Source organism: Triticum urartu, chromosome 2A, assembly GCF_056163025.1.
Source record: "Triticum urartu cultivar PI428250 chromosome 2A, HENAU_Tu73, whole genome shotgun sequence".
Taxonomy (NCBI): Eukaryota; Viridiplantae; Streptophyta; class Magnoliopsida; order Poales; family Poaceae; genus Triticum; species Triticum urartu.
This window is the reverse complement of record NC_141874.1, coordinates 519,192,979-519,265,067: the sequence shown is the minus strand read 5'-3', so window position 1 is coordinate 519,265,067 and position 72,089 is coordinate 519,192,979.

Sequence of the window (72,089 nt, the reverse complement as noted above, 5' to 3'; positions counted from 1 at the left end):
GCACACAGTTGTTTATTGAGGTGTGTGTGAATGATCTCTATAGTCACTTATGTAATTGGATGTTTATTTTAGTTATATATACATGTTATTCTACTATAGGCAGAGCAAATCACATGGCTTATTAGCAGCAATCGTCTGTGTTATTATTGGTTTTCGCACACATTTCTGATTATGGACCTGTGTGCCGCATATCACACACACCTTGATCTTGCTGACCGTTTCTTTTGTGTTGCCTAATAAAAAACAGTTCATCCGAGTGAACCGTATGCTCTATATCGCACACGCCTTCATCAGGCTGCCCGTTTGTTTTGTTCCTCCTCATCGCAAACAGTTCATTGAGCTGAACCGTATGCCCTGCATCGCACACGCAACTAAAATCTGAACCATGTTTGATAGCTCTGCCATTGCAAATGTTTTGCACCTTTTTTGACGATTCTTTTGCACCACCGTTTGTGATTATGGCATCGCACACAGTTTCGGTGAAGGGTCTCTGATCGTAGTGTCGCGTTTGGACCATCATGTAGTAGTGAAGGTTAGCTATAAGGTTGGCTATAAGAGTATTTTTTACTTTTCTCTATCTCTTTCTTCGTAGTATTTATTGCATTTGCCAAGGAGTGACCTCTTCCAATGAAATGGTGCTTAGATGAGGTGCTAAGGGCATTAATTGGCTTAGCAACTCAAGTCCCCAATGCATAGGTGCTTAGGTTTTTGTTGCTAAGTTTGCTTCATTTAATTAGCTATAGACTCAAAATTGTCTTTTCACCTAGGTACATGTGCTTAGCACTATTTCTTCCTGGGGTCACCAAACTAGTCTCTCTCTTCTTAATTAACTTGCCACAACAGACTTTATGCCTATGTGGCAGGCTTAGCACCTGTACGAGCAAGTACAATAGTGGGCTATAAGCCTGCTTACATGGCATTTTTGCATATGTGGAGTGAAGAGGCAAGGAAAAAGTGGAGGAGTGGGATCTCATGCAAGAGCCAGCCTCTACATGGTGCAGCATTGGGAGAGGCACCTGTATACCATGGAGGTGGTCAGGAATCAGGAGACTCACGTCGGTCGTTGTGCCGTAGTTAAAATGATAATGGTAAGTCAAATTACGGGGCCCCACCTATCCAGTAGTAACTCGATGTCAAATCACACAGCCCTACGTTTGCAGCAGCCTACTCCCTCATCTTCTCGCGTCTCTGTCAAACCGACTAGGCGGAACTGCCCCGCCTACCGCACGGGAAAAGCCCCACCCTCAACATTTAAATAGTACAGTATACTAATTTTGTATCCATGGATTGTGCCATGGAGCAAAGCCTCAAGAAAACAGCGGTACACATGTACGAAGTATACAGCACGCCCGTCGCGTTCGCGTCGCACCCCAGACGGTCGGTCGGTCTAGCATGACACTCTTCGAATGGAACGCATGTCATATTGCATTTGCACACACATGTGGGACCGCAATTGAGAGAGACGAGCGATAGTACTAGAGAAGTGTTGTACAGACGTTGGTGCCTGGACGATCCCTACATGATAGAGAAGATCAGTTCGTCCATGCATGTGACCAGACTCCAGCAGACACGCCTGGATTGGCTATCGTCTACCTATCGTGCAGGTTGTGTTGTACAGGGCTGTAGTTCTGATGAGAAATATAAAAAAAGGTTTCTTGTCATCTTGCAATATTAGGTGTCATGTGCTTCGGATCACTGCGAGGGTTAAACAGCGACAACTGTGTTCCTCCAAGGCGCTGGTCATTGGGGGCACATGCACGAAGACTACTCGGCTGCCATCTAGGTCAAGCCGGCTATGTTAATTAGGACATCTATCGATGGACCCCTTTTCTATGAGTTTATATTTAATTTGAGCTTTGATCCTCGTCTAGTTTGTCCGTCGGGATTCATGTTGTCTCCTTTGGGCAGTGAGGTTATGGTTTCTTGTCATGTGGCATTTTTTCGTGTTATACTATCTTATAATCCGGTGCTTCAGATCAAAATGACGACAACTGCTCCTCCGAGGCACGTGCATGAAGACTTCTCGATAGTCATTGACGAGGTCAAGCCGGCTCTGGTAGACAAAAGAAAACTAGTACTCCACTATATAGGCAGGAGCCTCTGCGCTTGCTTGCTAGTGTTGCTCTCTTCACACTGTCCCGTCCTCTCCGGATCTAAACATGACAGCGGTGCCCACTCTCTCTCTCTCTCTCTCTCTCTCTCTCTCTCTCTCTCTCTCTGCTCACCAGTGGTAATAGATCCAGCCGGATCCTCTCCCCGGGGAAGGTGAGAAGGTGCAATGTTCACGCGGTCGTCCTCGGTGACAGCTCTTACCCACTGCCGGTGCGTCCCGATCAGCGTGCATTGTCGTTCTCTCCCAAGCAGCACTGGCTAGGGAGGGCCTCTGACCCCTTCTTCCTCGTTGCCGTAGTGTGGGCAGATCCGGTCTCCTGTCGCCCACCTAGCGACATCCCGACGACCCTCAGGTATAACTTCCTTTGAAACCAGCCTTGCTCTACTTCTCGAGCTCCTGACGTCGCTGCATTTGTATCTTTTACTATTTCTCAGGCCCCCTTGTAGATAATAGTGATCGGTTGTTCGAAAGCCACCTAAATTTTTATTGTTAAGAGGTAAAACTAGTTCATGCACTCGAATCTAGTACTACTTGGTTCAAACAAGGAAGAATGGGGGTGGGAGTGGGGGAAGATTTGTTACCTGAATCTAGGACTTGGTCGAAAGAGGAAATAATGGGGGCGAAAAGTAGCAGAGACTGGCTATCCAACTGGTCTCTTGGTCTAAATAGGGAAATAAAGGGAAAAGCAGTATAAACTCAATATAAACCCGATCTACTGGTTGAAAAAGGAAAGAAAGTGGGGAGTGGGGGACAAGTTAATAGAGTAAGTCCAGCACTAGATTTGCTAGCCTCACACAGTATAAGGTGGCTATACCGAACAAAAATGGGACCAACCCAGATATCCTATTCTGATGTTTGTTGCCCCGAGCCACTCTTATGTAATGACACTGGTAAAATGTAGCAGGCACACTATTTAAAGTAAGGACGCGTTAAACCAATGTTGTTTTCAATGTAATGCCTCCAGTAATATGAATCAATGGCACTTTTTTTCATGTCCTACTAAATTTTACATTAAGACGAGTTGCTTCTTTTCGTTAGAAATGCAACTGTCCTGGTCCGCCTACTCTCCCGTGCCCAAATACCAACTCTGTAGCATTTGTTAATGTAATGTTGCTCGTAAAATAAAGCAATGGCACCATTAAAGTAATGTTGTATTTAACGGTTGTCATAGTTAATCCTAATGCCCACACTAATATCTAGCAATGCTACTGCTTTAGAAATTGCTACTGTCCTTGTAGGATTGCCATTCAGATAAGGAACATGCTTTTTTCATTTGATGTATGTTTCATCACTTGTTAGTCACCCTCCTTTCCACCTTTTTTGGGCAAACAGAGATATACATTTCACGCTTGATCTTAGTTGAATTGCACAAATTATATCCAAATTATAGTTGAACGTTCCAGGAGCTTCACAACCAACCTTGATGTTGCTCAATTTTATTGCAACTAATGAAGAAGAAGCTCTGTGGGTTTCGTTTTCTGATGGAAATGGAACCGGGGCTGGAGCCCTTTCCTTAAAAAAATGAAGAAGAAGCTGCTAGCTCATGGGACATTGCTTCATTTTAGGTGAACTGCACCAAAAGGTCCCATGAATTGAATCATCCATGTTGGTGACTGGTGTCATCCCTTCTATGATGGCGTTGACTACAGATATGGTTCCCATCACGAGGTATGTTCCTTTTTGGTCTCACCGTTTGCCAAAGATCCTGCATGTTGAGTCTGCTCTTGTGCTACTGTTTTGGCACTGCCATGATAAAGTAGTAATGTTATTATTTTGCACCTTAATCTAGTGGCACTATTAATTTGAGTCAATGTTTTGGCACCGCTAGTGCCACTGATTTTTTTATATATCAAAAGAGGGGGTTTCCTCTGATTTCATTGAAGAAACCCAACCATAGAGAACCATTATACGACAACATCTCAGTGTAAACGGGCAGTTATGCAACTACTACTAGAACAGACTGAGTACTAGCAGGAGACAAGTTCACCACATAAGCTAGGCAGGTAGGGGGACGCAACACCAGCTCGACCAAGTTTGGATTACAACCCAAATGCTACAACGGAAACATCGGGGGGGGGGGGAGATAGGGACTGAAAAAGCCAGCTTCAGCATCCTAGTCTAAGCACCCCCCGCCTCCATCCTTACGACGCACGGTACACCTTGTTTGCCACCTGCTCGACCCTAGTGCCACTAATAAAATGAAGTAATAATATGGTTAAAATAGAGCGAGTGTCCTCTCTATCATTTCATTTCCAATGTAGATAAAGAAAGTGCTCCTCTTTGTTAGTATATGCTTCATCAACTAGTCCCGTTGTTGATGTTTAAGCATTTCTGCAAACTGGGGTGCTTAATTTTAGTTGATCTGCACAAAAATAGAGATTGGAATGTCTCAAGGCCCCTCCTTGTAGTACCGATGTACACTATTGTTCATCACTGGCAGAAGGTGTATCGGGCAGACTTGGATCGATTTCGAGTATGAGGTGTACCTTATGAGGCGTCACAGGGCCCATCTCGCCCTCTCAACATGGCATACTATTATACTATCACAATATTTTCTTCTATTTATTAGTGTATGTTTCATCAACTAGTGCCACTATAATGTAATCACGCTTTTTCATTATCTGTGCAAACAGGGTTACTCAACTGCATTTTGGTGGAACTGCACAAATGTATGGATGGAACTGGCATATATGCAGAGCGCGAGGTGTGCCAAGTAAAAATTACCGACACCAACCATGCTCCATGCACAGATTGGCATCCACCACCACAAGTGGGATGTGTGGCACTCTCTGTGGATGGATCTTTCTCGGCAGCAAATCCTCTAACCAAATACTAGTAGCTTATATTGGTAGTTTTCTAGGGAGTACTCTTTTCTGAAAGAAGCACCAATCTATTTTTATTTATTTGTACATAGTGTCACAACTTTGACCCAAAGGTTTAGAGCTATTTTAGGGTGATTGGCCTAGTACTCGGAGACTGACTGTAAGCATGATTTTGATTAGGTGTCACACTGATTGTAAGCATGAGCAGATGGAAGATTAGGTTAGTGTGAAGCTTACCTTAAACCCTACCGTCGCCGTTGAAACAAGGTAAGCGTCAAGGGAACCGTGGAGAATGAACGGGAAGTGACATCGCGCCATCCGGCCTCCTCTTGCGGTGGGAGAACGAATACTCATGTGGCTCCGGCTGGCTCTGCACCCTCATGAACGGAACACCATACTCGATTGATTCCTTATCCTCTAGGTGCTCGACCTTCGACCTGTACGCCCACCACCTCCACTTGACTTCCACCTCGGGTGAATCTGTCTGCTCCATCGCCCAGAGGAGATACTCGATGAACTCGTAGGACTATGGCGTGACTGCTGCCGAGGAGTACATCACCGCCCTCATCGCCGCTGTCTCGCTCTTTCGCATAGATTGCCACATGGCCCTCACCATCCTCGAAATCTCCCACTCATTGTCAAACCAAGTAAGGATCTCCTTCAACCTGGCTAACTTTGCTTGGTCACCACCGGCGATCTGCCTGATTCACTACTGGATCCTCTCCATAGATGTCCTTCTGAGTGGTCCGGTGCTATCTTTGGAAGATGGGAGGAGAGACGGTGGTCTTGCAATAGAGAAGAGGGAGAGGCGAGATGGTGGTTTTGGAATGGAGATGATGGAGAGGAGAGGGGGTGGTTTTGCAATGGAGAAGAGGGAGAGGCGAGACGGTGGTTTTGGAATGGAGATGATGGAGAGGAGAGGAGGTGGTTTTGCAATGGAGAAGAGGGAGAGGAGTGTGCGGCAGCATTTTAGGATTGGACGAGAGGGCCGGCGCGCTGTGACTGGATCAAAATCTAAATCCATTCACCCTTCAATTAAGAAAGCGACCCCACATTAACTAGTCTCCATTTTATTCTGGGTCATAATTAACCATGATTTTCACAAATAAAATATATGTTATACGTTGCAAAAATAATATAATTTGAAAGTACATTCAGATACGAACCAAACGATACAATTTTTGGTGACATGCATTCACATTTTGCTTGTCAAATACAGTACATGGTCAAACTTTGACCCAAAATGCGCAAAAAAAATACTTCCAAGACCAGCGCCGCTCCTCTCCTCTTAAACCACCACCGCTCCTCTCATGTTCCAATCTAAATCCAGTGTGCTCCTCTCCTCTTCCATTTCAAAACCACCGCCCCTCCTCTCCTATTCCAATCCAAAACCAGTGTCGCTCCTCTCCCTTCTAATCCAAAACCAGTGCTGCTCCTCTCCTCTTCCATTCAAAAACCACCACCGGCGAGTGAAGGTGCTGTGGAGAAATAGGTCAATGGAGGAGTACAACCGATACATGAGGATCGCAGACGACGACCCTGTGATGCTAACTAGGATGCTAGAGATAGAGTCTTGGTTTGACAACAAGGACCAACTAGCGGCGAGGGCGACATCCATGGCAAAATATCTGCAACAGAGCGAAAAGGCGGCGATACTCTCGAAGGGAGTCGCGCGGGAGTACATAGAGCCGCTCCTCTGGGCCATGGAGCAAACACATTCACCGAATCCGATCGTGAGGGAGCGGTGGTGGGAGTATCGATCCCAGATGGAGCATCCGCCAGAGATTGAAGGATCGAGCATCTACAGGGTGCTAATTGTGAGGGTGTCGTGCTAGAGCGAGCCGGTGGAGTCTTCGTCGACCGAACCCAACTACAAGAGGAGAAAAGCAGTTGGCCTAACGACACATCCCCGCCATCCTCTCCCTCGCCATTCACATTGTCTCATAGGGAGGCTGTTTGCCGCCGAGGAATAGGAGGGGACTGCCCCCCCATCCCAATAGTCGGACAGGTTGTAAATTGTCAGGAGGAGCTTAGGGTTGTCAATATTTGCAGGTTGTTAGTTGTGTTTTGTGTTGTGTATTTTGAGAGTACTTTCAGGTATGAATGTCTTCTGAATTTCATATTTGCAGTATTGAGCATATGAATTATTTTATGAATTCTAGAGATCTATTTTTAGCACTTAAAAAATGTAGTTTCATAGGAGTATAAAAGTGCAGACAATGTGATTCTTAGAGAAGAAACTGCAAGTTTCAGTTTCAGATAAGAAACTGCAACTTTTAGAGGCAGAGCATTTATATTAACACGGCCTTTTCAAACAGGGATAACATCATGTTGGAAGTTTTATTCATGGCCAAAAATGGAACTACCAGCTAGTTAACATCATGCTGATCAACATTCATGCATAGCACATCTTCATATGATGCACAGTCAAAAAGATATGCTATTTTCAAAATGCCCACACAATGTCGAGTGTGTGAAAAACAGAGAAAACGAGGGACGAAGTTTTGGCAAGTGTTGGACTTGGTGTGCGTAGATGACAATGGGGACCCACATGTCAATAATGGTAGAGGCCAAAAAATTGGAGATATTTTACCTACATCAGGTGGAATCGAAGCCGTGCGGAACAGCTATCGGGTAGTGTCACTTGGCCACTAGGCTAGTTCAGTACTTTCGTTACAAATAAGGCACTGCCTCAGGTGGTCCGATCTCCTCCTGCGCCTTTGTGCGCTCGCCGCAGCACCGCTGTCTGCCGTTATGAGCATGATGAACAAACAAGAGGAATCTGGAGAGGACTGCACGTGGAGAGGCGGACAGTCGGGGCCCACCAGGTCTATGGTCGTACGCAAGCAAGTGCCTCATTGAAAAAATACTTCCTCCTAATGTTATACTGACGTTGGGGAACACGAGTTTATCAACATAGTTACATTTTTTTAGGTGCTTCAACATAGTTACCAAAGGAGATAAATTCACAACGAAGCCGGGGAGCTGGCAGGTATCATTTATTATCACTGGGGCAGCAAGTATCTGCTGGTTTGTGGGCTACCCTGTCTAGGCTTTGTTTTTTAACATGCGCAGCCCACGACATGCCTGTTTGTATTTTCTTAAGTGACGTCATGTATCGACCGCCCTATGGACCTCCCAACCGAGGTTTTATTTTTTCTGAAACATCGGCAGCCCAATTTATGTATTTTTTTGAAGAAAATGCAGAGGTCCGTTCTATTTTTCTATATAAGAATAGGAATGCCTGGTCCAACTTGTGTTTCCCTTCTAACTATAATATATATATTTAAATTGTTTTATATGTTATTATATGTTATTGTTATTGTCATCATATATTTAACAGATACTTACATATGTAAGAAAACAATATCCCACATCTTATTAACTTATAAAAGTAATTTCTTAACAATAAAATCCTGGATTTTTTGGCAACGAAAATCCTGGTGATTGTGTATAAAAGCTTGGTAAGATTTAAGGACGAATGTAATAATAAATCACTTATTATTTAAATATATGTATAACAAAACGCTCAGCCCCTCTTTATTTTTTGATAACATTGCTGCGCCCAACCCAACATTATAATTAGAATCAGCCCAAAAAAATCATGTATTTCGAGAAAGTGCAAATGGCCTGTAATTTTTTAGGAAAAAAATAAATGGGTCGCATGGACGCTACATTATTTATTCACCCAGCCCAGCAAATGGACTGTAATTCTAAAAAAAGAGATCAAATTGACTGTAAATTCTGAAAAAATAGGTTGAATACATGCCAAATTTTTGGAGGCTGGAATGTGGGCCAATAGGTCGAAGCCAACACAAGTCGTTGTCAACTTAGTCAACAAATGATTCTTACATCGTTGGCCATTGGATTTACATCCAACGACCGGCATCCATCTTCAATCTCTCGTCTTCTTCCTCCAGCGCCGCCGGGACCAGCTGCTCCCGCATTCTACTGCTAGCAGCTCTGCTTAGCACGCTTCGTTGTGAAGCACTACCCCACCGCCAGCCAGGCCATCCCTCCACCCTTCACACCTCATGTTCTTCTCCACCGACTGCCGAACCACATCACATCAGAATCAGTTAACCCTCGTACACCTCTCCGTCTGCGACTCCACTCCTGTGTCTTCTCATCTCCGGCTCGTTGCTGTCCGGGGCCTCGCCGTCGTCCACCACCTTGGATGTGCTCGACATGGAGTGGTCAACAAACGACATCCATCGGAAGTGGACTGTACGTGGAGAGGCTGACAGCTGGGTCCATGGCCGCACGCAAGGAAATGCCTCCTTATTATGCGTAAAATAATGATTCCTCCACCTGACAGCTGGGACCCACCAGAAGGGTCTCTGTATTTCGCGAAAAAATCCCCCCGCTGACACGTCGGACCCACCAGCTATATCTTTGCACACAAGGAAATGCCTCCTTATTACGCACAAAAAATGAATACCCCCTGCTAGTTGGGACCCACCATAGTGGGAGGCTGACTTGTGGGCCTACTAAGTTGACGGGGATGGAGGGCTTTGTCAACTTAGTCAATATGAATGATTCTAGCTCTAGTGGACGTACGATGTCCATCTAATGACCGTAGTGCTTCTTCAACCCCTGGTCTTCTTGCTCTAGCCGCCCAAACCAGCGTCGGTCGTGCCACGTGCTCCTACCTCCCGTGGCCGGCTGTGCTGCCGCGGAGGCCTCACCGCCCCCTACTACTCCCACCGCTGGCCAGGCCATCCCTCTACTCACACACACCCCCTGTTACTCTGCGGCGACGGTAGCCTCACACCACATTCGAACCAGTGAACCCTCATACTCCTCTTCGCGTGGGCATCCATTGTCGCGTCTTCCCCGGCTCCATGTCGTCCCCTTCCTAGGCCTCGCAGTTGTCCACCGCCTTGGTGCCCTCGACACAGCATGGTCAATGTGGTTATTGAACGACTTCCATCGGAAGAGTGCTGTACGTGGAGAGGCTGACAGCTGGGCCCACGGCCGCAGCAAGGAAGTGCCTCCTTATTACGCGCAAAATAATGATTCCTCCACCTGACAGCAGGGACCCACCGGACGGGCCACTGTATTTCGCAAAAAAAATGTTTCTCCCCTGACTGCTAGGACCCACCAGCTACATCTTTGCATGCAAGGAAGTGCGCCCATATTACGGGGAAAAAATGATTCGCCCCCTGACTGCCGGGACCCACCAGCTACATCTTCGCACGCAAGGAAGTGCCTGACAGTCGGGACCCACCTGGTCGAAGTGTACATAGCGTTGTCATTCTGGTCGTGAACGTGTACGTACATACTAGTCGATCGGTCTGTCTACAAGCTGCAGCGCTGAACCGTGGCCGTGCAAGGAAGGGCACATGTCATAGTATAGGCGCGCCCGTGTCGTAGTAAAGGCGCGCACATAGCATGTACACGTACGTACAGCCAGGGTGCAAGAAATAAAATACAGCCACGTACGTACATACAGGCGGGGTCTCGAACGCCTACTCGCGCATACATACGGCCAGGGCTCGTGTACATTGCTACGTCGGAATAGAGAAACTGCGTCATCGTCGTGTTCATCGGGAGGCAACGGAATGCATTGTGTTCATCGGGAGGCAACAGAATATGTCGTGTTCATCGGGAGCCAATTAGCTTGGACGGAACAGCCAATCGAAACGAGGCCTGGCATACCGCAGAACGGAGAAACGGCCTTGTGTTCAACCGGCCACGGTCGAAACGAGATCATGTTCATTGGGAGGCGTCTGGCATACCGCAAAACAGAGGAAATGGACTTGTGTTGGAGTGCTACGGTCGAAACGAGGGTCCTGTTCATCGGGAGGGGTGTGGCAACCAAAAAACAGGACTCCGCAGGATACTGTTCATCTCCACCATTGACCTCCTCCAGCCTCCACAGGCTACTATTCATCCACCGTCGACGTCCTCCAGCCTCCACCTATGAATGTTCATCCACGGGCTCCTGTTCATCCAGCCTCCACCGCTCCTCCACCGACTACTGTTCAACCAGCCCTCTCCATGGGGTCCTATTCAACCACCCCTCCACGGGCTACTATTCATCCAGCCCTCTAGCGGCTACTGTTCAACCAGCCCTCCACGGGGTCCTTTTCATCCAGCCCTCCACACATGGGGTCCTGTTCATCCACCCCCAACCGGCTCGATTGGGGTCCTGTTCATCCAGCGGCAACGGCCTCTACTACCACGGGGTACTGTTCATCCAACCCCCACCGGGAACTGTTCATCCAACAACCCCCCCCCCCCAACAACGCTCACTGATCATCCAAAGGCAGCATTGATCGGCTTCAGTTAGCAGCAGTAGTGAAGGAATCACTCGGGTTCAGTTAACAGCAAGGGATCGATCGGGATTCAATAACGTAGCTAGTGCAATCGCTCGGGTTCAGTTAGAGCCCAACGCCTCGCTCGTGTTCAGTTAGAGCGCAATGCCTCGCACACACGTGCGTACGTGTATGAGAGAAACGCACATCACTCGGCCCCGACCACCCATCATAACCAGGAACTCCCCAATATTTTCCTCGCCCTCGCTTCTACCATGGTTTTTTCCATCATGGACGACCCAAACAATGTCATGCAGCTGCGTCTCCGGCCCGCCAGGATGAAAAGCCCATTTTCTGTCATGATTTTTCGTCATAGAAGTAGGAGCCCACCACATCTATGATGATACCGGGTTTTGTCACAATTATCGTCTTATAAGTGTCGTAAGCATGACAGGAAAAAAATTCGTTCGGCCCAAAATGTCACGGATGTGTCTTTTTTTTGTAGTGACACGTGTTAACATAAGGAAACGTTTGTGTAACTTACTAATCATCACAAACAGTACTCGCAGACGCATCATGTGTGATACTCCTAGCCACTTCAAGCAACTGGTTTACATTTTTCAAAGTTTTTTGTACACACAGAATTGCACACGAACTAACTGTATTAATCGTCTGTGTTGTAATTTCTCATCGCAAACAGTTCATCCGAGTCGGATATTTGCCACGTATCACACACATCTTGTTAAGTTGAATCATTTATGTTGCGTTCCCTAATCGAAAATAGTTCGGCCGAGTGAACCGTATGTCGTATATCACACACACCTTGATCTGGCTAACTGATCATGTTGCACTCCCTAATAGCAAACAGTTCATCGGAGTGAACTGTATGTCGTATATCGCACACACATTGATATGGTTGCTCGTTTCTGTTGTTCTGCCTCATCGCATATAGTTCGAATGGATTAACCGTGTGCCCTGCATCGCACACGCAACTAAAATCTGAATTGTGTTTGATGGCTCCACCATCGCAAACGTTTTGCACCTTTTTTGATGGGTTTTTTACATCCCTGTTTGCGATTAATGCATCGCACATAATTTCGTCAAAGGGTCTCTGATCATAGTGTCGCGTTAGCAGCATCCTGCAGTAGTGTTGGATCCATATGTTTAATGTTATGGTTAGATTTTATCTTAATACTTTTCTCGTAGTTGCGGATGCTTGCGAGGGGGCTTGTTCAAATAAGTGAGAGGCTTGTTCAAATAAGAATAGCACCCAAGCACCGGTCTGCCGACATATCAAATTATCAAAGTAGCGAACACGAATAAAACACTTTTCTTATTATAAGAGACCGTTTTGGCCTGTCCTTTGCTACAAAAAGGATTGGGATACCTTGCTGCACTTTATTTACCATTACCGTTACTTTTCCATTACAAACTATCTTGCTATCAAACTACCTGTTACCGACAATTTCAGTGCTTGCAGAAATTACCTTGCTGAAAACCACTTGTCATTTCCTTTTGCTCCTTGTTGGGTTCGACAATCTTACTTATAGAAAGTACTACGATCGATCCCCTATACTTGTGGGTCGTCACAAGTGCACCAAGGCGGTGGACGACGGCAAGGCCCCAGAAAGAAATGACCCAGCGATGGGGAAGACGCAACAGTGGAGTCGCGGACGAAGGAGTGTGAGACTTGACTGGTTCGGGTGCGGGGTGGGGCTACACTCGGTGGAGAATAACATGATGTTCGGACGAGTAGAGGGATGGCCTGGCCGTCGACGGGGTAGTGTTTCGCAGCAAGGCGCGCGAAGCAGCATCGCGAACGCCGGAGGATGGAACAAGTGGTCCCACCAGCGCTGGAGGAAGACGACGAGAGATTGAATAAGAATATCGCCCGTTGGATGTAAATCCGACGCCTCGCTTAGGCTTCGACCTATTGGCCCACATGTCTTCCTGTCCATTTGGTGAGATGGGTGAAACAATAATATAGCGTCTATGCAGCCCATTTATATATTAGGTTAGAATTTACAGCCCATTTGCATTTTTTCGAAATACACGAATTTGCTGGGCTGGGTGAGAATATCATGTTGGGTTGGACGGAGAAATGTTATAAAACATAAACACGTGATTGCATGTCTATTACTGCATTGGCCAGTAAAATCTTAGCACGCTTATGTACGCAATCACCAGGAATTAGCTTGCCAACTTATTGTTAAACAATTGTTATTATTATTTTCTAATAACATATCAATTTACCAAATAATATATTTTAATTTGATGAGTTAATACGACGCGGGGTATTATTATTTTTTAGGCTAGACGTGGGACAATTGATAGTTGGTTCTAGGAAAAACTAGTGGGACAAAATCAAAGATAGGAATAATAAAAAAGAAAAATAAATGACGTGAGAAGGTATATACAAAGGTTGACAATGGACACGTCAACCGACAACCTTAGATTTTTTCTAATATATATGTAATAAAATAAAATTTAAATATAAATATATATATACTATTATAGAAGGGAAAACATAGGTTCGGTTTGGAATTCTTATAGAAAAATAGAAATGAGTTGTGCATTGTCTTGATAAAACAAACACAATTTGTGTTGTTGATGTTATAAAACAAGATAGGCTAGGAGGCCCAGAGGCCGCTTGATACCTGATGGACCTAAAAATGTTGAAACCTATTGGATAATCTGTGTCTACATGTCGTCGGTTGTGCATGTTAAACAATAAAATCTAGGCCATGGACCTGGTGGGCCCGGACTGTCAGCCTCTCCATGTATAGTCATGTCTTGATTCCTCTCATTTGTTGACCATGTTGAGAATGAGAGATACGGCGCCAAGGCGAGAGCACCAAGGCGGAGGACGACTTCGAGACCTCAGACCAGAACCAATCGGAATCAGGGAAGACGCGTGCAGAGGGGATTATGACGGTTGACTTGTTCGGGTGCAGGGTGGGCCAGTGGAGCTGGCGCCATCGAAGAATAAAATGAGATGTGGAGGAGTGGAGGTATAGCCTAGCCGCCATAGGTTAGAATGGGTCGCTGAGGCGTGCGCGACAGCACCGCCAGTTGCTGTAGGAAGAGGACGAAAGATTGAACAAATATAGAAATACAAATGGATATGTGGTTGGTCCCAGATGCCTGTATATGAGACCTGCTGGGTCCACCTGAGAAGGGGAATATGTTGAGAGGAAGGAGATTCAAAGCACACCAGCCATTGGATTTCAATCTAATGGCCGGCAGAAGGACTGACACAAGAGGTATCAAACTTAACTTGTTCTCATTGTTCATGATCAAAGATGACCACCCTGAGTGAAGTTCTGTGATATTCTTGGCAAAACAATTGACTGTGCAACCTACAGAAAATCGGATTCAGACTTCAAAAATAAAAAACCGCACTGAAGAAATGATACACCTGCTGGATCCCCATAATCATGGTGTGGGTCACGGATGTCCTAAGAAAAGAAACCTGCACTGAGTAGACACGGACCAGTTGATACCTACGGGACCTAAAAAAGGAAACAGGCAGCCCAGTGAACTAGTTACATACATAAGCAAATAGCCACTCAAAAAAGCAAACAAGTTAATGGGTTCTTAGACGAAATATTTCAGATAAAATAGATAATTATGACACATAGGATAATGCATGAATCATTCAGGTGATAAAGGTGCTTAAACAGACAATGTGTACCATCTATATCTTCCTGGCACGCTTGATCATGACGCTGCGGTTGTCCGTGTACTCCTCGGTTATGTGAAGTAGACACGCCATCATGTCCAAGATCTGCCTGTACATGTCGTAGCATGCGTATGCGTCCTTGGCCGCCTAGCTAGGTGATGTAGGCTAGATTTAGACGTACCTTCCACGTGTTCAGGTCCTTTGTATCCATGTCTTCTTTCATGTTGGTGTAACAGGGGTCGATGATGGCCGCGGCGAGGTCAACCACGGAGTCATTCTCCTACCCATTGCTGATGATCTTGTATTGCTTCTGGACATCGATGAACTTGTTGCACAAGATGGCCGAACCATAAAGCACAGTGGCGTTCTTCCTGCTCTCCACCGTAGAGAAGGTGCAGTCGGTGGTGGCGATGAAATGGGCGAATGCTCTAGAACAGGGTGGCATCACAGCTATGTACACAATATGGCGCATCCATGATGCACTAGTGAGCAGTAGACATGAGGGTGCTCAGCCCCAAAAGTGAAGTTTTAGGTTACAGGGATAAGAGTGCTAAGTACTTTGGCTCCGACAGATGCCCAGGAGTGGGAATCATCCTGAATCGCGACGATGAGGGAGGTGGAGGAAGGCATGATCTTGTCTAAGATGATGGCATTGCAGTGGTGCCAGAGAGACCAGTCGGTAAGCGCGACAATAGTGGAGAGTCCACGTCGCTTGGGGAACTGCAATAGTGAACATACTGGGTAGGTGATACGTCCATTTTGCATCATGCTTTTATATCGATATTTATTGCATTATGGGCTGTTATTACACATTATGTCACAATACTTATGCCTATTCTCTCTTATTTTACAAGGTTTACATAAAGAAGGAGAATGCCGGCAGCTGGGATTCTGGGCTGGATAAGGAGCAAGTATTAGAGACCTATTCTGCACAGCTTCAAAAGTCCTGAAATTTCACGGAAGATGTTTTCGGAATATATAAAAAATACTGAGCGTAAGAAGTTCACCAGGGGGGCCACACCCTGCCCACGAGGGTGGGGGCGCGCCCTACCCCCCTGGGCGCACCCCCTACCTCGTGGGCCCCCTGGTGGCCCTCCGATGGCCATCTTCTGCTATATGAAGTCTTTCGATGAGAAAAAAATCATAAGCCATCTTCTCAGACGAAACTCCGCCGCCACGAGGCGGAACCTTGGCGGAACCAATCTAGGGCTCTGGTGGAGCTGTTCTGCTGGGGAAACTTCCCTCCGGGAGGGGGAAATCATCGCCATCGTCATCACCAACGCTCCTCTCATCAGGAGAGGGCAATCTCCATCAACATCTTCACCATCACCATCTCCTCTCAAAACCCTTGTTCATCTCTTGTATCCAATTCTTGTCTCCAAGTCCGGGATTGGTACTAGTAGGTTGCTAGTAGTGTTAATTACTCCTTGTAGTTGATGCTAGTTGGTTTATTTGGTGGAAGATCATATGTTCAGATCCTATATGCATATTAATACCCCTCTGATTATGAACATGAATATGCTTTGTGAGTAATTACGTTTGTTCCTGGGGACATGGGAGAAGTCTTGCTATTAGTAGTCATGTGAATTTGGTATTCGTTTGATATTTTGATGAGATGTATGTTGTCTCTCCTCTAGTGGTGTTATGTGAACGTCGACTACATAACACTTCACCATTATTTGGGCCTAGAGGAAGCCATTGGGAAGCAATAAGTAGATGATGGGTTGCTAGAGTGACAGAAGCTTAAACCCTAGTTTGTGCGTTGCTTCGTAAGGGGCTGATTTGGATCCATATGTTTCATGCTATGGTTAGGTTTACCTTAATACTTTTGTTGTAGTTGCGGATGCTTGCAATAGAGGTTAATCATAAGTGGGATGCTTGTCTAAGTAAGGACAGCACCCAAGCACCGGTCCATCCACATACCAAATTATCAAAGTACCGAACGTAAATCATATGAACGTGATGAAAACTAGCTTGACGATATTCCCATGTGTCCTCGGGAGCGCTTTTCTCTATATAAGAGTTTGTCCAGGCTTGTCCTTTGCTACAAAAAGGATTGGGCCACCTTGCTGCACTTTATTTACTTTTGTTACTTGTTGCTCGTTACAAATTATCCTATCACAAAACAATCTGTTACCATTTATTTCAGTACTTGTAGAGAATACCTTGCTGGAAACCGCTTATCATTTCCTTCTGCTCCTCGTTGGGTTTGACACTCTTGCTTATCGAAAGGACTACAATAGATCCCCTATACTTGTGGGTCATTAAGACTCTTTTCTGGCGCCATTGCCGGGGAGTGAAGCGCCTTTGGTAGGTGGAATTTGGTAAGGAAAATTTATATAGTGTGCTGAAATTTACTGTCACTTGTTACTATGGAAAGTAATCCTCTGAGGGGCTTGTTCGGGGTATGTTCACCCCGACCAGTAGAGCAAAGAGTTTCTCCTCAACCAACTGAACCTACTGAAAATGAAAATGACTGCTTTGAATTTCCTTTGGTTATGATAGAAAAACTGCTAGATAATCCTTTTGTAGGAGATGGAACAAAGCATCCTGATGAGCACCTAATATATGTGGACGAAGTTTGTGGATTATTTAAGCTTGCAGTTGTACCCGGAGATGTTGTTAAGAAGAAGGTCTTCCCTTTATCTTTGAAGGAAGATACATTGACATGGTATAGGTTATGTGATGATACGGGGTCATGGAACTACAAATGATTGAAATTGGAATTTCATCAGAAGTTTTATCCTATGCATCTTGTTCATCATGATCGCATTATATATATAATTTTTGGCCTCGTGAAGGAGAAAGCATCGCTCAAGCTTGGGGGAGGCTTAAATCAATGTTATATTCATGCCCCAATCATGAGCTCTCAAGAGAGATGATTATTCAAAATTTATATGTTGGGCTTTCTGATAACAATCGCGCCATGCTCGATACTTCTTGCACTGGCTCTTTTATGACGAAGACTATTGAATTCAAATGGAATTTATTGGAAAGAATTAAACACAACTCTGAAGATTGGGACCTCGACGAAGGTAAGAAGTCAGGTATGACACCTAAGTTTGATTGTGTTAGATCTTTTATGGATACCGATGTTTTCCGTAAATTTAGCACTAAATATGGACTTGACTCTGAGATAGTAGCTTCTTTCTGTGAATCTTTTGCTACTTATGTTGATCTCCCCAAGGAGAAGTGGTTTAAATATCATCCTCCCATAGAAGTAAAAGTAGCTGCACCTATTAAAGTTGAAGAAAAGACTATCACTTATAATGATCCTATTGTTCTTACTTCTTATGTTGAGAAACCACCTTTCCCTGTTAGGATAAAGGATCATGCTAAAGCTTCAACTGTGGTTCGTAAAAGCAATATTAAAACTTATACACCTTCTGAGCAAATTAAAGTTGAACCTGATATTGCTATTGTTAAAGATCTCTTGTCTGATAATATTGATGGTCATGTTATCGATTTCCTTGATGAGACTGCTAGAATTGCTAAACCTTATGCTAAAGATAAAAACAGACATGTGGTAGGCATGCCTGTTATTTCTGTTAAAATAGGAGAACATTGTTACCATGGCTTATGTGATATGGGTGCTAGTGCTAGTGCAATACCTTACAACTTGTACAAAGAAATTATGCATGATATTGCACCTACTGAGATAGAAGATATTGATGTCACAATTAAACTTGCCAATAGAGATACTATTTCACCAATGGGAATTGTTAGAGATGTTAAAGTCTTGTGTGGGAAAACTAAATATCCTGCTGATTTTCTTGTTCTTGGTTCACCACAAGATAGCTTTTGTCCCATTATATTTGGTAGACCCTTCTTAAACACTGTTAATGCTAAGATAGATTGCAAAAAGGATGTTGTTACTATAGGGTTAGATGATATGTCTCATGAATTTAATTTCTCCAAATTTAGTAGACAACACCGTGAAGAAGAATTACCTAGTAAGGATGAAATTATTGGTCTTGCTTCTATTGCCGTACCTCCTAGTGATCCTTTAGAACAATATTTGCTAGACCATGAAAATGATATGTTTATGAATGAAAGAAGGGAAATAGATGAAGTATTCTTTAAATAGGAACCTATTCTGAAACACAATTTGTCTGTTGAAATCCTAGGGGATCCTCCTCCACCCAAGGGTGATCCTGTGTTTGAGATTAAACAGTTGCCTGATACTCTTAAATATGCTTATCTTGATGAGAAAAAGATATATCCTGTTATTATTAGTGCTAACCTTTTAGAGCATGAGGAAGAGAGATTATTGAAAACTCTGAAGAAGCACCGTGCTGCTATTGGGTATACTCTTGATGATCTTAAGGGCATTAGTCCCACTCTATGTCAACATAAAATAAATTTGGAAGAAGACGCTAAACCAGTTCGTTATCATCAACGACGGCTGAATCCTAAAATGAAAGAAGTGGTGAGAAAGGAAATACTAAAGCTCCTTGAGGCAGGTATAATCTATCCCATTACTGATAGTCAGTGGGTAAGTCCTGTCTATTGTGTCCCTAAGAAGGGAGGTATTAATGTCGTTCCTAATGATAAAGACGAATTGATTCCTCAAAGAATTATTACAGGTTATAGGATGGTAATTGATTTCCGCAAATTAAATAAGGCCACTAAAAAGGATCATTACCCCTTACCTTTTATCGATTAAATGCTAGAAATATTATATAAACATACACAATTTTGCTTTCTAGATGGTTATTCTGGTTTCTCTCAAATACCTGTGTCGGCCAAGGATCAGTCAAAGACTAGTTTTACTTGCCCTTTTGGTACTTTTGCTCATAGACGTATGCCTTTTGGTTTATGTAATGCACATGCTACCTTTCAAAGATGCATGATGGCTATATTCTCTGACTTTTGTGAAAAGATTTGTGAGGTTTTCATGGACGATTTCTCCGTCTATGGATCTTCTTTTGATGATTGCTTGAGCAACCTTGATCGAGTTTTGCAGAGATGTGAAGAAACTAATCTTGTCTTGAATTGGGAAAATTGCCACTTTATGGTTAATGAAGGTATTGTCTTGGGGCATAAAGTTTCTGAAAGAGGTATTGAAGTTGATAAAGCCAAGGTTGATGTTGTTGAATAGATGACATGCCCCAAGGACATCAAAGGTATAAGAAGCTTCCTTGGTCATGCCGGATTTTATAGGAGGTTCATTAAGGACTTCTCAAAAATTTCTCGGCCTCTGACTAATTTATTACAAAAAGGTATACCATTTGTCTTTGATGATGATTGTGTAGAAGCATTTGAAATACTTAAGAAAGCATTGATCTCTACACCTATTGTTCAGCCACCTGATTGGAATTTACCCTTTGAAATTATGTGTGATGCTAGTGATTATGTTGTAGGTGTTGTACTAGGGCAAAGAGTTGATAAGAAATTAAACGTTATTCAATATGCTAGTAAAACCCTAGACAATGCTCAAAGAAATTATGCTACTACTGAAAAAGAATTCTTAGTAGTTGTATTTGCTTGTGATAAGTTCAGACCTTATATTGTTGATTCTAAAGTAACTATTCACACTGATCATGCTGCTATTAAATATCTTATGGAAAAGAAAGATGCTAATCCTAGACTTAGTAGATGGGTTCTCTTGCTACAAGAATTTGACTTACATATTGTTGATAGAAAGGGAGCTGAGAACCCCATTGCATACAATTTGTCTAGGTTAGAAAATGTGCTTGATGACCCACTACCTATTGATGATAACTTTCCTGATGAGTAAATTAATGTCATAAATGCTTCTCATACTGCTCCATGGTATGCTGATTATGCTAATTACATTGTTGCCAAATTTATACCACCTAGTTTCACATACCAGCAAAAGAAAAAGTTCTTCTATGATTTGAGGCATTACTTTTGGGATGACCCACATCTTTATAAAGAAGGAGTAGATGGTGTTATTAGACGTTGTGTACCTGAGCATGAACAGGAACAGATCCTACGCAAGTGTCACTCCGAAGCTTATGGAGGACACCATGCTGGAGATAGAACTGCACATAAGGTATTGCAATCTGGTTTTTATTGGCCTACTCTCTTCAAAGATGCCCGTAAGTTTGTCTTATCTTGTGATGAATGTCAAAGAATTGGTAATATTAGTAGACGTCAAGAAATTCCTATGAACTATTCACTCGTTATTGAACCATTTGATGTTTGGGGCTTTAACTATATGGGACCTTTTCCTGCCTCTAATGGATATACACATATTTTAGTTGTTGTTGATTACGTTACTAAGTGGGTAGAAGCTATTCCAACTATTAGTGTTGATCATAACACTTTTATTAAAATGCTTAAAGAAGTTATTTTTCCAAGATTTGGAGTCCCTAGATATTTAATGACTGATGGTGGTTCACATTTTATTCATGGTGCTTTCCGTAAAATGCTTGCTAAGTATGATGTTAATCATAGAATTGCATCTCCTTATCATCCTCAGTCTAGTCGTCAAGTAGAATTGAGTAATAGAGAGCTCAAATTAATTTTGCAAAAGACTGTCAATAGGTCTAGAAAGAATTGGTCCAAGAAACTTGATGATGCATTATGGGCCTATAGAACTGCATATAAAAATCCTATGGGTATGTCTCCGTATAAAATGGTTTATGGAAAAGCATGTCACTTACCTCTCGAACTAGAACACAAGGCATATTAGGCTATTAAAGAGCTCAATTATGATTTTAAACTTGCCGATGAGAAGAGGTTATTTGATATTAGCTCACTCGATGAATGGAGAACCCAAGCCTACAAAAATGCCAAGTTGTTTAAAGAAAAAGTTAAAAGATGGCATGATAAAAGGATACAAAAGCGTGAGTTTAATGTAGGTGATTACGTATTGCTATACAACTCTCGTTTAAGATTTTTTGCAGGAAAACTTCTCTCTAAATGGGAAGGTCCTTACGTTATCGAGGAGGTCTATCGTTCCAGTGCCATAAAAATCAACAACTCCGAAGGCACAAATCTGAAGGTGGTGAACGGTCAAAGAATCAAACATTAAATCTCAGGTAATCACATAAATGTTGAAACCAATGTTATTGAAACCATAACCCCGGAGGAATACATAAGGGACACTTTCCAGAACATTTCAGACTCCGAAAAGGAATAGGTATCTGGTACGGTAAGTAAACCGACTCCAAAACAGTTTTTAAGGCAATATTTCTCCGTTTTGGAATATTTAGAAAAATAGAAAAATAAGAAGCAGTCTGGGAAGGACACGAGGGCTCCACGAGGGTGGAGGGCGCGCCCTACCCTACTGGGCGCGCCCCCTACCTCGTGGGCACCTCATGCGCTCTCCGAACCCCGTTTTCTTACACAATACATATTTTAGTCGGTAAAAATTCATTATATAATCTCCTGGAGGTTTTGACTCCCGTATCACGCAAAAATCTCCTGTCTTTGTTTCGAGCTATTTTTCTGACAGGTCCAGGTCGTCATGTCGTCTTCAAGTGCCCCCAAGGACCAGTTCTTCGAGAAGGTCATCAACCCCTACCTCGCGGAAGTGCTGCAACACCCTCAAACCATCGAGATGCATGAGGGGTTGTTGCACATATGTGATGTTGAGGGACCAAGGAAGACCGAAAGCACGGAGGCAAGGCTCGAGGCATTGGAGCAAGAAGTTTTCAGGTGTCAGGAGATGGTGGAGCGTGGACTCGATTCCAATCACATTATGATCACAGAGTTGACCAACAACCACAAGCTGGACGTTAAGGACATTGGGGAGGCCATCTTCAAGCTTCATGAGAAAATCGAGCACCTCCAAGCCTAGATCTATGACCTGCAAAATCAAAACTTTGATTATGAATATAGATTCAAGAGGATGAGTTTGGCTGCAGATTTGAGGTTTCAGGAGACTCGATCATCCTTCTGTGATGGTGAGCCTATGCCTTGGAAGAAGGACGACAAGCCTACGCCATCAACAAAACCATCACCTTCTCCACCAACCAAGAAGAATTGAGTATCTGGTATGGGCACTCCCTTGGCAACTGCCAAGCTTGGGGGAGTGCCCCGGTATCGTATCACCATCACTTTTATCTTTACCGTTTTTCTTAGTTCGATCCTTTTGGTAATATCTTGATCTAGTAGAATAAAGTTTATGGCATGATCTAGTTTTGAGTTTTGCTTTATGATCCCTCTATGTAATCGAGTCCGTGAGCTATATATAATAAAGATTAGTGTTGAGTCAAGGGCTTGATTATTTTGCCATGATCTTAAGTGAATAAAAGAAAAGAGAAAGAAATAAAAAGAAACAAAGAGATCATATGGATCTTATGGAGAGTAATGAGCTCACATAGAAAAAGCATGATGAATAAAAGTTGTTGAGAGTTGACAAACATAGTTTTGGTCATCGTTGCAATTAATAGGAAGTAATAAAGAAAGAGAGGTCTTCACATGTAAATATACTATCTTGGACACCTTTTACGATTGTGAGCACTCATTAAAATATGACATGTTAAAGAGTTTACGTTGGACAAGGAAGACAATGTAATGGGTTATATTTTCTTACATCTGAGATAAATTATATTGTCATGGATCATACAACATGGTTGAGCTTGCCTTTCCCCCTCATGCTAGCCAAATTCATCGCACAAAGTAGAGATACTACTTGTGCTTCCAAATACCCTTAAACCAGTTTTTCCATGAGAGTCCACCATACCTACCTATGGATTGAGTAAGATCCTCCAAGTAAGTTGCCATCGGTGCAAGCAATAAAAATTGCTCTCTAAATATGTATGACTTATTAGTGTGGGAGAAAATAAGCTTTATACGATCGTGTGATATGGAAGAAATAAAAGTAATAGACTGCATAATAAAGGTCCATATCACAAGTGGCAATATAAAGTGACGTTCTTTCGCATTAAGATTTTGTGCATCCAACCATAAAAGCGCATGACAACCTCTGCTTCCCTCTGCGATGGGCCTATCTTTTACTTTCATCTCCTACCTTGCATAAGAGTCATGGTGATCTTCACCCTTCCTTTTTAACATTTTATCCTTTGGCAAGCACAGTATGTTGGAAAGATCCAGGTATATATGGCTAATTGGATATGAGTTTTCATGAACTATTATTGTTGACATTACCCTTGAGGTAAAACGTTGGGAGGCAAAACTATAAGCCCCTATCTTTCTCTGTGTCCGATTAAAACTCCATACCCATAAGTATTGCATGAGTGACAGCAATTATGAAAGACTATATGATAGTTGAGTATGTGGACTTGCTGAAAAGCACTTATATTTTGACCCTTTCCTAGGTTATGATAAATTGCAGTTGCTCCAATGACTGAGATTATAGTTTGTTAGTTTTCAATGAAGTTTACGATTCATACTTGAAATTGTGATTGAATTATTACTCTAGCATAAGAAATCATATGACAAGAATTATGTAAGTTGTTGTTCTAAGAATGATCATGATGCCCTCATGTCCGTATTTTATTTTTACCGACACCTCTATCTCTAAACATGTGGACATATTTTTCGATTTCGGCTTTCGCTTGAGGACAAGTGAGGTCTAAGCTTGGGGGAGTTGATACGTACATTTTGCATCATGCTTGTATATCGATATTTATTGCATTATGGGCTGTTATTACACATTATTTCACAATACTTATGCCTATTCTCTCTTATTTTACAAGGTTTACATAAAGAGGGAGAATGCCGGCAGCTGGGATTCTGAGCTGGAAAAGGAGCAAGTATTAGAGACCTATTCTGCACAACTCCAAAAGTCATGAAACTTCACGAAAGATGTTTTCAGAATACATAAAAAATACTGAGCGCAAGAAGTTCACCAGGGGGGCCACACCCTTCCCACGAGGGTGGGGGCGCACCCTACCCCCCTGGGCGCGCCCCCTACCTTGTGGGCCCCCTGGTGGCCCTCCGATGGCCATCTTCTTCTATATGAAGTTTTTCAATGAGAAAAAAATCATAAGCCATCTTCTCAGACAAAACTCCGCCGCCACGAGGCGGAACCTTGGCGGAACCAGTCTAGGGCTCTGGCGGAGCTGTTCTGCCGGGGAAACTTCCCTCCGGGAGGGGAAATCATCGCCATCGTCATCACCAACGCTCCTCTCATCGAGAGAGGGCAATCTCCATCAACATCTTCACCAGCGCCATCTCCTCTCATGTAGCAACCAGACCTCAAACGGTCCAATCTCTGTGCTCAAGTGTCATCCCTGGATCAGTAATGCTGACACCACACAGTACTTGAAGGATTTATAACAGAGTAGCAATCACACACTTATACATCGAGTGTCTCAAAATAGAACTTATTACAATAAATATGGCTTAAGGCCATCTAATAGCGATAACAGCGGAAGGCTTGGAAGATAAGTGAGTCCATCAACTCCAACGGCATCACTGAGTATAGAACCACGACCTAAAGGCACCTTAATCATCGTCTGAAAAGTCTGCAACCTGAACATTGCAGCCCGAAACGGGTCAGCACATGGAATATGCTGGCAATGTAACACATAGAGAGCAATGAAAGGTATAGACTATACTATATGCATATTTGGCTGGTGGAAAGCTCTATGGTTACAGTTTTGCGTAAAGCCAATTTTTCCCTACTGCAAAGGAATAAATTTTATTCGACTATCATGGTAGTTGTTAAACATTGAGAATGGTTGACAGCATTCTCAATCCCAATTAAGCATCATCAATAAAACCCAACAAAATTAATTAGAGTAACATGATGAGATTCACATGATAATCCAAGAACTAGATTCTCAAGATGTCCATAACCGGGGACACGGCTAACCATGATTAGTTTATACACTCTGCAGAGGTTTGTGTACTTTTCCCCACAAGACTCGATCTCCTCCATTGGGATTCTTGCACAACATGGTGTTTGAGAAACGGATGACCGAGACATAGTCTTTCAGAAGCGCTAGCACCTTACGATTGGGTAGACCGTTACACCTACTTTCCCCTACATCTGCTAGTCTACCACTATAAGAGTTCGCACGACTTAATCAACTATGCTAGAGCCCGTAGTAGCTTGTGGCTGCACACGGAAGTTTCTAGTATGAATAATCTCATGATCCCTTTGAGCCTGGGTGGCGGTCCAAAAGAAAAACAGATGTGTATTTAAGTTGTCGCCTTAGATAAACCGTTAATTTAACAATCTCACATCTGTCATGGATTTCACTCACCCCATCCACGTCTACTAGCATAGCATGGCAATATAAGGAAATGTAGAAGTAACTCCCAAAGGTTTGGTAATAAAACAGGTGATAGGTACTACCTCAACTACTTCCCAGAACCCACAATTTAATTAGATCCTAATCATGCAAGGTGTGAGGATTGATCTAATGCAATAAAAACTGGGTAGTAGGAGGTATGATCAAAGTGTTACTTGCCTTGCTGATGATCCGCAAAACCTAGCGATTCGAAGTAGCAAGCGGCACACTCTGGGTACTCTATCGCAAACAAACAAGCATACAATAAGTACTCAACTAATGCACAGGTAAAAACTCAAATAAGAGATCTAACCAGAAAGTTCAACTTAAGAACTCCGGTTGGCAAAAAGAATCAAATCGAACGAAGCAACGAAAGACAAACGGTAAAAGAAACAGGCTTCGTTTACTATGCTGGATCTAGGGCAATTTTTACAGTGGCAAAAACTTGTTTGAGTTGGTTAAACGGAAAGAGTGTTTCGACACAAAACTCCAGGCACTTGAATCGCCTGATTTTGATAAACGAGCGAAAAGTTAAACTAAAACGAAAATCGGATCAGGAATCGCGATTAGAAAAATCGCAGATTTAATCCAAGAAAAAGAAAAACGACGAACATATTAACGAACGAACGTTTGTTATCTGGATCTAAACGATGAACGCGTTCGTTAAAACGAACGAACGAGCGAACGCTCGCTAAATAAATAAACCGGAAAAACCGATCTATAAAAAAATGAAACTAAAAAACCGAACGAAACCGACGGAAAACCAAACGGTTTTTCGAGAAAAACCGGCGGCAGCGAGACAACCTCCGGTGGCAGCAGATCCGGCGGGTGGCGGGGTCGGCGACGGCGGCGAGGGGCGGCGGCGACGCGGGCGGCGGCGGCGCGGTGCGGCGGCGGGCGGGGCGGCGGCGCGGTGCTAGGGTTTGGGGTCGGCTGGGCTCCTCCCCGGCTTATAAGGCCGGCCGGGCCAGGTGTCCGGGTCAGAAACAGCCCATTAGGTCGGTTCGCATTTTTTTAATAGTTACGCTCAGAAAAAATCAAAAGGAATACTAAACGGACTCCAAAAATCCCAAAATAAATTTTCCCTGGCTTCTAAAATCAAGCCGCACAGGATGAACATTTATTTGGGGCCTAAATGCAATTTTGAAAAACGCGCATTTTTCCTAAATTCAAATAAAATAGCAAATAAAACCATAATAAAATCTTATTTGATTTTATTATTAAATCCTCAATATTTCTTTATTTGGGGAAAGTCATTTTATTCCCTCTCTCATATTTTTGTAATAGAAATAATTGAAGATAAAATAAATAAAATCAAATGATCCTATTTTCAAAATTTTAGAAAACTCAAATATGAAAATAACGAAATCCCCAACTCTCTCTCCGAGGGTCCTTGAGTTGCGTAGAATTTTGTAGGATCAACCAAAATGCAATAAAATATGATATGCAATGATGATCTATTGGATAACATTCCAAATTGAAAATTTGGGATGTTACAAACCTACCCCCCTTAAGATGAATCTCGCCCTCGAGATTCGGGTTGGCTAGAAAATAGGTGAGGGTGGTCCTTCAGCAAATTTTCCTCTTGATCCCAGGTGGCTTCATCCTCCGGGTGGTGGCTCCACTGAACTTTGCAAAACTTTATAACCTTGTTGCGGGTGACTCGACTGGCATACTCAAGAATCTTGACTGGTTTCTCCTCATAAGTCAAATCACTGTCAAACTGAATCGCTTCCAGCGGTATGGTATCTCTCAATGGTATATCAACCATCTCTGTGTGGCACTTCTTCAACTGGGAAACGTGGAACACGTCATGAACTCCTCACAATCCTTCGGGCAATTCCAACTTGTAGGCTACTTCTCCCATACGCTCCAAAACTTTGTATGGTCCTACAAAACGTGGCGCTAACATTCCCTTAACTCCAAAGCACTTAACTCCTCGAAGTGGACATACTCGAAGATAAACTCGGTCTCCGACTTCGTAAACTGTCTCCTCGCGTTTAGAATCTGCATAGCTCTTCTGCCTGGATTGGGCTACCTTGAGCCTATTGTGAATCAATTTTACTTTTTGTTCAGACTCCTTAATCAGATCCGGTCCAAACAACTGGCGGTCTCCAACTTCATCCCATGAAAATGGTGCTCTGCACCTTCTTCCGTACAAAGCTTCAAAAGGGGCCATCTTCAAACTGGATTGATAACTATTGTTATAAGAGAACTCTGCATACGGCAAATTCCCGTCCCAACTAGATCCATAATCTAGCGCACAAGCTCTCAACATATCCTCCAAAATCTGATTGACTCTCTCGGTCTGTCCATCTGTCTGCGGATGGAAAGCTGTACTGAACTCCAGCCTGGTACCCAAAGTTTCATGTAACTGATTCCAGAACTTTGAGGTGAACTGGGTTCCTCTATCTGATACAATGCTCCTTGGAACTCCATGCTGACATACGATTCGGGTCATGTATATCTTGGCCAACTTTGCACTGGTATAGGTAGTCTTCACTGGAATGAAATGAGCTACCTTTGTCAAATGATCGACTATAACCCAAATCCAGTCATAGCCTGAACGAGTTCTGGTCAATCTGGTGATAAAATCCATGCCTAAGTTATCCCACTTCCATTCAGGTATCGGCAATGGCTGTAGCAGTCCTGCTGGCTTCTGATGCTCTGCCTTTACTCTCTGACATACATCAAAAACTACTACATACTCCGCAATATCCTTCTTCATTCTGGTCCACCAGAAAATATCCTTCAAATCTAGATACATCTTGGTATTTCTTGGGTGAATGGAATATGGTGAATCATGGGCCTCTTGCAGAATCAACGTCCTGATCTCCGGGTCATTAGGCACATAAACACGGTCTTCATACCATAAGGTATCGTGCTCATCCTCATGAAATCCTTTAGCTTTTCCCTTGCTTATTTTCTCCTTGATAGAAGCAATCTCCTTGTCAGTCTTCTGGGCTTCTCTGATCTTATCCATCAAAGTAGACTGAATATCCAATGCTGCTACATAGCCTCTCGGGACTATCTCCAAACATAGCTCATGAAGATTTTCGGCTAACTCCCTTGGTAAATCTCCCATCATTCGGATGTTGACATGGCTTTTATGACTCAACGCGTCAGCTACTATGTTAGCCTTTCCAGGGTGATAATGCAATCTCATATCATAATCCTTGATGAGTTCCAACCATCTCCTTTGTCTGAGGTTCAACTCCTTCTGTGTGAAAATATACTTCAAACTCTTGTGATCCGTGTATACCTCACAATGGTTTCCAATGAGAAAGTGTCTCCAGGTCTTCAATGCATGCACTACGGCTGCTAACTCCAAATCATGTGTAGCATAATTCAACTCATGAGGCTTAAGCTGTCGTGAGGCATATGGAACAACTCTTCCTTCTTGCATAAGCACTGCTCCAAGTCCTCGAAGTGAAGCGTCGCAATACACCTCATAATCCTTGGTCTGATCTGGCAAAATCAACACAGGTGATGTAACCAAACGTTTCTTCAACTCCTGGAAACTGGCCTCACATTCCTCAGTCCATATGAACTTGGTATCCTTCTTCAACAACTCCATCATAGGCTTCGCAATCTTCAAGAAATTTTCAATAAATCTCCGGTAGTATCCTGCGAGTCCAAGAAAACTCTGGATCTCTCCGACTGTTATTGGCGGTTCCCAATTTGTCATAGTGTCAACCTTGGTGGGATCTACTGCTATACCTTCTCCGGATATAATGTGTCCAAGAAATCGAACTTCCTTCAACCAAAACTCACACTTGCTAAACTTGGCATATAACTGATGTTCTCTGAGCTTACCAAGTACCAAACGCAAATGCTCCTTATGCTCCTCTTCATTCTTCGAGTAAACCAAGATATCATCAATGAACACTACGACGAACATATCCAGAAACTCCATAAAAACTTTGTTCATCATGTTCATAAAATATGCAGGTGCACTAGTCAGACCAAATGACATAACGGTATACTCGTACAGCCCATACCTGGTGGTAAAAGCCGTTTTAGGTATATCCTATTCTCGAATCTTCAACTGATGGTATCCTAATCGCAGATCGATCTTGGAAAATACCTTAGCTCCTTGCAATCGATCAAACAGATCGTTGATCATCGGTAGTGGGTACTTGTTCTTGATGGTTACTTCATTCAATCCTTGATAATCAATGATCCATCCTTCTTCTCCACTAGAAGTACTGGCGATCCCCAAGGCGAAGAACTTGGGCGAATATAACCTTTATCCAGTAACTCCTTAATCTGCTTCTTAATCTCCACCAAATCCTTTGCGGGCATCCTATATGGTCTCTTAGATATTGGCCCTGTGCCTAGCAAAAGCTCAATCAAAAATTCAATATCTCTATCTGGTGGCATACCTGGCAATTCTTCTGGAAATACATCAGGGAAATCCTTCACTACTGGTACTTCCTCCTGCACAACTCCTGTTAGACAATTTACTTGAGTCCTCTTCGGCACATGCTGGGATACATAATTGATCCTTCTCCCTTCTGGGGTGGCAAGCAAAATTGACTTACTGGCGCAATCAATGTTTCCTCCATACATCGACAGCCAATCCATACCCAGAATTACATCCAATCCTTGTGATTCCAAAATGATCAAATTCGAGGGAAACACATGCCTACCTATACTCAATGGCACTTGAAAACATCCCTTACTAGCCATATACTCCGCTCCTGGTGAGCTTACTAACATAGGTGTTCTAAGAACTTTGGTGGGCAGGTTATACTTATCCATGAATTCCCTTGATATGTATGAATGCGATGCACCAGTATCAAAAAGAACGAGTGCAGTAAATGACTTAACCAAAAACTTACTGATTACTGCATCCGGCTGCTCTTCAACCTCCTCCACATTAACGTGGTTCACCTGTCCCCTGTTGAAAGGGTTCGGCTTCTTCCCAGAGCTTCCATTGCCATTTCCATTCTGGGATTCAGGACATTCATTGGCATAATGTCCGGTCTTCTGGCACTTAAAACAAGTGACTTGGCTCAGGTCTCTCTTGGGTGGGGTTGATGGGTTGGTGCGGTTTTGGCCGTTGCTTCCTCCATTCCCATTACCATTCTTGGTTCCATTGTGATTGTGCGAGCTACCTCCTCCATGGGTATGCTGAAAATGTCCTCCCGGTCTAGGGGTAAAACGTGGCTTCTGCTGAGCTCCTGAATTGTACTTCCCTTGTCCATACTTCCTCTTGCGATTCTCGATCTGCTGCTGCTTTCCTTCAATCATGAGAGCACGATCTACCAACTCCTGGTAGTTGTTGAAGGTTGCTACCATCAACTACATGCTCAACTCATCATTCAGTCCTTCCAGAAACTTCTCCTGCTTAGCTGCATCCGTAGCAACGTCATCTGGGGCATAACGTGCTAACTTACTAAAGTCCTCCACATACTGGCCAACTGTCCATCCTCCTTGGCGCAAGTTGCGAAACTCACGCTTCTTCATGGCCATAGCCCCTGCTGAAACATGGGCAGTACGGAAATCCTGCTGGAACTGGTCCCATGTGACAGTGTCGATAGGGAAAGTGGCTGTGAAATTCTCCCACCATGATGTTGCGGGTCCTTCAAGATGATGTGTGGCAAACTTCACCTTTTCCGCATCTGTGCATCCTGCCGTGGTCAACTCCCTTGCTGTCTTGCGGAGCCAATCATCTGCTACTATCGGCTCGGTGCTACTGGAAAACACCGATGGATTCAGCCAAAGAAAATGGGCTAAGTGATCAACAGGTGGTGGTGGTGGTGGGTTGTTGTTGTTGTTCCCCTGATTCTGATTCTGGACTAGCAACTGCATCAATGTGTTCTGCTGCTGGATCAACTGGGTGAGCTCCAGTGGGAAGGTAAATCCGGGGTCACGTCTCGGAGGCATCTGAGGTTTGAGAAAAGATGAGATTTAAGAATAGAGAGGGGTCTAGAGAGAAAACACTACCCATATGCACATGAGGCAAAAACAAACAATTCACTTCATTCAATCAAACAAGGGCATACAATCGATCTAACTATCGCAAAAGTGCTCGGACTACTATATTTACATGGTGGACTTCTACTACTGATGGGGTGGTCTACTAGAAATATTCTTCGGTTGCAGACTCCATGATATCTGCTCCAGCTTCATCAACATAGTCATCATCACTATCATCTGGATCCGAGTCGGTGTCGTCGATGATGATGTAGTCTTCCAGGCGAATCTCCTTGGGTTCTTCGTCTTCCTCTACTGGTGTAGGGCCTCCCATAAATATTCCGATCTTCATTGTTAAGTCGGCATTCTTGTCCACTAGTACTTCGATTTCCTCTTCATAATCTTCACGTGTAGCCTTGAGTTCTTCCTCCAGTTCCTTGATTCTAGTCCTTGCCTTCTTCAGATCTATCATGTCGGCGCACATCTGGTGCTCCTATCGTCGAATGTGCTGGTTTAACTCCTGAATAAAAGCTGCAATTGATCTATCCTTCCTGGTGGTGATCATCTCCCAGTGTTCATCTCGGCACACACAAATCTGGTAGATAGTATCCTTGAGATCATTGCGGTAAACTTCTCCAATGCGTCCCATGGCGATGTGAGCTGCCATGCTCTTTCCTAGACTCCAGGTTGGTGCATCAAAAGAAAACTCTATGGGCTCAGTGACTGGCATGAATGTCCTTCCTGGAACTTGAACTTGAATCATCCAGCGCTCTTCTTCAGGTAAAGTGGCGTTGTATGTCCCGGTGAAGCTTGGCACTCCTATGTTTAGGTATGTAGTGACTTCCTTCAAATGACGTCCAAAGGGTGTATCTTCATCCGGTTGTGTGAACTTGTTCCTTGCATCCGCCATCCTAAAAGAGCAGAAAAGGTGAGGAGTCAGAATGAGAAGAGAGTGAGTAGTGATCTAGGTCTTTAGCTTAGTGGTCGTGTCCTACAGTCAGCGTGTGCTCTGATACCATCTTGTAGCGACCAGACCTCAGACGGTCCAATCTCTATGCTCAGGTGTCATCCCTGGATCAGTAATGCTGACATCACACAGTACTTGAAGGATTTATAACAGAGTAGCAATCACACACTTATTACATCGAGTGTCTCAAAAGAGAACTTATTACAATAAATATGGCTTAAGGCCATCAAATAGCGATAACAGCGAAAGGCTTGGAAGATAAGTGAGTCCATCAACTCCAACGGCATCACTGAGTATAGAACCACGACCTAAAGGCACCTTAATCATCGTCTGAAAAGTCTGCAACAAGAATGTTGCAGCCCGAAACGGGTCAGCACATGGAATATGCTGGCAATGTAACACATAGAGAGCAATGAAAGGTATAGACTATACTATATGCATATTTGGCTGGTGGAAAGCTCTATGGTTACAGTTTTGCGTAAAGCCAATTTTTCCCTACTGCAAAGGAATAAATTTTATTCAACTATCATGGTAGTTGTTAAACATTGAGAATGGTTGACAGCATTCTCAATCCCAATTAAGCATCATCAATAAAACCCAACAAAATTAATTAGAGTAACATGATGAGATTCACATGATAATCCAAGAACTAGATACTCAAGATGTCCATAACCGGGACACGGCTAACCATGATTAGTTTATACACTCTGCAGAGGTTTGCGCACTTTTCCCCACAAGACTCGATCTCCTCCGTTGGGATTCTCGCACTACAATGTGTTTGAGAAACGGGTGACCGAGACATAGTCTTTCAGAAGCGCTAGCACCTTACGATCGGGTAGACCGTTACACCTACTTTCCCCTACATCTGCTAGTCTACCACTGTAAGAGTTCGCACGACTTAATCAACTATGCTAGAGCTTGTAGTAGCTTGTGGCTGCACACGGAAGTTTCTAGTATGAATAATCTCATGATCCCTTTGAGCCTGGGTGGCGGTTCAAAAGAAAAACAGGCAATCGCTGGAATACCCAGGTGCCTCAATCCACCCAGATGTGTATTTAAGTTGCCACCTTAGATAAACCATTAATTTAACAATCTCACATCTGTCATGGATTTCACTCACCCAATCCACGTCTACTAGCATAGCATGGCAATATAAGATAACGTAGAAGTAACTCCCAAAGGTTTGGTAATAAAACAGGTGATAGGTACTACCTCAACTACTTCCCAGAACCCACAGTTTAATTAGATCCTAATCATGCAAGGTGTGAGGATTGACCTAATGCAATAAAAACAGGGTAGTAGGAGGTATGATCAAAGTGTTACTTGCCTTGCTGATGATCCGCAAAACCTAGCGATTCGAAGTAGCAAGTGGCGCACTCCGGGTACTCTACCGCAAACAAGCAAGCATACAATAAGTACTCAACTAATGCACATGTAAAAACTCAAATAATAGATCTAACCAGAAAGTTCAACTTAAGAACTCCGGTTGGCAAAAAGAATCAAATCGAACAAAGCAATGAAAGACAAACGGCAAAAGAAACAGGCTTCGTTTACTATTCTGGATCTAGGACAATTTTTACAGTGGCAAAAACTTGTTCGAGTTGGTTAAACGGAAAGAGGGTTTCGAGACGAAACTCCAGGCACTTGAATCGCATGATTCCAATAAACGAGCAAAAAGTTAAACTAAAACGAAAATCGGATCAGGAATCGCGATCAGAAAAACCACGGATTTTATCCGAGAAAAAGAAAAATGACGAACAGATTAACGAACGAACGTTCGTTATCTGGATCTAAACGATGAACGTGTTCGTTAAAACGAACGAACAAGCGAACGCTTGCTAAATAAATAAACCGGAAAAACTGATCTATAAAAAACGAAACTAAAAAAACCGAACGAAACCGACGGAAAACCGACGGTTTTTCGAGAAAAACCGGCAGCGGCGGGGTCGGCGGCGGCGGCTCCGGCTCCGCCGGGCGGCGAGGGGCGGTGGCGGCGCGGTGCGGCGGCGGGCGGGGAGGCGGTGCGGTGCGGCGCGGGCGGCGCGAGGCGGCGGCGGCGGCGGGGCGGCGGGCACTAGGGTTTGGGGTCGGCTGGGCTCCTCCCCGGCTTATAAGGCCGGCCGGGCCAGGTGTCCGGGTCGGACACGGCCCGTTAGGTCGGTTCGCGTTTTTTTAATAGTTATGCTCAGAAAAAACAAAAGGAATACTAAACGGTCTCCAAAAATCCTGAAATAAATTTTCCCTGGCTTCTAAAAGCAAGCCGCACAGGATGAACATTTATTTGGGGCCTAAATGCAATTTTGAGAAACGCGCATTTTTCCTAAATTCAAATAAAATAGCAAATAAAACCAAAATAAAATCTTAGTTGATTTTATTATTAAATCCTCAATATTTCTTTTTTTAGGAAAGGCATTTTATTCCCTCTCTCATATTTTTGTAATAGAAATAATTGAAGATAAAATAAATAAAATCAAATGATCCTATTTTCAAAATTTAAGAAAACTCAAATATGAAAATAACGAAATCCCCAACTCTCTCTCCGAGGGTCCTTGAGTTGCGTAGGATTTTCTAGGATCAACCAAAATGCAATAAAATATGATATGCAATGATGATCTATTGTATAACATTCCAAATTGAAAATTTGGGATGTTACATCTCAAAACCCTAGTTCATCTCTTGTATCCAATTCTTGTCTCCAAGTCCGGGATTGGTACTAGTAGGTTGCTAGTAGTGTTAATTACTCCTTGTAGTTGATGCTAGTTGGTTTATTTGGTGGAAGATCATATGTTCAGATCCTATATGCATATTAATACCCCTCTGATTATGAACATGAATATGCTTTGTGAGTAATTACATTTGTTCCTGAGGACATGGGAGAAGTCTTGCTATTAGTAGTCATGTGAATTTGGTATTCGTTTGATATTTTGATGAGATGTATGTTGTCTCTCCTCTAGTGGTGTTATGTGAACGTCGACTACATAACACTTCACCATTATTTGGGCCTACAGGAAGGCATTGGGAAGTAATAAGTAGATGATGGGTTGCTAGAGTGACAGAAGCTTAAACCCTAGTTTATGCGTTGCTTCGTAAGGGGCTGATTTGGATCCATATGTTTCATGCTATGGTTAGGTTTACCTTAATACTTTGGTTGTAGTTGCGGATGCTTGCAATAGAGGTTAATCATAAGTGGGATGCTTGTCCAAGTAAGGACAGCACCCAAGCACCGGTTCACCCACATACCAAATTATCAAAGTACCGAACGCGAATCATATGAACGTGATGAAAACTAGCTTGACGATATTCCCATGTGTCCTCGGGAGCGCTTTTCTCTATATAAGAGTTTGTCCAGGCTTGTCCTTTGCTACAAAAAGGATTGGGCCACCTTGCTGCACTTTATTTACTTTTGTTACTTGTTGCTCGTTACAAATTATCCTATCACAAAACTATCTGTTACCATTTATTTCAGTACTTGTAGAGAATACCTTGCTGGAAACCGCTTATCATTTCCTTCTACTCCTCATTGGGTTCGACACTCTTACTTATCGAAAGGACTATGATAGATCCCCTATACTTGTGGGTCATCAGTAGGTGGCGGCAGTAGATAGTTTTTCAACTCTTGGGGAACTGCAATCGCTAGTAAATGGAGTGGGTACAGGTGCCAGCATTTACTACCCCTCCTCCCTCACCTGCTATATGCCCAACAGAACACGCCTCCTCGACGCATTCAAACGCCTACATTAAACCTCGTATGGAAGTCGAGAAACCTATTTCGGCCACACGTCCATTCACGAGCGGGTAACTTTACTTAAATTTTATTCGCTTTAATTAAATTTTATTCTTAAAACAAGAAAAGCATTGTCTTGTTCTATCAGTGCCACAGGATCAATATGCAAAACAATTACAATTATTATTCTCGGGATGCACATGATCTGCTCATTTGCCGCACATTCACACTGACAATACTGCCAAGTTTGAATAGCTTGTTATGGTTGTTGTCCTCTGCATCATCATGTCGCGTTTCCCAACTTTCAAGATTCACAACCAACCCATAAGATTCAAATAATAAGAACAACAAAGATGCCTACACGTCTCAATGATTCACAGTTCAGAGCCAATAGTTACTCTACAACTAAAACGTTATGAGAATGTGAACAGAATAAAAATTGATCGATGCTTCATGTAAGCAATTTGATTCAAGGATTTGTTGAAACATTGAAACCAGACCTGTTTATAGCCACGCGGGTCAAACATTGCTAGATGAAATGTTCTAGATCACTGGTGGCACTACCACTTCCAATATATGCATAAGTGGGTCGCTACTCTCCACCACGATCAGACCAGACACATTTTATTTTATTTTATTTTCAAGTTGGTTCTCAACTTCTGCCTTATAGATTTGAGGTAGTGTAGAGCCTCATTGTTAGTATTTAATGAATATACATAGCAGAATTTAGTGGAATCATCAGTCAACGTTATGAAATATTTCTTTCCACCTTTAGTCAACACACCATTCATCTCGCACATATCTGAATGTATGAGCTCTAGTTGTTCTAGGTGTATGTCCCTCATAAGCTTGTGAGGCTTACGAGGTTGCTTAGCTTGCACACACGCATGGCACTTAGAGCATTTGCCTAAAGTGAAACTAGGGATTAAATCCATCTTGGCTAGCCATGTCATACAACCCAAGAACTTGGTGAATGCTTGACCATCCCAACATCTGTAGTTGAGTATTCCTGTTAGCACAGATAAAGATAGAGTATGATTACCATAATAGTGGCACTAGTTGAAGCAACTTTATTTTCAAAACGAGAAAATATTGTGATAGAATAGATTTATTAAAAACATACAACATTAGCACAGTATGACAAAGCACGATCATGTGGATAAAGGATAGTACTGACCTGTGTGATATGACTTTGGGAGATCAAGTTATTCTTCAGGTCCCTGTATCTTGCCATGAAGGCGATTCATTGACATGTATTAAAAACCTTAGTGTAGCAGTATAAGGAGGGGCGTCCACTCATTCCAATCTCTTATTTTGTGCAGTTCAACTAAAATTATGGCGCACGCCATGTCACAAGAGAGAGGGGGCCCGCGCTACCTCAATGGTAGGCTTGATAGACTCGACTATTTTAGTGCACATGTTATGTGATTTATGCAGTGCACATGGACTTGATTCTACCGGATACGCCTTCTGCAAGTTATCTACATTGAAAATGAAATGGTAGCTAAGACAGTAGGTCTATTTTAAATGTATTATTACTTCATTTTATCAGTGGCAGTAGTAGTGCCAAAACATTGCCTCAAATTATTAGTAGCATTAAATTAAGATGCAAAAAAATATCATTATTGCTTTCTCATGGCACTACCAAAATAGCAGCACATGATCACTAGTTGGATGCAGAGTCAAAATCAACCAAAAAGGAACATACCCGATCATGGGAACCATAACTCAGAGAGCACTGGTGCAACGCCCTGATACGTCTCCAACGTATCTATAATTTATGAAGTATTCATGCCATGTTTACAATAATTTTATATGGTTTTGGTATGATTTGATTAGAACTAACCCGGACTAACGTTGTTTTCAGCGGAACTACCGTGGTGTCGTTTTTTGTGCAGAAATATAAGTTCTCGGAATGGGCTAAAAATTTGCAGTGATTTTTCATGGACCAAAAGAGATCCCCGAAGCACAGGAGCTAGGCCAGGAAGTGACCGAGGAGGCCACTAGCCTAGGGGGCACGCCCCCAAGCTTGTGGGCCCCTCGGGCACCCTCTTGATGTGTGACCGACACAAAAAATTCTTATAAATACCCAAACCTCCAAAAAGAACCCTAGATCAGAAGTTCTGCTGCCGCAAGCCTCTGTAGCCATGAAAAACCAATCGAGAGCCTATTCCGACACCCTTCCTGAGGGGGAAATCATCACAGGAGGCTATCAGTGTTCTGGCAACCAGGGTACCCAGACTTGCCTGCCTGCGACCCACGGCGTGGCTCCATCGATGGCTTGGTGTGGCCCATCTTCAGTAGCAGCAAGACAAGACCCTCGCGAGGGGCCAAACCTCGTGAGGCGGACGACGCCAATACCTCCGGAGGAAGCGGCCTCCCCGGGCTGGCTCTCGAGGAGCGGGGATTCCTATGCAAGTTCCCACCTCAGGAGGTTGAGGTGATGCAAGCCATGATGACCAAGGCCAGGTGGGCACCAGGCGGGCGCAGGGTAGTAGGTTTCCTCTTTGGTGCTAAGGAGGCAAGCGCAGGCGCGGGGTCCTGAGGAATCACCTAAAGGTTTCCATTCCCGTGCAACAAGACCAAGACCGCCAGGACGGCAGGATGGATGTCATCACTGAGCCCACCACGGCGTCACAACCAGAAGCTTTGCAGGCGAAGACCACCTTTCATCAGGATAGAATGTACTTCTTGTCCCCCTTCAAAATTGGCCACTGTGGGATCCCTTCACGCCTTTGTTCGGAGGAAGAGGACCAAGGCCACTATAAATATAGCTTAGCCACCACCATAGGAAGGGATCCGATACCCGAATCCTCACTAGCTCACACCCACACAAGAACAGACCTCCTGAGGTTGTTCTTCCTCTATACTAGTTCATCCTCAGCCCCTCACGAGGCTAATCCACCCAAAAGCAGGAGTAGGGTCTTACACCGCAAGGTGGCCCGATCCTGGGTAAACTGTTGAGTCCCTTTCCTTTCTTGTTCATCGAGCTAGGCCGTGGGGGTGGTGAACTGGATGGCTGGAGAGGTTGAGTTCTTCGCGCACACCCCAGAGTTCGAATATCTTTTGGGTCAGCGGTGCCCTCAATACGACATTTGCGCGTGAGGTATGGGCGTGTCAAAGCTTCTCTTCCACCGTTCGTTCCACTGTCGTTCCATCGTTCCAATGGACGACGCTCGCCGTGTCCGTGCCAAGCGCCGGGCCACTCGTGTCGCCCAGACGGTGCCTATGGGCAACCGCACCCCTCGCCGCTCTACCTCCCCGGTGGCCAACGCTGCCACCGACCCTGCTGCCCATGAACAACAGGACTCGTCGCTGCCACCATCCATGCGGCGCAACGGCCACACCGAACTCCATCACCCACTCTGGCCGCGGCGTCGTCTTCCCATGTTCGGTGTGGACCGGCCAATGCGTAGGCTGCGCTGCTCATGGCGCGTGAGCTCCTGCGCTATCGTCCGGCCAACGACCTCTACGAGGATTGGTTGGGCCGCATCGCCGAGCTCGTCGGCGCCCCTGGAGAGGCTCCTGCGCCGTCTCGCTCGCTGCCTCCCCCACTGTCTCAGGCGGGACACTTAGCCCACGGTGCTCCTCCTCCTCCTCGGCACGACGTCGTCCCCGAGCCCAGGCGTGAGGCACCCCAGCATGACCCGCTACACAGGGCAACCAGCGCGCGATGAAGAAAGCTGCCAGGTGGTGCAGCGGCCCCAAGGAGAGGCGCGTGTGCTTTCTGGACCGCCACATCAAGACCGCGTTCTGCTAGAGGTGGCGGCGCGCGGGCATCAAGATCAGCTCTCCCCCTGCAGCTAGCTCCTGTGAGTATGACGGGGTGTCGTGCTTTCTCTCCGGAGCTGCGCCTCGCCGCCTGGCCCGGCAAGTTCAAGCCAGACCTGCCCCCGCGCTACGACGGCACTCCTAACCCTGCCTAGTTCCTCCAGCTCTATGAGCTAAGTATCGAGGCGGCCAATAGCGACGACAAGGTCATGGAGAGCTGGTTCCCTGTGGCCCTCAAGGATGGCGCGCTCTCGTGGCCGCTGAACCTTCCGGTCGGGTCGATCTCCACCTAGGACGAGCTGCGTGAGCGCTTCATCGCCAACTTCTAGGGCACTTGCGACCGTGCTCCCGCAGCAGGCGACCTACGTCGCATCAAGCAGCAGCCAGGAGAAACCTTACATAAGTACATACAACGCTTCACCAACGTTCGCCTCAAGATCCCAAAGGTGTTGGATGAGGCTATCATCTCGGCGTTCTCTGATGGCGTCAGGGATGTCAAGATGAAGGAGGAGCTCGCCATTCATGAGTACATGTGCTCGGCCCTGGAGATGTTCAACATGGCAACCAAGTGCGCGAGGGCAGAGGAAGGTCACCTCTCCCTCCTGGAGCCTCCGGAGGCCGATCCTGAAGACAAGAAGGCCAAAGCTAAGGATGTGAAACGCAAGGGTCCTATCGTGCTCACGGTCGAACCCGAGATGAAGCGCGGATGCGACCACCCCGAATCCTCTAAGGGCAGCCGCCCTGCGTCTTCCACAATGTCCGTAGCCACAACACCAATGACTCCCAAGAGCTCAGGGTGATCCGTGATGGGCGCTTCGGCAGCCGCCCAGAGCGCAACGACCGTGGCTACGACCACGGAGGTGACCGCGGTGGAGGCTGCTAGGACAACCGCGACCCCCGTCAGGACTGGCGCCATCAGCCTCGTGAGGACCGCTGGTAGGGCCAGCCTCATGAGGACCGTCCTCAGGGCAACGTTGGTCTCCCTCCACTGCCGCCACCACCAAGGAGGAACGACGACCACCTCCAAGAGGACGGGGCTGGGGGCTTCCAAGAGCCTCGCACCATTGCCTGCATCCTGGGTGGCGCGCAGGCCCCCGCCTCTCATTGCATCTTCAAGGAGTTCACTTGTGAGGTGAACGCGACCCTCCCCAAGATCGAGGCGACACGTCCCCTCAGGTGGTCCAAGTACGCCATCACCTTCGACTCTACGGATCAGCTCAAGTGTGCAGCCACCACAGGTGCACTCCCAATGCTCTGCTCGCAGACCATCAGCAATGTCGTCGTCACCAATACGCTCATCGACGGTGGCGCTGGGCTCAACGTACTCTCTGCTGAGACATTTGAAAGACTCCAAGTGCCCTATGACCAGCTCCTCCCCACCAAGCCCTTCTCAGGGGTGACCGACGGCTCCACCGCCCCCCTGGGGCAGATTCGCCTTCCTGTCACCTTCGGCAAGCGCGACAACTACCGCACCAAGCTCATCGACTTCGATGTCGCCCACATTCTCCTCCCGTACAACGCCATCCTCGGGTATCCGGCCCTCACCAAGTTCAGGGCAGTGACTCACCACGGCTACAATATCCTCAAGATGCCAGGAAGAGGCGGCATCATCACAGTCGCCTGTGATGAGAAGGACGTTGTGTGCTCCCTCAAGCGCGCCTACCAGGCTGCGGCGGTCAAGAACTCAGATGACGAGGGAGCCATCCACCCTCCTGAGACCACCCCCAGGAAGAAGAAGCAGCTCCTCCTCAGCAGCCCTCAGGAGGCTGGAGCGTCCAACGGTCGTGCCCCAAGCCCCGCGCCTACCGCTGGGGCACCTTCCTTTCTCGCATAGGAAGGCGCGCCCAGCACCCCTCTTAGGTTGGACTCAGGGGCTCTCCTCTGGAGGGCCTCTGGCCTGGCCAACGTCATGAGGAAGGCGTTCGGGCACCATGTGGAGGCGTGCTTCAACGCACGCTTCCATGAGCAGGGTGCATGGCGCGAGGCACCAGGCACCCAGGAGTTCATCACCAAGGCGATCGAAGAGCTTCAGGAGGCATGAGCCATGCGCGGCGAGTGCCGCCCCACATCACTCAGTGCAGCTGCCGCCCCAAACATGGGTGGCAAACTAAGCGTCTGCGTCAACATCTCGGGCCTCAACAGGGCTGCTTCTCAGGAGCTCTTCTGGCCGTCCCACGTTGGAAGGAATGGGGGCTGCCCCCGCAGCCATCTTCACATGCCGTTCAGCCTACTGAACATGGCTGCCACGCACCAGTGCTACATGCAGGGCATCCTGGCGACTCATGAGGCCAGGCTCCAGTCGATCCTATCGGAGGAGGCGCTAGACCCTTGCGAGCCTCCCGGACCTCCCGAGCCCCCCGAGACTCAGGAGTCAGCCGGCTCGTGAGGAACAACCTCTTCAGCGCGCATCTTCAGCTGCTCCAACACTCGGTGTGAGGTGAATTTTTGGTTTGTTCAATTGAGGGCACCCATCGGGCTGCATTATCCTCAAGCTGTTAGGGCCAGCCCTGCAGCCGCACCATTTCGATTCATGTACTCCGGACAAGTATGCATGCTTGTGTTATCATGATTATCGGCGTTATCCTTGCCATTTCGTTATCTATAGAGTTGCCCCTCATGGCCTCTATGCATTACTAGACCCGCCTCTTGCTCATCCTGCAATGGGGGCTACTAGCACGACGCATGTGCTTGGGTCCGTCCCTGCAGCGCTGATAAACCTAAGAGACTGAGCTCTGGCTCGTGACCGACCCCGCGCACGTCACCTCATCGAGTCCTTAGTGCCTTCGTCTTCTTGCGGAAGGATCATCGGCGGGATAGCAAGCATGACTGCACCCTGTGTTTTCCTTTTTTGACTAACTCGTAGGAGCTGCCTGAGCGTGGACTACTAGCGGCTTTGCCTGTCCACCGAGACGCAGCATCTCCTGGGCACCCCCTCAGAGCCAGCCACTCTTTTCTCGCGCAACTTGCCTGCACATTAAAGGGGGGCCCTGAGCACCGTGCCTCATAGGCTCCTACTGGCTCTCAAGCCCTCACCCCCTAGCCTTGACCATGGCATCACAACCTGGCATACCAACGACGGCTGAGCCTCACCCACGGGCCAGGACCCGAGGACATAGAGCACCCGAACAAGCGAGAAGGATGCAGATCGCGCGGGCCTGATACGTCTCCAACGTATCTATAATTTTTGATTGCTCCATGCTATATTATCTACTGTTTTAGGCAATATTGGGCTTTATTATCCACTTTTATATTACTTTTGGGACTAACCTATTAACCGGAGGCCCAGCCCAGATTTGCTGTTTTATGCCTATTTCAGTGTTTTGAAGAAAAGGAATATCAGACGAAGTCAAAACGGAACGAAATCAACTGGAGAAGTTATTTTTGGAAGGAAACACACCTGATGGACTTGGACCCCACGTCAAGGAAGGAATGAGGTGCTCACGAGGGTGGGGGGCGCCCCCCTAGGGCGCGCCCGCCTATCTCGTGGGACCCTCGTGGCTCCCCTGACGTACCTCCTGCACCCATATATACCTACATGACCTAAAACTTCCAAAACAAAAAATAGATCGGGAGTTACGCTGCCAGAAGCCTCCGTAGCCACCGAAAACCAATCTAGCCTTGTTCCGGCACCCTGCCGGAGGGGGCAATCCTTCTCCGGTGGCCATCTTCATCATCCCGGTGCTCTCCATGACGAGGAGGGAGTAGTTCTCCCTCGGGGCTGAGGGTATGTACCAGTAGCTATGTGTTTGATCTCTCTCTCTCTCTCTCGTGTTCTTGAGATGATACGATCTTGATGTATCGCGAGCTTTGCTATTATATTTGGATCCTATGATGTTTCTTCCCCCCTCTTCTCTCTTGTAATGAATTGAGTTTTCACTTTGAAGTAATCTTATCGGATTGAGTCTTTAAAGATTTGAGAACACTTGATGTATGTCTTGCCGTGCATATCTATGGTGACAATGGGATATCATGTGATTCACTTGATGTATGTTTTGGTGATCAACTTGCGGGTTCCACCCATGAACCTATGCATAGGGGTTGGCACACGTTTTCATCGTGATTCTCCGGTAGGAACTTTGGGGCACTCTTTGAGGTCCTTTGTGTTGGTTGAATAGATGAATCTGAGATTGTGTGATGCATATCGTATAATCATACCCACAGATACTTGAGGTGACATTGGAGTATCTAGGTGACATTAGGGTTTTGGTTGATTTGTGTCTTAAAGTGTTATTCTAGTACGAACTCTAGGGCTGTTTGTGACACTTATAGGAATAGCCCAACGGATTGATTGGAAAGAATAACTTTGAGGTGGTTTCGTACCCTACCATAATCTCTTCATTCGTTCTCCGCTATTAGTGACTTTGGAGTGACTCTTTGTTGCATGTTGAGGGATAGTTATGTGATCCAATTATGTTAGTATTGTTGAGGGAACTTACACTAGCGAAAGTATGAACCCTAGGCCTTGTTTCAACACATTGCAATACCGTTTGTGCCCACTTTTATCATTAGTTACCTTGTTGTTTTTATAATTTCAGATTACAATTACCTTTATCTACCATCCATATACCGCTTGTATCACCATCTCTTCGCCGAACTAGTGCACCTATACAATTTACCATTGTATTGGGTGTGTTGGGGACACAAGAGACTCTTTGTTATTTGGTTGCAGGGTTGCTTGAGAGAGACCATCTTCATCCTATGCCTCCTACGGATTGATAAACCTTAGGTCATCCACTTGAGGGAAATTTGCTACTGTCCTACAAACCTCTGCACTTGGAGGCCCAACAACGTCTACAAGAAGAAGGTTGTGTCGTAGACATCAAGCTCTTTTCTGGCGCTGTTGCCGGGGAGGTTAGCGCTTGAAGGTATATCTTTAGATCTTGCAATCGAGTCTTTTAGTTTCTTGTTTTATCACTAGTTTAGTTTATAAAAGAAAACTATAAAAAAATGGAATTGAGTTTGTCTCATACGCTTCACCTTTTTAATATCTTTCGTGAGTATGATGGAAAGGATAATTGTGCTCAAGTGCTAGAAGAAGAAATCTATAAAATGTTTGGCACTGAATATTTTCATGATGAGCATGATTGCAATGTTGTTAGTATGAATTCCTTGAATATCCATCATGCTAATGATATGCAAAGCCACAAGCTTGGGGAAGCTATGTTTGATGAAGATGATATTTTTTGTCCCCCAAGTATTGATGAGAAAATTTATTATGATGAAAGCATGCCTACTATCTATGATGACTATTGTGATGACACGTATGCTTTAAAGAATAATGATAACAATGAAACTTGTCATCTTGATTTCAATTTTCAATCCCATGATAGTTACTTTGTTGAGTTTGCTCCCACTATTATTCATGAGAAGAATTTTGCTTATGTGGGGAGTAGTAAATTTTCTATGCTTGTAGATCATGAAAAGAATGCTTTAGGTGCTGGTTATATTTTTGAATTCATTCATGATGCTACTGAAAATAATTATGAGGGAGGAACATATGCTTGCAGGAATTTCAATAATATCAAGTTTCCTCTCTATGTGCTCAAAATTTTGAAGTTATGCTTGTTTTGCCCTCCTATGCTAGTTGATTATTGTTCCCATAAGTTGTTTGCTCACAAAATCCCTATGCATAGGAAGTGGGTTAGACTTAAATGTGCTAGTCATATTCTTCATGATGCTCTCTTTATGTTTCAGTTCTTATCTTTTATGTGAGCATCATTGACATCATCATGCCTAGCTAGGGGCGTTAAATGATAGCGCTTGTTGGGAGAGTGATATTTAGTTAATTATTTTTTCAGATGATTAATAGATAAATTCCTCAGGTCCAGAAATTTATTTGAGAATTTTATGAGTTCCAGAAGTATACGTTTGATCCAGATTACTACAGACTGTTCTGTTTTTGACAGATTCTGTTTTTCGTGTGTTGTTTGCTTATTTTGATGAATCTATGGCTAGTAAAATAGTTTATAAACCATAGACAAGTTTGAATACAGTAGGTTTAACACCAATATAAATAAATAATGAGTTCATTACAGTACCTTGAAGTGGTGATTTACTTTCTTATACTAACGGAGCTTACGAGTTTTCTGTTAAGTTTTGTGTTGTGAAGTTTTCAAGTTTTGGGTAAGGATTCGATGGACTATGGAATAAGGAGTGTCAAGATCCTAAGCTTGGGGATGCCCAAGGCACCCCCAAGATAATCTAAGGACACCTAAAAGCCAAAGCTTGGGGATGCCCCGGAAGGCATCCCCTCTTTCGTCTTCGCTCATCAGTAACTTTACTTGGAGCTATATTTTTATTCACCACATGATATGTGTTTTTCTTAGAACATCAATTTATTTTGTTAGGATTTTCTTTCTGTTATTTAGAACAATGTTTTGCATCTTTTATTTCAATAAAAGTGGCATTGATAGTCTTTACTATGCCTATGTTACAAGTATACATGTTGCTGTTTAAAAACAGAAAGTTTACCGCTGTTGCAATAATTCCCTAGAAAAGTCAGAATGTGATAAATGTTGAAACCTTTTTAATATCAAGCTCTGATAAATTTACTACAGTGGGAATTTTATTTCATAATTTTTGGAGCTAGGGAAGTATGGATGTTGCTGCATTATTTACAGACTATCCTGTTTAGGCAGATTGCTGTTATGTTTGCATATGTTTGCTTCTTTAATGATTCTATTTGAGGATAGGACTATTAAATATGCAGAGGAATTTAGTATGCAATGTTGAATAATAATTTTAGTGATTTGCTACAGTAGAGTACGATAAGGTTTTGGCAATGGTTTATACTAACTTATCTCACGAGTCCTTGTTGAGTTTTGTGTGGATGAAGCTTTTTGAGATTTGGGGAGACCGTGATATGAGAGGAATTAAGGAGACACAAAAGCTCAAGCTTGGGGATGCCCAAGGCACCCCAAGATAATATTTCAAGAATTCTCAAGCATCTAAGCTTGGGGATGCCCCGGTTGGCATCCCACCCTTCTTCTTCAACAACTATCGGTTAGTATCGGTTGATCCTAAGTTTTTGCTTCTTCACATGATGTTTGCTATTCTTAGAATGGAATTTTTCTTTTGCTTTGCTTGCTGTTTGAATAAGTTACCAAGATCTGAAATTATTAAATGCTAGAGACTCTTCACATGGTTGCATAATTATTCAACTACTCATTGATCTTCACTTATATCTTTCGGAGTAGTTTGTCATTTGCTCTAGTGCTTCACTTATACCTTTTAGAGCATGGTCGTAGTTTTATTTTGAAGAAATAGATGAACTCTCATGCTTCACTTAGATTATTTTGACAGTCGTAAATATCATGGTAATTTGCTTAAAATCCTAATATGCTAGGTATTCAAGAATAATAAAATTCTCTTATGAGTGGGTTGAATACTATGAGAAGTTTGATACTTGATAACTGTTTTGAGATGTGGAGATGGTGATATTAGAGTCATGCTAGTTGAGTAGTTGTGAATTTGAGAAATACTTGTGTTGAAGTTTGTGATTCCCGTAGCATGCACGTATGGTGAACCATTATGTGACGAAGTCGGAGCATGATTTATTTATCGATTGTCTTCCTTATGAGTGGCGGTCGGGGACGAGCAATGGTCTTTTCCTACCAATCTATCCCCCTAGGAGCATGCGCGTAGTACTTTGTTTCGATAACTAATAGATTTTTGCAACAAGTATGTGAGTTCTTTATGACTAATGTTGAGTCCATGGATTATACGCACTCTCACCCTTCCACCATTGTCGGATTTCGGGTTCCGGCAGACCCTTGAGGTTCGAACACTGGGGTGCGCGCGGAGATTTCGCCTTCTACCTACCTGTACCCCTCCGCCTCGCTGAGATCTAAGCTATGGAAAGAACAGCACAAGAGACACATGGTTTATACTGGTTCGAGCCACCGTTGTGGTGTAACACTCTACTCCAGTGTGTGGTGTGGTGGATTGCCTCTTGGGCTGATGATGATGAGCAATACAAGGAAGAACAGTCTCGCGAGGGTCTGCTCTTGGCTGTGGGGATGAACTGCTAGGAGGAGTTCAGTCACCCTTCTCTCTCTCTGTGTGTGATGCTACTCGATCCGATTTTTCCCTTGCTAGTTTCTGGGTTGGCCGATTCTGGATCCCCCCTACCCCGGGGGTGGCTAGTCCTATTTATAGGCAAAGGCCCTGGGCCTCTTCCCAAATATTGAGCGGGAAGGGCGCCAACAATTGGCCATTTTGAAGGGGAACATCGGGTACACTTATCCTGACTAAAGTTGGTCCTCGCCTGCCAAAGACTCTGGTGGTGACGCTGGCTTGGGCTCCTCAATGACTTCCTTCCTGCCGTTGGACTGGTCTTGGTCTCGTTGCACCGAAACGGGTGCCTTTGCTTGATGCTCTTGCCTGCGCTTGCTCCCTTTGCACCAAACAGGAAAGGAGGACACTGCGCGGGCTGGCACCCGCCTGGTGCCCTTGGTCGTCATGGCTTGTGTCACGGGCACCTCGTGAGGTACCCCGCCTTGATCTCTCTGCCTCCTCGCGAGCCAGCCTGATGTGGCCGTGCCTGAGGAAGCTCCGTGTCATCCGCCCCACGAGGCTTGGCCCCTCGCGAGGGTCTTGGGTCTGCGTCGATGAAGCCGGGCCGTGTTGGGCCCCCTTTGAGCCACGCTGCAGGCCGCAGGCAGGCAAGTCTGGGGTCCCCCGTTCCCAGAACGCCGACAGTAGCCCCCGGGCCCAAGGCGCGCCCGGACTTGGCCGTGTAGGAAGGCGAAAGGACAAGGGTGAAGTGCCGCAGGCCCTAACAGCCTGCGGCCTTGGGCGCCGCATGGTGGTTGATTGGACGTGGGCGTCTCCACTTCCCCATGGCGCCTCGGCAACTGCACGGATCGGACAAGTCCCTGCATGCAAAGCGAGTCATGATTACCTGCGATCGTGGGGGTCGGCGGTTGGCTTTCGCCGGCCATAAGTATGAAACGGCGCACGCCCTTCCAGTCCATCCCTTCTTGCTTCTCCTTCTTCCCGGTCCTTGCTCCGTCTTGCTGCGATGGCTCCGATCCGCCGATTCTCGTCGGCAGAGAAGGGAAAGGCTCCCCGAGAGGAACCAGACCCGCTCCCACCGAAGAAACGGCTCGCCCTCCGTGGCCGGGACGAGGGGGCCCATCAGGTGGTGTCGAGGCCCTGGTGCGAGCGGGCACCGTCGGGGTTCCTGCTTCCCTTGTACGCCCACATCGAGGGCCCTGAAGGAGTTGATGCCGATCGCCACGGGCGGCACCGCCGTCGGCGCCGACGGGTCATGAAGGTGTGGGTCGTCCACCCTGGGGTCCACACCGAGGGCTCCTCCCGAGAGTTCGTGCTCCGCGCCGCCATGCCTCCTCAGTCTTGGATTCGCCTTCCTCCCTTCTTCGCCTCCATCGTCCCGCAGGGAGAACTCCTGGAGCTTTGGCTGTAGCACGCCGGCTGCAGCACCCTCGCGACCGAAGCAGAGGTCGCGGTCGTTGCTCCGGGCGAGGTCTTCATGACTCGAGGCTGGAGCGAGATCGCCCGGGTTTGCAGGACAAGAGGCGCCTTCGCGGTCCACTTGGAGTATGACAGTGCTTCGGTGATGTTCTTCAAGGTCTTCGATGCGAACGGGCGCCGGCTGGAGTGCTGCCCCGGGAGAGGTGGTCGGGACCCTGCTACGGCGAGGACTGGGCCCGCCGACCGCCCCCTTGGCGGCTCCTCAGGCGGCGGAGGCGGCGGAAGTTCCAGCGACTCCGGCGAGCTCTTCGCGACTCCGGAGACGAGCGACGACAGCTACGAGCCCCCGAGCCGGTGCCGCTCCTGGAGCAGGGCGGGCTTGTCAGGCCGTCGCCGACTCTGATCTGGATGGGGTTGGCGCCGGTGCTTGACGACCCACTGTTGATGATGGCGTCTTTTGCAGGGGCGCGTGTAGTTAGCGTCCCTTTAGGATCTGTTCCCTGCGAGGAATCAAAGACGCGTCCTGTGGGGGTTTGTAAGGTGCCTGTGATCCTGTTTTATTAATATAACCCTTGTCGTAGAACTGTGCGAGTTGCTCATTCCGTTTTAGCTCAGTTCTCCCTTTCGAACCTCACGAGGGCTTGGTGCTCTGCGCCGACAGGTCCCAGTCCCAAGGCGGCTTCAGCCGTTGCTGGTATGCTAGGTCGCGATGCCGTGGTCAAGGCCAGGAGGTGAGTGACCCGGGGTCTGGTAAGAGCCCCTGAGTCGCGATGCTCAGGAGGTCCCCTTTGGTGCTCAAGTAGCCGTTGTTCGGTGAGAAAGGGGAGCGGCATCGCTAACACGGGATTGCATTAGGTGCGGGGATGGTGCCACGGTAGCTGGTGCTCCCGGGTGGTGACTTATCTCGAGATTCAGGGGCCGTTCTCTGGTGTGTCGCCGGGTCCGTGCATCGGCAGGTGTGAGGTTGCTCGGCAAGGTCCTCGCGTGTCCCTCCCCTCTCGCCTTTGCTCCCCTTTCTGCTCTATGTCCTCGGGTCCCGGTCCTCGAGCAAGTCTCAGCCGTCGCTGGTATGCCAGGTCGCGATGCCGTGGACAAGGCCAGAGGGTGAGGGCTGGAGAGCCAGTAGGAGCCCTGAGTCGCGATGCTCAGGCACCCCCCCTTTAACGTGCAAGCGGTTCACGTGGAAGAGAGTGAAGGAGACACCGCAAGGACCTCGCCTAACGCAGCTCCTTTAGGGGATCCTATAGACCTATCATAGAAAGAACGAGGTGTTGCCATGACAATTGGCAGTCAGCCGTTGGTTGCTTCCGAGGGGCGATGAGGCACTGAAGGCTTGACGAGGTGGCGCCATGCGGGGCTGCCGCGGCCAGAGCTCAGCCATTCAGGTTTGTCAGCGTTGCAGGGACGGACCCATGCGCAAGCGTCGTGCCGGTTGGGAGCAGCTCCGTCAGTTGGCGTCAGTTGAGCGGGCAACTAGGTCAAACTCATTAGCCGCGAAGGAGTGGATTCATTCAAATAGATGCTGGGAAGGTGGACATCACTGGGTCAGGCCCGAGCGACTTGGGGATGATGCAGCCCGAGGGGCGCCCCCAACAAAGTAAGCTAACAACATGAAATAAAAGGGATACATGCCGCAGGGACGGACCCAGCAGCCTGGGAATAATGCAGCCCTGGGGGGCGCTCTCAGCTGGAAGTGAAACTTGAAAGATGTCACCTGATGATGTTGAGGACGAAGGAGTGTTGGTGTAGCAGACTCGGTGGGCTGCGGAAGCCGATCCTCACGAGCCCCCAGGCCCAGGGGCCTCGGGAGGCTCCGGAGGCGCTGGTGGTTCCTTGCGGACCATCTCCATCTCCGCCAGGGCTGTGGAACGCCTGGCCTCTTGAGCCTCCATGATGCCCCTTGTGAGGCGCTGGTACGTGGCAGCCGCGTTCGGCAAGCCGTAAGGCATGCAAACGTAGCTGTGGGGTGGACCTTCGCAGCGCCCCACTCGCGAGGGCCAGAGGCGCTCCAGAGAGGCGACTCGATTGAGCCCTGGTATGTCGATGCAGACGCGCAGCCCACCATCCTCGCCTGGATGGGGAGCCACAGCTGGTAGGCGGCAGCCGCCTCTCATGACTCTTGACTCCTGTAGCTCCTGAATGGCCTTGCTGGCGAACTCCTGAGGATTTGGCTCTCCTTGCTTTACTCCTTCCTGAGGGAAACGTGCTTCGAAACACGCCTCCATGTGGTGCCCAAGCGCCTCCCTCGTGACCTTAGCCAGGTCGGTGGCCCTCCAGGGGAGAGCCTCCGAGCCCTGCCTGAGGAGGGCACCGGGCGCGCTTTCCTATGCGATGGAAGGAGGTTCCCCCTGGGCAGGCGCGGGCCCTGAGGGGCCTGCCTCCTGAGGGGCCAGGACGGACGATGTCTTATTCTTCTTGGGGGCGGTCTCGGGAAGCCTCCTGCTTCCGCGATCCGGGTCTTCCAGTGACGCGGCCTGAAAGGCTCGTTCCAGGGAACACACCACGTCCTTCTCTTCACAGGGCACCATGATGACTCCGCCACTTCCTGGCATCTTGAGGACGTTGTAGCTGTGGTGAGTTACGGCCATGAACTTGGCCAGCGCTGGGTACCCAAGGATGGCATTGTACGGCAGGCGAATGTGAGCGACATCGAAGTCGATGAGCTCGGTGCGGTAGTTGTCGCGTGTCCCGAAGGTGACTGGGAGGCGGACCTGCCCAATCGGGACCATGGAGCCGTTGGTGACTCCGGAGAAAGGCTTGGTTGGCTGAAGCTGGTTGTAGGGCACTTGGAGATTGTTGAATGTTTCCACAGACAGGACGTTGAGCCCTGCCCCGCCATCGATGAGGGTCCTGGTGACCACCACATTGCTGATGATTGGGGAACAAAGCATTGGGAGGACTCCGTCTGTAGCTGCACACTTGAGCTGATCTGCTGAGCTGAACGTGATGGCGCACGCCGACCACCTGAGAGGGCGCGTGGCTTCCAGCTTGGGGAGGACTGCATTCACTTTGCGGGCGAACTGCTTGAAGATGCGTTGAGAGGCTGGGGCTTGAGCCCCGCCCGGGATGCAGGCGACTGCGTGCGGCTCCTGGAAGCCCCCAGCCCCCTCGTCCTGATGGCGGTCCTCGTTTCTCCTTGGCTGCAGCGGCAGCGGAGGGAGGCCTGCGTTGCCTTGCGGGCAATCCTCGCGAGGCTGATCCCTCCAGTCTCCCTCGCGAGGCGGGTCTTGCCAGCGATCCTCGCGAGGTTGATTGCGCCACCCTTGGCATGGGCCGCAGTCTTCCCAGCATCCTGCGTTCCTTCCTCCTCCTCGACCGTAGCCCCGGTCACCGCGGTTGGGGTGACGGCCGATCCTTCCTTCTCACACGGCTCGGAGCTCTTGATATTCGTTGGTGTTGTGGGTGTGGAGGTCGTGGTACACACAGTACCGACTGCCCTTGGGAGGTTCGGGCAGATCTCTGCCCCGCTTGGTATCTGGTTCTGCCGCGAGCACGGCAGCCCCCTTGCGCTTCACATCCTTGGCCTTGGGCTTCTTCTCTTCTGGGTCTGCGGCAGGCAGCTCAAGGAGGGAGAGACGCCCTTCCTCAGCCCTGGCGCACTTGGTTGCCAAGTTGAACAACTCCAAGGAAGTGCACAGGTCTTCATGCATCGCCAGCTCCTCCTTCATCTTGACATCGCGCACGCCGTCGGAGAAGGCTGAGATGATGGCCTCCTCGGTCACCTTGGGAATCTTGAGGCGTGCATTGTTGAAGCACTGGATGTACTTCTGCAGGGTCTCTCCGGGTTGTTGCTTGATGCGGCGCATGTCGCTCACGGCGGATGGCCGGTCGCGAGTACCTTGGAAGTTGGCGATGAAGCGGGTGCGCATCTCGTCCTAGGAGGAGATCGTGCCTGGGGCCAGATTCAAGAGCCAGGTGCGGGCCCCATCCTTGAGCGCCATGGGAAACCAGTTCGCCATGACCTTCTCGTCTCCGTTGGCAGCTTCGATGCCCAGCTCATAGAGCTGGAGGAACTCCGCAGGGTCGGCCGTGCCGTCGTAACGAGGAGGCATGTCTGGCTTGAACTTGCCGGGCCACTCGACGCTGCGCAGCTCGGCGGTGAATGCACGGCAGCCTGCTGTGGCCACGGGAGGCCTTGGGTGACGAAGAGCTTGGTCTTGCATGCCCCCACGCGCTACAGCTACGAGCAGCGCAGGGTCTTGACGCGCAGGAGCAGGAGCATGGTCGCGACGTGCTGGAGCAGGGAGTGCCCGGGTAGCTTCTTGCGAGCGAGGGACTTCTTGGTAGCTCTGCTCTTGCCGCGCTGGCACCTGATGGAGCAGGTTCCGCCCAGGGGCCACGCGCCTTGGAGCCATGGCGCCTTCTTGAGGAGGAGGCGGCCGGGGCGTCGCCGGAGCTTCGTCGCCCGCGCAGGAGAGCCCCCTGCGGCGCGGACAAGCTCGGCGACGCGGTCGAGCCATTCTTTGTAGATGTCATCGACGGGACAATAGCGCAGGAGCTCGTTTGCCGCGATGAGTGCAGCTCGAGCCTCCATGGGTGCGCGGAGCGCACGGGACGAAGAACCAGCTGGGGTGAGCGAGGGAGTAGCGGTGCGGCCGTCTTGCCGCACGGACGGATGCTGAGATGATGCTTGCTGCTCGTCCCCCGCCGGGCCGGTGGCGGCGTTGACGGCAGGTGACGGGGAACGGCGAGGACGCCCGCCGACAGGAGCCGTCTGGGCGACGCAGGAAGCGAGAGCGGCCCGGCGCTCGGCGCGGGCCCAACGAGCGTCAGACATGGACGCGATGGTCGGAGGAGAACGGGGTGGTGGAAGACGAATTCCGGCGCACCCCTACCTGGCGCGCCAAATGTCGGATTTCGGGTTCCGGCAGACCCTTGAGGTTCGAACACTGGGGTGCGCGCGGAGATTTCGCCTTCTACCTACCTGCACCCCTCCGCCTCGCTGAGATCTAAGCTATGGAAAGAACAGCACAAGAGACACAGGGTTTATACTGGTTCGGGCCACCGTTGTGGTGTAACACCCTACTCCAGTGTGTGGTCTGGTGGATTGCCTCTAGGGCTGATGATGATGAGCAATACAAGGAAGAACAGCCTCGCAAGGGTCTGCTCTTGGCTGTGGGGATGAACTGCTAGGAGGAGTTCAGTCACCCTTCTCTCTCTCTGTGTGTGATGCTACTCGATCCGATTTTTCCCTTGCTAGTTTCTGGGTTGGCCGATTCTAGATCCCCCTACCCCGGGGGTGGCTAGTCCTATTTATAGGCAAAGGCCCTGGGCCTCTTCCCAAATATTGAGCGGGAAGGACACCAACAATTGGCCATTTTGAAGGGGAACATCGGGTACACTTATCCTGACTAAAGTTGGTCCTCGCCTGCCAAAGACTCTGGTGGTGACGCTGGCTTGGGCTCCACAATGACTTCCTTCCTGCCATTGGACTGGTCTTGGTCTCGTTGCACCGAAACGGGTGCCGTTGCTTGATGCTCTCGCCTGCGCTTGCTCCCTTTGCACCAAAGAGGAAAGAAGGACACTGCGCGGGCTGGCGCCCGCCTGGCCCCTTGGTCGTCATGGCTTGCGTCACGGGCACCTCGTGAGGTACCCCGCCTTGATCTCTCCGCCTCCTCGCGAGCCAGCCTGATGTGGCCATGCCTGAGGAAGCTCCGTGTCATCCGCCCCGCGAGGCTTGGCCCCTCGCGAGGGTCTTGGGTCTGCGTCGATGAAGCCGGGCCGTGCTGGGCCCCCTTTGAGCCACGCCGCAGGCCGCAGGTAGGCAAGTCTGGGGACCCCCGTTCCCAGAACGCCGACAACCATTGCTAGCGTCTCTAGCACCGCGCAACTTTCGCCGGTACCATAAACCCACCATATACCTTCCTCAAAACAGCCACCATACCTACCTATTATGGCATTTCCATAGCCATTCCGAGATATCTTGCCATGCAACTTTCCACCGTTCCGTTATTATGACACACTCCATCATTGTCATATTGCTTTGCATGATCATGTAGTCGACATTGTATTTGTGGCAAAGCCACCGTTCATAATTCTTTCATACATGTCACTCATGCATCATTGCACATCCTGGTACACCGCCGGAGGCATTCATATAGAGTCATATCTTGTTCTAAGTATCGAGTTTTAATCATTGAGTTGTAAGTAAATATAAGTGTGATGATCATCATTCAATAGAGCATTGTCCCAAAAAAAGAGAAAGGCCAAAGAAAAAAAGAAGGCCCAAAAAAAGAGAAAATAAATAAAAAGGGGCAATGCTACTATCCTTTTTCCACACTTGTGCTTCAAAGTAGCACCATGATCTTCATGATAGAGAGTCTCCTATGTTGTCACTTTCATATACTAGCGGGAATCTTTCATTATAGAACTTGGCTTGTATATTCCAATGATGGGCTTCCTCAAAATGCCCTAGGTCTTCGTGAGCAAGCAGTTGGATGCACACCCACTAGTTTCTTTTGTTGAGCTTTCATACATTTCTAGCTCTAGTGCATCCGTTGCATGGCAATCCCTACTCACTCACATTGATATCTATTGATGGGCATCTCCATATCCCGTTGATACGCCTAGTTGATGTGAGACTATCTTCCCCCTTTTTGTCTTCTCCACAACCACCACTCTATTCCACCTATAGTGCTATATCCATGGCTCACGCTCTTGTATTGCGTGAAGATTGAAAAAGTTTGAGAACATCAAAAGTATGAAACAATTGCTTGGCTTGTCATCGGGGTTGTGCATGATTTAAATATTTTGTGTGGTGAAGATAGAGCATAGCCAGACTATATGATTTTGTAGGGATAGCTTTCTTTGGCCATGATATTTTGAGAAGACATAATTGCTTTATTAGTATGCTTGAAGTATTATTATTTTTATGTCAATATGAACTTTTGTCTTGAATCTTATGGATCTGAATATTCATATCACAATTAAGAAGAATTACATTGAAATTATGCCAACTAGCATTCCACATCAAAAATTATCTTTTTTATCATTTACCTACTCGAGAACGAGCAGGAATTAAGCTTGGGGATGCTTGATACGTCTACAACGTATCTATAATTTTTGATTGCTCTGTGCTATATTATCTACTGTTTTAGGCAATATTGGGCCTTATTATCCACTTTTATATTACTTTTGGGACTAACCTATTAACCGGAGGCCCAGCCCAGATTTGCTGTTTTATGCCTATTTCAGTGTTTTGAAGAAAAGGAATACCAGACAGAGTCGAAACGGAATGAAATCAACTGGAGAAGTTATTTTTGGAAGGAAACACACCTGATGGACTTGGAACCCACGTCAAGGAAGGAACGAGGTGCTCACGAGGGTGGGGGCGCCCCCCCTAGGGCGCGCCCCCTGTCTCATGGGACCCTCGTGGCTCCCCTACGTACCTCCTGCACCCATATATACCTATGTGACCTAAAACTTCCAAAACGAAAAATAGATCGGGAGTTCCGCCGCCAGAAGCCTCCGTAGCCACCAAAAACCAATCTAGCCCCGTTTCGGTACCCTGCCGGAGGGGGCAATCCTTCTCCGATGGCCATCTTCATCATCCCGGTGCTCTCCATGACGAGGAGGGAGTAGTTCTCCCTCGGGGCTGAGGGTATGTACCAGTAGCTATGTGTTTGATCTCTCTCTCTCTCGTGTTCTTGAGATGATACGATCTTGATGTATCGCGAGCTTTCCTATTATATTTGGATCCTATGATGTTTCTTCCCCCCTCTTCTCTCTTGTAATGAATTGAGTTTTCCCCTTGAAGTAATCTTATCGGATTGAGTCTTTAAAGATTTGAGAACACTTGATGTATGTCTTGCCGTGCATATCTGTGGTGACAATGGGATATCACATGATTCACTTGATGTATGTTTTGGTGATCAAGTTGCGGGTTCCGCCCATGAACCTATGCATAGGGGTTGGCACACGTTTTCGTCGTGATTCTCCGATAGGAACTTTGGGGTACTCTTTGAGGTCCTTTGTGTTGGTTGAATAGATGAATCTGAGATTGTGTGATGCATATTGTATAATCATACCCACGGATACTTGAGGTGACATTGGAGTATCTAGGTGACATTAGGGTTTTGGTTGATTTTTGTCTTAAGGTGTTATTCTAGTACGAACTCTAGGGCTGTTTGTGACACTTATAGGAATAGCCCAACAGATTCATTGGAAAGAATAACTTTGAGGTGGTTTCTTACCCTACCATAATCTCTTCGTTCGTTCTCCGCTATTAGTGACTTTGGAGTGACTCTTTGTTACATGTTGAGGGATAGTTATGTGATCCAATTATGTTAGTATTGTTGAGGGAACTTACACTAGCGAAAGTATGAACCCTAGGCCTTGTTTCAACACATTGCAATACCATTTGTGCCCACTTTTATCATTAGTTACCTTGCTGTTTTTATAATTTCAGATTACAATTACCTTTATCTACCATCCATTACCGCTTGTATCACCATTTCTTCGCCGAACTAGTGCACCTATGCAATTTACCATTGTATTAGGTGTGTTGGGGACACAAGAGACTCTTTGTTATTTGGTTGCAGGGTTGCTTGAGAGAGACCATCTTCATCCTACGCCTCCTACGGATTGATAAACCTTAGGTCATCCACTTGAGGGAAATTTGCTATTGTCCTACAAACCTCTGCACTTGGAGGCCCAACAACGTCTACAAGAAGAAGGTTGTGTAGTAAACATCAGGGCCTCGCCTAGGGGCATTGTCGGGAGAAGGGCACAGCCCAACATCATGCATGAAGCACGTCCTCGCAGCTAAAGAACCATCATGGGCTCATCAAGATAAGTTACCCCGCACTCGCTCGATGGCATGAACCTTACAATCAGTGCTCTGTTCCTAGCGATCTTTTGGGAGCCGCTTGCGCGCCAAAGGGGGCCCCCTAAGCATCACGCCTTAGGGGCTCTTACTGGACCTCGGGCCGCTCACCTCCTGGCCTTGACCATGGCATCGTGACCTGGCATACCAGCGACGGCCAAAGCTTTCCTAGGGACTAGGACCTATCGGCATAGAGCACTAAGCTACCGCGAGAATGAGAGGGGGAACCATGCACAGCAAGAAGCGTAAACGCGACATCGACTGGAGATAGTAACATTAAGGAAAAAAGCATCACAGTTTTTACATGCCCCCACGGGGCTCGTCATGATTTTGTGCAAAGACAAAGGAAAAGGAAAAAACCACTAAAGAGCCATGGCCTCGGCGACATCACCGACGACGTCGGGATGACGTTGCTAATGCAGTCCGGGAACGGCGGCTCGGTGGCTCGTAGCTATCATCGTTGCTCGAGTCTGATGAGGTGCTGCTGCTAGCGGAGGTGTCGCAGACAAGGCCAAGGGCAATTTCACTGCCCGTGGGATCGCAGCCTTGGCCGCCTCCTCGGGGCAGCACTCCAGGTGCTGGTCGTCCTCGCCGAAGACCTTGAAGGAGAGTGTCGAAGCTCCATCATATTCGAAGTGGATGGCGTGGCCTCCTCCCGAAGACATCATCGGAGTCGACGACCTCAACTTCCGCTTCAAAAGCTTGGCTGCAGCATCCGGCGTGTTGCAGCCACAACTCGATGGGTCCCCTCGGTGGTATCTCACTCACGAGGGACCACGGGAGCCGGATCCATGTGTGTGGCGGCATTGCCGCCCACACCACAAACTCATGGGCCGTGCCTTCGGCGTGGGTCCGCGAGTGGGGTGGCCGTACGGCCAACGCCTGTCCTCCTCCGTAGCCCCGCTCCTCGCGGCGTCCGCCACCGCCTCCACAAACGGGGCTTTGCACATGTGAATACAAGGGGACCGGGAAGCCCGGTGGGGCCCGTTCATGCCAAGGTCGCGTCTCCATGGGCTCCCGACGATGTTGTGGGAGCAATCAGGCCTCTTCTTTGGCAAAAGCAGGTCAGGTTCCACCTGAGGGGTTTTTCCCTTCTCTGCAGCGAAAAACCTCCTCACTGGCGCCATGGGTGCTTTGGCAAGACAGCGGAGCGAAGAGGAAGGAGAAGGGACAAGCGGCAAGAAGACAAAGATGGGATGGGGGCTCCGCCCCCTCCCCCACTTATAGCCGGAGGAAGGCCAATCGCTGGCCCCCCAAGATTCCAAGTAATGATGGTATTTCTGCATGCAGCAAGTAGTTGTCAAGTCATGCAGTTGCTAAGGCAACATGGGGAAGTGGAGATGCCCACATCCCATTAAGCGCCATGCGTTGACCCGGTTCCTAGGCGATTGGATCCCGCGGCGCTTCGCCCTTGCCCTTTGGCTTCGCCTCGAAGCCAAGCCCGATTGCGCCTTGGGCCTGGGGGCTACTGTCGATATTCTGGGAACCAGGGTACCCAGACTTGCCTGCATGTGGCCCACGGCGTGGCTCCATAGATGTCCTGGTATGTCCCATCTTCAGCAGCAGCAGACAAGACCCTCACTAGGGGCAAAGCCTCACGAGGCATACGACGCCAAGACCTCTGGATGAAGCGGCCTCCCTAGGCTGGCTCCCGAGGAGCGGAGATTCCTATGCGACTTCCCACCTTAGGAGGTTGAGGTGACGCAAGCCATGACGACCAAGGCCGTGTTGGGGAACGTAGCATGCAATTTCAAAAAAATTCCTACGATCACACAAGATCTATCTAGGAGATGCATAGCAACGAGAGGGGGAGAGTGTGTCCACGTACCCTTATAGACCAAAAGAGGAAGTGTTAGGTTAACGCGGTTGATGTAGTCGAACGTCTTCACGGTCCAACAGATCTAGTACCGAACGTACGGCACCTCCGAGTTTAGCACATGTTTAGCTCGATGACATCCCTCAAACTCTTGATCCAGTAGAGGGTCAAGGGAGAGTTTCATCCGCACGACGGCCTGGTGACGTTGATGGTGATGTGATCCGCGCAGGGCTTTGCCTAAGCACTATGACGCTATGACCGTAGGAGTAATCTGTGGAGGGGGGCACCGCACACGGCTAAAAGACAACTGTTGTGCCTTCAGGTGCCCCCTGCCCCCGTATATAAAGGAGGAGGGGAGGAGGCCGCTAGACAAAGGGGGCACGCCATGGGGGGAAACCGAATAGGACTCCAAGTCCTATTCGCCCCCCCCCCTTCCTTCCTTACAAAGGGGGAAAGCGGAAGGGAGGGAAGAGGAGAAGGAAAGGGGGCGCGCCCCCTCCCCTAGTCCAATTCGGACTCCTCATGGGAGGGGGTGCGACCACCCCTTGCCTCTCTCCTATGGCCCATGTAGGCCCATTACTTTCCCCAGGGGTTCTCGTAACCCCTCAGTACTCCGAAAAATACCCGAACCACTCCGAAACCATTCCGGTGTCCGAATATCATCGTCCAATATATAAATATTTATCTCTCGAACATTTTGAGACTCCTCGTCATGTCCGTGATCTCATCCGGGATTCCGAACAATCTTCGGTCACCAAAACACATAACTCATAATACAAATCGTCATCGAACGTTAAGCGTGCGGACCCTACGGGTTCGGGAACTATGTAGACATGACCGAGACACATCTCCGGTCAATAACCAATAGCGGAACCTCGATGATCATAATGGTTCCTACATATTCTACGAAGATCTTTATCGGTCAAACCGGAATGACAACATACGTAATTCCCTTTGTCATCGGTATGTTACTTGCGTGAGATTCGATCGTCAGTATCCTCATACCTAGTTAAATCTCATTACCAGCAAGTCTCTTTACTCGTTCTGTAATGCATCATCCCGCAACTAACTCATTAGTCACATTGCTTGCCAAGCTTATCATGATGTGCATTACCGAGAGGGCCCAGAGATACCTCTCCGATACTCGGAGTGACAAATCCTAATCTCGATCTAAACCAACTCAACAAACACCTTCGGATACACCTGTAGAGCATCTTTATAATCACCCAGTTACGCTGTGACGTTTGATAGCACACAAGGTGTTCCTCCGGTATTTGGGAGTTGCATAATCTCATAGTCAAAAGAATATGTATAAGTCATGAAGAAAGCAATAGCACTAAAACTTAATGATCATTATGCTAAGCTAACAGATGGGTCTTGTCCATCACTTCATTCTCTAATGATGTGATCCCGTTCATCAAATGACAACACATGTCTATGGTCAGGAAACTTAACCATCTTTGATTAACGAGCTAGTCAAGTAGAGGCATACTAGGGACACTCTGTTTTGTCCATGTATTCACACATGTATCAAGTTTCCGGTTAATACAATTCTAGCATGAATATAAGGAAATATAAATAACAACTTTATTATTTCCTCTAGGGCATATTTCCTTCAGTCTCCCACTTCCACTAGAGTCAATAATCTAGATTACATTGTAATGATTCTAACACCCATGGAGTCTTGGTGCTGATCATGTTTTGCTCGTGGAAGAGGCTTAGTCAACGGGTCTGCAACATTCAGATCCGTATGTATTTCGCAAATCTCTATGTCTCCCTCCTTGACTTGATCGCGGATGGAGTTGAAGCGTCTCTTGATGTGTTTGGTTCTCTTGTGAAATCTGGATTCCTTCGCTAAGGCAATTGCTCCAGTATTGTCACAAAAGATTTTCATTGGACCCGATGCACTAGGTATTACACCTAGATCGTATATGAACTCCTTCATCCAGACTCCTTCATTTTCTACTTTCGAAACAGCTATGTATTCCGCGTCACACGGAGATCCCGCCACGACGCTCTGCTTGGAACTGCACCTACTGAAAGCTTCACCATTCAATATAAAAATGTATCTGGTTTGCGACTTAGAGTCACCCGGATCAGTGTCAAATCTAGCATCGACGTAACCATTTACGACAAGCTCTTTGTCACCACCATAAACGAGAAACATATCCTTAGTCCTTTTCAGGTATTTCAGTATGTTCTTGACTGCTGTCCAGTGATCCACTCCTGGATTACTTTGGTACCTCCTTGCTAAACTTATAGCAAGGCACACATCAGGTCTGGTACACAGCATTGCATACATGATAGAACCTATGGTTGAGCCATAGGGAATGACTTCCATTTTCTCTCTATCTTCTGCAGTGGTCGGGCATTGAGTCTGACTCAACTTCACACCTTGTAACACAGGCAAGAACCCTTTCTTTGACTTATCCATTTTGAACTTCTTCAAACTTTATCAAGGTATGTTCTTTGTGAAAGTCCAATTAAGCGTCTTGATCTATCTCTATAGATCTTGATGCCCAATATATAAGTCGCTTTATCGAGGTCTTTCATTGAATTTTTTATTCAAGTATCCTTTTATGCTATCCAGAAATTCTGTATTATTTCCAATCAACAATATGTCATCCACATATAATATTAGAAATTCTATAGAGCTCCCACTCACATTCTTGTAAATACATGCTTCTCCAAAAGTCTGTATAAAACCATATGCTTTGATCACACTATCAAAGCGTATATTGCAACTCCGAGAGGTTTGCACCAGTCCATAAATGGATCGCTGGAGCTTGCACACTTTGTTAGCACCTTTAGGACCAAAAAAACCTTCTGGTTGCATCATATATAACTCTTCTTTAAGAAATCCATTAAGGAATGCAGTTTTGACATCCATTTCCCAAATTTCATAATCATAAAATGCGGCAATTTCTAACATGATTCAGACAGACTTAAGCATCGCTACGGGTGAGAAGGTCTCATCGTAGTCAACTCCTTGAACTTGTCGAAAACATTTCACAACAAGTTGAGATTTGTAGACAGTAACATTACAATCAGCGTCAGTCTTCTTCTTGAAAATCCCTTTATTCTCTATGGCTTGCCGATCATCGGGCAAGTCAGCCAAAGTCCCTACTTTGTTCTCATACATGGATCCCATCTCAGATTTCATGGCCTCGAGCCATTTCACGGAATCTGGGCTCATCATCGCTTCCTTATAGTTCGTAGGTTCGTCATGGTCTAGTAACATGACTTCCAGAACAGGATTACCGTACCACTTTGGTGCGGAACGTACTCAGGTTGACCTACGAGGTTTGGTAGTAACTTGATCTGAAGTTTCATGATCATCATCATTAGCTTCCTCAGTAATTGGTGTAGACATCACTAGAACTGATTTCTATGATGAACTAATTTCCAATTCGAGAGCAGGTACAACTACCTCATCAAGTTCTCCTTTCCTCCCACTCACTTCTTTTAAGACAAACTCCTTCTCTAGAAAGGATCCATTCTTAGCAACAAATATCTTACCTTCGGATCTGTCATAGAAGGTGTGCCCAACGGTTTCTTTTGGGTATCCTATGAAGACACATTTCTCCGATTTGGGTTCGAGCTTATCAGGCTAAAGCTTTTTCACATAAGCATCGCAACCCCAAACTTTAAGAAACGACAGCTTAGTGGAAGTGCAAATATCGTTGGGTGGTTTTGGTAATTCCTAACAACATATAGCTCATTGAGCTAATGCTATTCAAGATAAATATTTTAGGAAAGCTAAGTGATTGGCATGGCATGGATTAGAAAGTGGACCCCTCAAAATGCTAAGGACAAAAGATTGGCTCAAGCTCAAAGCACAAGACTCTACATTTTATTTTTAGTGATCCAAGATCACATTGAGTCCATAAGAAAATCCAATACTATTAAAAGGGGGTTAGGTGTTTCTTAATGAGTTACTTGCTCAAAATGCTTAGTGATATGCTCCAAAAACCCTCAACTACTTTCTCATATCCACATATGTCCCAAACCAAAAGTAAAACTCGGCCCCACCGAAATCTTCTATCCGGCGCCACCGAGTTCACTTGACATAGCCACTGCCTGAAACCCTAGTCACTTCGGTCTCACCGATAGGGATCTCGGTCTCACCGAGATGGGATTGCAAACTCTCTGTTTCCCTTCGTAATGTTTCGGTCTGACCGAGATGAGCGATCGGTCCCACCGAGATTGCAATGCAAACTCTTTGTTTCCCTTTCATAACGTTTCAGTCTAACCGAGATGAGCGAATCGGTCCCACCAAGTTTGCCTGACCAACTCTCTGTTTGACTATTACCAAAATCGGTCCCACCAAGTTTGTGTAATCGGTCTCACCGAGATTACGTTATGCCCTAACCCTAATGGAATCGGTCCCACCGAGTTGACATGACGGTCCCACCGAAATGCCTAATGGTCACATTACGAACCAAATCGGTCTGACCGAGTTTTACAATTCGGCCCCATCGAGTTTGGTGATTTGTGTGTAATGGTTAGATTTTGTGTGGAGGCTATATATACTCCTCCACCCACTATTCATTCATGGAGAGATCCATCAGAATATGCCTACACTTCCAACATACATTTTCTGAGAGAGAACCACCTACACTTGTGTTGAGGTCAAGATATTCCATTCCAACCACATAAATCTTGATCTCTAGCCTTCCCAAGTTTCTTTCCACTCAAATCATCTTTCTACCAAATCCAATCCTATGAGAGAGAGTTGAGTGTTGGGAGACTATCATTTGAAGCACAAGAGCAAGGAGGTCATCATCAACACACCATCTATTACCTTTTGGAGAGTGGTGTCTCCTAGATAGGTTAGGTGTCACTTGAGCCTCCGTCAAGATTGTGGAGTTGAACCAAGGAGTTTGTATAGGCAAGGAGATCGCCTACTTCGTGAAGATCTACCCTAGTGAGGCAAGTCCTTCGTGGGCGATGGCCATGGTGGGATAGTCAAGGTTGCTTCTTCATGGACCCTTCGTGGGTGGAGCCCTCCGTGGACTCGCGCAACCGTTACCCTTTGTGGCTTGAAGTCTCCATCAACGTGGATGTACGATAGCACCACCTATCGGAACCACGCCAAAAATCTCTGTGTCTACATTGCGTTTGCTCCCTCTAAACTCCTCCCTTTACCTTCATATGCAATTGTTTTACATTCCAATGCTATACTCTTAGAATTGCATGTGTAGGTTGATTACTTGAATTGTGCTAAGTTGCTAAAATCTGCCAAGACTTAAAATTGGGAAAAGGCTAGATTTTTATTTGGTCAAGTAGTCTAATCACCCCCCCCCTCTAGACATACTTTCGATCCTACAAGTGGTATCAGAGCTTTGGTCTCCATTTGCTTTGATTTCCATAGCTTTTGGTGATCATAGCCTTGGTTTCACAACCTAGGAGAGTATGGCGTCTAGTGAGGGAAATACCAGCGTAGAGGTCCTTACTTTGATGGTACAAATTTTGCTAGTTGGAAGCATAAGATGAAAATGCATATTCTTGGACATAACCCCGCCATTTTGGCTATTGTGTGTATTGGCTTGCAAGGTGAATTCTTTGATGGGGGAGAACCGAACCGTGAAGCTAGCGCGGAAAAGTTGAAGATGCTGCAATACAATGCTCAAGCTTGTGATATTCTCTTCAACAGATTGTGCCCCGAAGAATTCAACAAAATCAGCCGTCTTGAGAGTGCAAAGGAACTTTGGGATACTTTGATTCATATGCACGAAGGTACCGACTCCGTCAAGGAATCCAAATTGGATGTGCTTCAAAGTCAACTTGACAAGTTCAAAATGAAGGATGGTGAAGGTGTCGCTGAAATGTACTCTAGGCTTGCTCTCATCACAAATGAGATTGCCGGCTTAGGAAGTGAAGAGATGACCGATAGATTCATCATCAAGAAGATCCTAAGAGCCTTGGAAGGAAAATATGATATTGTGTGCACATTGATCCAAATTATGCCCAATTACAAAGATCTCAAGCCAACGGAAGTCCTTGGAAGAATTGTTGCTCATGAGATGTCACTCAAGGATAAGGAAGAGCTTCACAACAAGTCAAGTGGTGCTTACAAAGCCTCATGTGATACTCCCACATCATCAAGTGAGAAAAAAACCTTCAACGAAGAATTGAGCCTAATGGTGAAGAACTTCAACAAGTTTTACAAGAGTAGAAGTAAGGAAAGAAGTTCCAAGTCAAGGTCCTACAATGACAAAAGATCTTCCAGTCGTGAGCGCAATTGCTACAATTGTGGAAGACCCGGACACTATTCCAATGAGTGTACAGCTCCCTACAAAAGAAGAGAAGATTCTCCTAAAAGAAGAAGTAGAAGAGAAGAATCACCACCAAGAGAGAGAAGGAGTAGAGATGACCGTTATGAACGGGGAACATCACGGAGAAGCAAGGATTTGGGAAGGAAGGATAGGTCATCAAAGAGCTACACAAAACGAAGACATCAAGCTCATGTTGGTGAATGGGTATCCGGCTCCGACTCCGACGATCACTCCGAGAGAAGTTACCACTCCGACTCCGGATATACTCAAGATGAAGGTGTTGCCGGTCTAGCACTTGTGTCAACCAACTCCTACGACATATTCAACTCACCAAATGAAGGGATTGGAAGATGCTTCATGGCTAAAGGCCCAAAGGTATCACACCCCGAGTATGTTGATTTCAATAGTGATGAAGATGATTTGCTAGGTGATGATGATTCACTTGTTGACAACTCTAGTTATGAAAACTATGATGAAATTGCTATTAATCATGCTAATCAAGATAAAACGAATGACAATGATAAGAAGGAGATTGAGCGTCTAACTAAAGAACTAAACACTCTTAAGTTAGCTCATGAAACTACCTTGTAAGATCATCGAGAACTTTTAAAGACTCATGAGAAGCTACATTTTGAAAAGCTCAACCTTGAGCAAGAGCATGAGTTCTTAAAAGCAATCAATGATGATCTTCGCAAGAAAAGTTCTTCTTACATTGCCAAGCGTTTACTCTTGTCTACTTACATGCCACAAGTTAAATCTAACAACAAGAACAAGAAAGATTTTTCTTCTAGTAGTATCAACAATCATGCTAAATCCAATGTTGTTGCCTCTAGTAGTTCTCTTGATTCCACTAATGATTCTCTTAGCCAAGTTACACTTGAGCAAGAAAATATCTTATTGAAGGGAACTATAGAGAAAAGTGTTTACAAGAGCCTTGCCGGAAGTAAGAAATTTGAGGAAATTGTATGCAAGCAAGGAAGACACCGGAAGAATCAAGGTGTTGGTTTTGAACGAAAGTTCAATGCCAATGGAGTTGAGTGGGAAGAAGATCAATACCCCAAGACGAAGTTTGTTCCTCAACAAGAGAAGTATGATCCTACCTCTTTCCAAGGAACACAAGCTCAAGATGATCTTCCACCACAAGACCACAAGCTAAAAGGCAAGGACAAGCTTCAAGAGGAGATTGATGCATTTGAAGAAGCACCTAAGGCCTTGGTCAAGTGGGTTCCCAAGACTACATCAAGTTCCACTTCATCAAGTACGACTACAACTCCAAGGATTCCCATCAAGATGGTGTGGATCCCTAAGAAGAAGAACTAGAGAGTTCTTGAGGGTGACTCCGCCAACATACTTCACTCTTATCATCTTGGCAAGGACAAGTGCAAAACAACTTCCATATCTTGCACTAGTTCAAGGAGTCACAAATCCTCTTGTTGGTAAGACGAGTGACAAGGTAACTTAATGCTTTCATGGACATCATCCTATGTGACCATCACTCTATGTCTATGGATATCCTTGTTTGTTCCTTGTGGGACTAACCCGTGTAGGTATTGAAAGTGCAACTCACTCCAAAGGATTGCTCCGAATGATCTACATCAACATTGAGCATCTACATCTTCAACACCTACATGAAGTTATCATCGACAAAACCCAAGGTTAGTTCATCCCTCTTAGGGGGGATATCACATCTAGGGGAGCTTTACTCTAATAAATTGAGCTAAAGCAACTCTAATGATGTGAGCACAACAATGCTTTATGTAAAAGTGGCAACCCCACTTGTGCTTAAACGATGAGTATGACTTATAATCAAATGTTCTCATTTGACTCCTAAGTCAATATACTCATATATAGATGACCTAGTCATCGCCAAACTGCTTGATAGATGCTAGAGTGATTGTGCATGCTTTGTCACATATTTCATTTGCCATTTTATTGTGTAAGCATGTTGGATGCATATTTCACTCATTCGAGGACATCCATTTGTTGCTTTGATTTTTTGGATTTTTCTCTTTTGCCAAATGGATGGACAAGAATGCCTAAGAACTCCCTCTAGCTATCTTTGCTTTTCTCGTCTCAAACTCTATTCATGCTACATCATAAAGTTTGATCAAGTCAGATTCGACCCACTCTGTGTGAGGAGCACTTGGAGTCCCCGATTCGTCGTAGACTTAAACTTCCAAAACCTCTTTATGCATTTCAGTATGACCGAGTCATCCATTTCGGTCACACCGAGATCGCTAAGTTAATCTAGGTTTTCAATCTTGGTGCAACCGATTTGAACTTTTCGGTCACACCGAGTTGCAGCAACTGCTTGCGATTCTGCATCTTGGTGCCACCGAGTTGTTCCACTCAGTCACACCGATAGGGTCGGGATATATAAACCCACGGGTGAGATTTTGGAAATTTCTTCGAAACCTCTCAGCCTGCGCATATCCTGCTTTGCTGCCTCGGGTCTCTGGATCGTCCTCTCATCGCCAGCGACCTCCCACCGCTAGTTTCCATCGTCGTCAATGGTTATCTGCCCCTCCGTTGCCACCATAGCGAACTCCGCCGAATTAGGGTACGAGTTTGATCCTTTGTGCTACTCTTTTAATTTCGATTCATATCACATTACTTTGCCATGTTCATGACCACGTATGCAATCAATCTATCCACTGAAAACATCCTCTAGATTAGATTGGATTTGAAAATTTAGGGTTAGGCCTCCGCCGAACTCATCTCGGACCGACCGAATTGTAGAAATCGGTATCACCGATTTGGCTTAGGCCATTGCAGTTGCACTGTCGGTCTAACCGAAAACTGCAAATCGGTGTGACCGAGCTCAATTCTTTGTGAAACCCTAGCAGTCTCGGTGCCACCAAACTATGACTCGGTTTGACCGAGTTCACTAGTTTAGGTTCCAAAAGCTGCTTCGGTATCACCGAGTTTACAAATCGGTAGCTCCGAAATGCTTTCTGTGAAGAACTAAAACTAAGTTTTTAAGTCATCTTTTTTCAAAAACACTGCACTTTGTGATGCTCATCCACTCTACCTCATCTATATCTATTCACAGGGTCTGCTGTCAGTAAGTTTGCAGAGATGTCTGACCAGAGCGACAGCCAGAACAAGTCAGAGGAACAGGTGCAATTGAGTGAGGGCACTAGTTCCTCTAGCACTTCTGATGATGGCAGCAGGAGCACACCAAGCAACTTGCCCAAAGCAGCCACCAGGTCAAGGAAGAAGAAAACCTCAGATTCTGAAGATGAGGACTATGTGGCTGTTGAGGACGAAGTCAGCTCCAAGAAGAAGGTGCTAAATAAGGAATATGGCACGGCTGCATCAACTAAGCCTGGCTTGCACAGGAAGGCCCCTGCCAAGAGGGTGACAACCTTAAAAGTGAGAGCATCAACTGCTGAAACCTCCAAGCCAACTGAAGAGGTTGTTGGAGAAGGAAAGAAGAGGAAGGAAAGGGTCAAGAAGACCACTGCCAGAGTGCTTGGTAGATCCTCCATTATGAGAGATCCAGAAGAAGAGGAGGAGGAAGAGGATGCTGCACCAGCTCCCAAGTCTCAGAAGCTTATGGGAGATGCAATTAAGTCAGGGGTTGCTCCATCTAAGCCCAAATCTGCTCCCAAGGTTGCTTCTCAGAAACCCCCAAAGCTCAAGAGGAACACCAGGAGTATACCTGCTGAGGAGAAGAACAAGGCCCCAATGCCTGAAACTGAAGAAGAGGAAGATGATTCTCATGCTTTGAGGAAGTTGAAGCCCAAAATTCCTGACCACTATGATGCTCATCCAGTTGCTGAGGACATGCACATCAGGAAAGATGTAGGACTGATATTATGGATATAGTCTGATGCATATGCTGTTAGGAGGAGGACTGCAGTTGACTGCAGGTTCCATACAAAGGAACAACAAGACTTCTATGAGACAATTTTGCTTGACAAGAAGCCCATTGTGTGTGACATGAAATGGGTTGATTGGGAATACATCCAGGAAAATGGAGATCATTTCCCAGGAGTATATGACAGCTTTAAGGCATGTGGAGTAGATGAGTTTGTTGGACAAAAGCTCACCAAATGGAATGATGAGTTGATTATGCAGTTTTACTCCACTGCCCACTTCTATCCAGATGGGAGGATAGTATGGATGTCTGAGGGTACCAGGTACCAATCCATAGTTGAGAAGTGGGCCAAGCTAATCAATGCCCCTGAAGAACATGAAGATGACTTGGATGTGTATACCACCAAGAAGAAAGACCACAACTACATGTCAAACATGTACAAAGAGATCCCTAATAAGGCTTTGGAAACACATAAGCTTGGATCTGTACACTTCTTGTTGTCTGGTCTGCCTACCATTAACTGGATCTTAAGGCACACATTGCTACCCAAGTCAGGAGACCAAAAGATGATCAGAGGACACTCCATCAACATGCTGCAAATTTTTGATGTCCCTTGGAAGTTCAAAGTTATGAGCTTGATTGTAGAAATGATCAAGAGGACTGCTGCTGATCAAAAGAGGAGTTGTGGGTATGCTCCACATATTCAGGAGCTCATCAATTCTAAGATGGGCACATGAATTTATTTGCTGGACAAGGAGCATCTACCCTTACGTCCTGAATTTGAAAACAACACTGTTGTGATGAATGAGGAGGAACCATCATCAGCTCAAGTCCAGGAGAAGAGAGCCAAAGCAAAGGCTGAGAAAGCTTCAAGGATGCCAAGCGCAGAAGAAGCATCTCAAGTTTTCCTCAAGACAAAGCAAGATCAATTAGGCTATCTGATTCAAGCTACATTGAGGATTGAGAAGGGCTTGGCCACCCTGACTCAGAATCAGGAGAGCCTGGAGAGGATTGTGGAGACAAAATTCTATGATCTTGATCTGAAGGTGACTGAGATTCAGACTGCAGTTGAGCAGCTTCAGGAGGAAGCAGAGGAGAGGAAAAACAACTAATGATGCTTTTCAGCGTGTGTGATGAGGTCCAAGGCCTGCTGCAGTGCCAATTTCAGATGCTAGAGCTACAGTGTCAGCACCAGCAGCTACAGCTCCAGTGCCACCTCCAGCACCTACTCCACCTCCAAAAGCTCCAACTACATCATCGGAAGCCTTTGTCCTTGGAGTTCTCTCTACACCACCTCCCGAAGACCAAGCCTAAGAGACGTATAGCACTATGCATTTTTGAACTTTTTGGTAACTTGTTGCCAAAGGGGGAGAAATATGTATAGATCATAGGCTTCGAGAGAGTGTGTCTTGCTTTTTATTTCTCTTGCTTTTGGTTGAACTTTTTATTGTGTGCTTGTGTGAGATACTTTATGT